Source organism: Mobula birostris, unplaced genomic scaffold (assembly GCF_030028105.1).
Source record: "Mobula birostris isolate sMobBir1 unplaced genomic scaffold, sMobBir1.hap1 scaffold_1693, whole genome shotgun sequence".
NCBI classification, from domain to species: domain Eukaryota; kingdom Metazoa; phylum Chordata; class Chondrichthyes; order Myliobatiformes; family Myliobatidae; genus Mobula; species Mobula birostris.
The window spans coordinates 20,173-83,827 of record NW_027274738.1 but is presented as its reverse complement, the minus strand read 5'-3'; the positions used below and the strand labels follow the sequence as shown (position 1 = coordinate 83,827).

Genomic DNA, 63,655 nt, shown 5'->3' with positions numbered 1-63,655 from the left:
CCAAGCTCTTATTTGGAGCCTTTCTTAAATAAAGGTGCAACATCAGCCACCCTCCACTACCCTGGCACCTCACCCGTCGATAGCGATGGATGCATATTTCTTAGCTAGGACCCCTGCAATTTTTTCCTCATTTCTCACAGTTCTTGGATATACTGTACCTAATACCTATCAAGCTTCAGGCATTTAAGACAATCAGCACCTCCTCTGCTGTAATGCAGATTATCACCAAGACATCCTCATCAAGTATCTCAAATTCCAAAGTCTTTATTCATGGTAAAAATAGAGGAGAAATACTCATTTAGGACCTTGCTTGTCTCCTGCAGCCAGGGGCGTATCTACGGAAAATAGCGCCTATGGCAAGCACTGAAATTGCGCCCCTGTCCAAATATCTGACACCCATCTTTCAGATAACTTTACCATAATATCAGCTCAAAAATACAAGTCAAGCTCGTTAATCTTTTAATTAACAAATTATGGCACTACATGAAAATTATAACTGCACCTTCTTTGCTTTCACTGATGCAAATTGGTCTATGATGTGATCAAAGTCAGTTTTTTTCAGTTTCTTCTCTTTCTACACTCAGCAGAGCAAGATCACAGAGTCTGCCTTGACCCATGGAGGCTCTCCAATATGAAAGTATTAGTTTTAATTTGCTGAATGATCTCTCACAGCTGGCGATGGAAACTGCCATAGTTGGCATTATCTGAATAGCAATGTGAAGATTGGGGAAGACGCTTTCATCTCCACACTGAACAATAAATTCAAGAAGCTCTTCAGGTCTTGATATTTTCATGTTGACCCACCTTGATAGCAACGTTCTGCAATCCAAAATTTCTTCATATAGCTGCAGTCCATCAACATCAGAGCTGTACAATTTGCCCAAATTTTCACACTTCTTCTTTAGGTTGCTGTACTACAGTCCCTCGACATGGAAAAGGAACCCAAACTTGGCGTCAGTGTCATGCAAACGAGCGAACCTTTCATCCATTTCTCTGTGAAGACGGTCGAGTGTTCCCTTCATGACTCTTTCCATTTCCTCCTTAACTGTTAACCCAGCGTCTCTCGAGTTCTCATCAGCCATTCGTTTCTTTCATCTCTGACGTCTTTCACCTTGACAGAGACAGACTCCTTCGAGTGACCAACACTTCTCTTCCATCATAAAAATGATCTTGGAGGGCTTCACATCCAGGGCCGCATCGTGGAAGTTCATGCTAGGATCCTGCAGCCTCTTTTGAATACGGACAATGCGAATGAGCACTTTGTTCCATCAGCTTTCTCGTTGCAGTTGTTATGTCCATTGGGTCTTTGTACTGATGGGCAAATCCTAGACTGATAATTGAAGAATAGCAAACATCTCCGTCAATCCTTTTAAAGGTTCTGTTGGAGGCGGACGGATATCCTGATGAGCTTTGCAGGTAGCCAACGAGCGTAAGGCTAGGGGTTGGGGGCCGTCCCGAATGACGTGAAAGAGCCAAAGGGAGAGCGGCGTGCGCGGAGGCTGAAGCCCTGGTCTTAAAGAGTACTCATCCCGGCCGAAGCATTGTGGCAGGAATAGGGATCAGACAACTCGCTACCTGTAGGTATTGGAGAGTGGAGTCCTGAAGGCTGCCTGGCAGTTGATTAAGATACATTGCAGATTGTGGAAGTTGCCTCGTTTATTTGAATGCAACATCCTGATTATTTAGTAATACCATTGATTCGGGGTTCGGGGCAACAGTATTTTAATATTTATTGAAGTTGGGAACGGATCAATGGTAGATGCCCTTTCTGTGTTGTGCGCTATACCATGAAGAGCATAAAATTGGATCCTTCATCTTTTGGTTGGGGCGCCGTTTAATCCCGGGTGGAAGTTCATCGTCACTATATCACCTGAGGATTGAAAAGTGCGGGGGGCACTTGGCTGAGGTGCAGGGTGGAGAGAGACCCCGACATTGTGGGGATCAGAAAGGGGCGGATACAAGAAGGGGGTGGGGTGAGTACCGTGGAGAGGGACCAAGAAAGTTTATGCATCCCACACTCACTCACTCCTTTTCTTTCACCAGGCAACAGCACTGGTGACAAATCTGGTACTTAATCTTTCTCTCTCTCCCTGTTCAGCTTCACGATGCTGAGGGCCGGACACCCAGTGGTGGGTGGATTGTAACTGCATTCTTGAGCTGGGAGTAAAACGTAAAACAGGAGCAACCGACCAGATAATAAAAGGGGTCGAAGACATGGCAGCAAGCAGCGTCAGCCTCAGTTACTTCATCTTCCAGCTGCTGCTGATGGTCGCCTCCGGTCGGCGGGAGTTTGTTAACCCAGAGTACAAGGCCTTCCGAGGAGAGAACGCAAACTGGGCATCCAACCACTTGGCGGTGGACGAGTGCATGGGTAGCGTGTACCTGCAAGCAGTGAACCAGATCTACAAACTCTCCAAGTGACTTGCAGCTCCTGGTGGTCCACCAAATGGGACTGGACGAGGAGAACCCGGACTATTACCCGTCCCGCATCGTGCTGCGGTCAATCTGCGACTGAAATTACACAATGGCCAGCCTCTGAAATAAGGCCATCCTACTGCTTCTCACCCATGATAATCAAAGACAGATCATACATCTGAAGAAAATTCTTTTTTCACTATCCGAGGATGGCTTGTCTGACTTTAATAGAAACTGCTCAGTGGTGCCCAGGGCACGTGTATACCTACTTGAATCCCAGAGAGACCCTATTGTCTCCGTAGTCACTCTTTGCCTCTTAATATATTTATAAAATCTCTTCAAATTCTCCTTAATCTTCACTGCCAAACCTATCTCATTCCCGATTCCGCCTTCAGTTTTTTTTTTAAAGAGTATACTCCTGCGTCCTCATATTGAAAGCTAAAGCAACAAGGCTTTCCAAATATTATAATGACAGGACTAGGGTACTGCTACAATGAGAGTTGTGAGATACAGAGGTGTTAGAGAAAGCAGAGCAGCAGAGAATAAGAGGTGTGAGAGATAGCAGAATGTTACTGTGCAGGGTATCAGAGATTGTGGAAGAAAGCATGAATCAAGTATTACATCTGAGAGTGAGATAATACTGTGTGAGATAAGTAACAATGTATACTATAAAGGAGATGTAGGTGTATCTGTGAACTTTGGATCCATTATAGTGTATGATATTGTATTAGAAGGTTGACTTGTAGTACCAGGTGTCCAAATGTGGAGCCTGCACTGTGGTGAGTATTACCTGTATGATCAGCATGTCCTGACGCAGGTCATCTCCATGTTTAAAGAGGATGCTAATGGTGTCCTTTGATATAGAGGTAGGGTCAGCACACTTGAACTCCAGCCATAAAGGCTTCTTCTTTGACGGCATTACTTTGCATCTGTCCACCTGTAAATCAGACAATATTTTTTTCCCCATTCTGTGCGCTGGCAGGAATTTACTCTGTATTTCTGTTGTTCTGGATATTGGTCAAGGTATACTGCAATTGATGTGGCTGTACCACGGCTCACTTGATAATGTCATTAAAACAGATGAGCATTTCTCCGCTATACTGTCATAGGTACCTCACAGACAATAAATTAATCATTCTGTAGGCAACCAAGTTAATGAGGGGATGATCAAAGTTCTCACCCTACACAGTAGATGGCTTAGATTTATACAGGAATGGATAAGTAATTTTATGCTCCTTTTGGATATTGAATATTGAAAACTGGAATAATAATGATAATCAATGAGAATAATGATTTAGTCTTTCCCTATGTGTTCAGATAGGGAAAGACTAAATCATTATTAAAAACAAATCTCTCAATGGCTCACTTCTTCCTCCTTTGTCTTTACAGTGCTACGGGTTCAATGATGAATTGCTTCCATTCCAGTTCTGTGGGTGGTGAGATGACTACAGAGTTCTCTGTGATCCTGCCATGGATGGGTTTCAGGGTGCTTGAGGAGGCAGGTAGGTGAGAAGATTAGGATGCTGTTGTTTGTACCCGACCTCTGCCTCTCCCATTGCCCTGAGGCAATATTTTGACCTGAAACATTTATGGTTCCTTTCCTTCCACAGATACTGCCCAACCCACTGAGTTCCTCCAGCACATGCTTTGTTGTTCCAGGTTCCAGCATCTGCAGACTCTTTTGTCTTCTGTCTTTTCCATTATGAACAGTCATGAGCCAGAGATTCCCATGGGACAATGAAGAACACCAAGGGAATTTTGAAATCTCTTCCCATGAGCAGAGCGCCTGGTCACTGTCACTGGGTGAGTGTCATTAGATCCCCGTTACCAGGGATGTTTGGTATTGGAAGAGGGGACTGGCAATGGTTCACCTGGAGCATTTGGAAGAACCCTCACGTTTGGAGGGTTTTGCAAGGCTGGTTATTGGTGATTTCTCTCCATTCTTTGAAGTCCATACACTATATTACCTAGAAGTCCAATGCATACAGCAGGATAGAGATTACCGTTAACAAGAGAAAATCTGCAGATGCTGGAAATCCAAGCAACACACACAAAATGCTGGAGGAACTCAGCAGGTCGGGCAGCATCTTGAAGGGTCTCAGCCCGAAACGTTGACTGTACTCCTTTCCATAGATGCTGCCAGACCTGCTGAGTTCCTCCAGCGTTTTGTATGTGTTGCAGAGATTACTGCTGTTTGAAAAGCTACTAGCCTGCTGCCAAGCGCAAAGTCTTCAAACCATCTTTCCTTAGTTGGTCAAAGGTTGTGCTGGCAAAACGGTTGAGCTGAATTTTCCCACAATAGTCCATCTTCATTAAGTGGTGGATCCCAGGAGTCTTGCCATAGCAACACACATCAAAGTTGCTGGTGAACGCAGCAGGCCAGGCAGCATCTCTAGGAAAAGGTACAGTCGACGTTTCAGGCTGAGACCCTTCGTCAGGACTAACTGAAGAAAGAGCTAGTAAGAGATTTGTGAGGGGGAGGGGGAGATCCAAAATGATAGGAGAAGACAGGAGGGGGAGGAATGGAGCCAAGAGCTGGACAGATGATTGGCAAAAGGGGATACGAGAGGATCATGGGACAGGAGACCCAGGGAGAAAGAAAAGGTGGGGGGAGACCCAGAGCATGGGCAAAGGGTATAGTCAGAGGGACAGAGGGAATGATGTGTGTTGCTTGAATTTCCAGCATCTGCGGAATTCCTCGTGCTTGTCGTAGGTATTGTTTGTCAGAGGGTAGTATTGCAAGGTGAGGATCTTCATCTTTCTGATGTTTACTGGAAGACCCATCCAATAATACACGATCAGAAGAGGAGTCGGCCATAACATGGAGCTCAGCCTCTGAGTGTGAACATATACAAGCCTGTAGTAAACTGACAGCTAAATGGGTGACCTTTTCCTGAAGTAGAGACCTTCAGCTCCAACTTCGTGTATAATCATAGGTCTTCCATGCAAGAATCAGAATCAGGTTTATTATCACCGGCATGTGACGTAAAATTTGTTAACTTAGCAGCAGCAGTTCAATGCAATACATAATCTAGCAGAGAGAAAAGGAAAATATTCTATTACATATATTGAATAGATTTTTTAAAAACGTGCAAAAACAGAAATACTGTACATTAAAAAAAAGTGAGGTAGTGTCCAAGGATTCAATGTCCATTTAGGAATGGGATGGCAGAAGGGAAGGAGCTGTTCCTGAATCACTGTGTGTGTGCCTTCAGGCTTCTGTACCTCCTACCTGATGGTAACAGTGAGAAAAGGGCATGCCCTGGGTGCTGGAGGTCTTTAATAATGGACGCTGCCTTTCTGAGACACCACTCCCTGAAGATGTCCTGGGTACTTTGTAGGCGAGTATAGCCGCTGTCTTGCCTTTCTTATAACTGCATCGATATTTTGAGACCAGGTTAGATTCTCAGAGATCTTGACACCAGGAACTTGAGGCTGCTCACTCTCTCCACTTCTGATCCCTATATGAGGATTGGTATGTGTTCCTTCATCTTACCGTTCCTGAAGTCCACAATCAGCTCTTTCATCTTACTGACGTTGAGTGCCAGGTTGTTGCTGTGGCACCACTCCACTGGTTGGCATATCTCACTCCTCTTCATATCTCTTCACCATCTGAGATTCTACCAACGATAGTTGCATTGTCAGCAAATTTATAGATGGTCTTTGAGCTGTGCCTAGCCACACAGTCATGTGTATATAGAGAGTACAGCAGTGGGCTAAGAACATACCCCTGAAATGTGCCAGTGTTGATCGTCAGCGAGGAGGATATGTTATCACCAATTCACACAAATTGTGGTTTTCCGGTTAGGAAGTCGAGGATCCAATTGCAGAGGGAGGTACAGAGGCCCAGGTTCTGCAACTTCTCAATCAGGATTGTGGGAATGATGGTATTACTTTTGGAGGTATTATAATTGAGATGAGAGACAGATTGGTGCAGTAATCGAGAAATGCCTATGTAAAACTTACATATTAACTTCCCTAATATTGATTGGCACCTGATTAGTTCCAATGGTTTAGACGGGGCAGAGTTTGTTAAGTGTGTCCAGGACGGATTCCTGTCACAGTATGTTGACAGGCCGACTAGGGGGAATGCCATAGTATTATCTAGTATTATATAATTAGTATTATCTAATTATCTAGTATTAGGTAATGAACCGGGTCAGGTCACAGATCTCTCAGTGGGTGAGCATCTGGGGGACAGTGACCACCGCTCCCTGGCCTTTAGCATTATCATGGAAAATGATAGAATCAGAGCGGACAGGAACATTTTTAATTGGGGAAGGGCAAATTATAAGGCTATAAGGCTAGAACTTGTGGGTGTGAATTGGGATGATGTTTTTGCAGGGAAATGTACTATGGGCATGTGGTCGATGTTTAGGGATCTCTTGCAGGATGTTAGGGATAAATTTGACCCAGTGAGAAAGATAAAGGATGGTAGGGTGAAGGAACCATGGGTGACAAGTGAGGTGGAAAATCTAGTCAGGTGGAAGAAGGCAGCATACATGAGGTTGAGGAAGCAAGGATCAGATGGGTCTATTGAGGAATATAGGGTAGCAAGAAAGGAGCTTAAGAAGGGGCTGAGAAGAGCAAGAAGGGAGCATGAGAAGGCCTTGGCGAGTAGGGTAAAGGAGACCCCAAGGCATTCTTCAATTATGTGAAGAACAAAAAGATGACAGGAGTGAAGGTAGGACCGATTAGAGATAAAGGTGGGAAAATGTGCCTGGAGGTTGTGGAAGTGAGCGAGGTCCTCAATAAATACTTCTTTTCGGTATTCACCAGTGAGAGGGAGCTTGATGATGGTGAGGACAATATGAGTGAGGTTGATGTTCTGGAGCATGTTGATATTAAGGGAGAGGAGGTGTTGGAGTTGTTAAAATACATTAGGATGGATAAGTCCCCGAGACCTGACAGAATATTCCCCAGGCTACTCCACGAGGTGAAGGAAGAGATTGCTGAGCCTCTGGCTAGGACCTTTATGTCCTCGTTGTCCATTGGAATGTTGTCCCCTTATTCAAAAAAAGGTAGTAGGGATAGTCCAGGTAATTATGATCAATGAGCCTTATGTCTGTGGTGGGAAAGCTGTTGGAAAAGTTTCTTAGAGATAGGATCTGTGGGCATTTAGAGAATCATGGTCTGATCAGGGACAGCTAGCTTGGCTTTGTGAAGGGCAGATCGTGTCTAACAAGCCTGACAGAGTTCTTTGAGGTGACCAGGCATATAGATGAGGGTAGTGCAGTGGATGTGATCTACATGGATTTTAGTATGGCATTTGACAAGGTTCCACATGGTAGGCTTATACAGAAAGTCAGAGGGCATGGGATCCAGGGAAGTTTGGCCAGATGGATTCAGAATTGGCTTGCCTGCAGATAGCAGAGGGTCGTGGTGAGGGAGAACATTCGGATTGGAGGGTTGTGACTAGTGGTGTCCCACAAGGATCTGTTCTGGGACCTCTACTTTTCGTGATTTTTATTAACGACCTGGATGTGGGGATAGAAGGATGGGTTGGCAAGTTTGCAGACGACAGAAAGATTGGTGGTGTTGTGGATAGTGTAGAGGATTGTCGAAGATTGCAGAGAGACATTGATAGGATGCAGAAGTGGGCTGAGAAGTGGTAGATGGAGTTCAACTCGGAGAAGTGTGAGGTGGTATACTTTGGAAGGACAAACTCTAAGGCAGAGTACAAAGTAAATGGCAGGATACTTGGTAGTGTGGAGGAGCAGAGGGATCTCGGGGTACATGTCCACAGATCCCTGAAAGTTGCCTCACAGGTAGATATGGTAGTTAAGAAAGCTTATGGAGTGTTAGCTTTCATAAGTCGAGGGATAGAGTTTAAGAGTTGCAGGGTAATGATAAATCTATAATCTATAAAGTCTATAAAACTCTGCTTAGGCCACACTTGGAGTACTGTGTCCGGTTCTGGTCACCTCACTATAGGAAGGATGTGGAAGCATTGGAAAGGGTATAGAGGAGATTTACCAGGATGCTGCTGGTTTAGAGAGTATGCATTATAATCAGAGATTAAGGGAGCTAGGGCTTTACTCTCTGGAGAGGAGGAGAGGAGACATGATAGAGGTATACAAGATAATAAGAGGAATAGATAGAGTGGATAGCCAGCGCCTCTTCCCCAGGGCACCACTGCTCAATACAAGAGGACATGGCTTTAAGGTAAGGGGTGGGAAGTTCAAGGGGGATATTAGAGGAAGGTTATTTACTCAGAGAGTGGTTGGTGCGTGGAATGCATTGCCTGAGACAGATACACTAGTGAAATTTAAGAGACTACTAGACAGGTATATGGAGGAATTTAAAGTGGGTGGTTATATGCAGGCAGGGTTTAAGGGTCAGCACAACTTTGTGAGCCAAAGGGCCTGTACTGTGCTGTACTATTCTATGTTCTATAAAAACAAATTTGCTACATTATTGCATAAGACGTTGGTGAAGCCTAATTTGGAGTATTGTGTGCAGTTTTGGTCACCTACCTACAAGAAAGACATAAATAAGATTGTAAGAGTTAGGACCTGAGTTATAAGGAAAAATTGAATAGGTTAGGACTTTATTCCTTGGAACATAGAAGATTGAGAGGAGATTTGAGAGAGGTATATTAAATTATGAGGGGTATAGAAAGGGTAAATGCAAGCAGGCTTTTTCTACTGAGATTGGGTGGGACGACAAGCAAAAGGTCATGGATTAAGGGCGAAAGGTGAAAAGCTGAAGGGGAACAGGAGGGGAAACTTCTTCATTCAGGGTGGTGAGACTGTGAAAAGAGCTGCCAGCACCAGTGATGCATGCAAGCTCGACTTCAACGTTGAAGAGAAGTTTGGATAGGTACATGGATGGTAGGGGTATGGAGGGCTATGGTCCCAGTGCAGGTCGATGGCAGATTAAATAATTTTGGCATGAACTAGATGGGCTGATGGGCTCTGTGCTGTACTTTTCTATGATTCTATGACCCTAATGATTTAAACATGCTTTCCAGCGATGAAGCTGACAGCTTTGAGTTTAAAATGCAAGCAGCTATCATGTTCCTGGAGACAAAAGAAACCACAGATGCTGGAATGTGGACCAACCCTCAAAGGGGGGAGGAACTCCAGCTGGTCAACAGCATTTATACAGAGAAGTGGACAGTCAATATTTCAGGTTGAGCCCCCTCAGGAAGCTGAGATTCCCTGAGCTATTAGCATGACGACAACTCCTTCCACAGGAACGATTGGAGTGGCATGGGTAGGAAGGAAACCAGTGTTAAATGGGTGATACTAGACAGCAACCTCTTCTTCAAGCTCATCTGCAGCATTTCTACCTTTAACGTCTCTCTTTTCCTTTTCAATGTGGATGTGGTTCTGTCGAAGAGCGTGACCCAGAGCTACACTCAAACTTTGGTTCTTTGTGGCGATGAGACCTATGCCCAGGAGTCACCAACCAGCTGTTTCTCGATGTCCCAAGGACACGGCCAAGAAGACGAGCACGCCTGAGGCTTTGCAGCTCTGGGAACAAGCCGATTCTATGCCGGTGCCACAGACTGACGCATCGCGGGAGAAAATGGAACAGTGGGAACCGCAGATCAGCTGTCGGAGGTCTCTATACTCAGTGAATCATGTACTTGCTCCCTTTCTCTCATTGGGGGAGGAAGAGTTTGTTGCCGATTCTCGAGTCAGAGACAGACTAATGAATATGGTACAGTATGCCAAATTGTCAGGTGAATGATTATTTTTTGATGTATGCAGATTATGGTCTTTCTTGGGGGCTTTGCTGATGCTTGCTTAGTGGGTCGAGGGTCCGATACTTTTTTGCTGAAGTAAACAGGGGAGGGGTAGGGTCATTGCTTTGCCGCTGCTCGTGAGTGGAGGGGAAGTGGGGGGGGGTTTGGGGTTCTGACATTTCATTTGGGGCACTCTTCTGTTTTTGTGGATGTCTGAAGAATAAGAATAAGAATGAGAATTTTGGTTGTATATTGTATACATTCTCTGATATTAAATGGAACCACTGAACGGACAGGGGGCAAAGTGCACACCCTCTGAGAAGTGACACTGATGGGTGTGGTCGAGGAGGAACAAGGGGTTGATTGTGGAATTCAGGAAGGGGAAATTAAGGGAGCACATGCCAGACCTCATTGAGGGGCCAGTGGAAAGAATAAACAAAATTCCTGGGTAATGTTCTCTCTAATTTTGTTTTACAGCTGCATGGACCAATCATTGCTCTGAGCAGGAAATTTTTACACAGTCTGAAAACTGCACGGCACTTTATATTAACATTATATAAAGAAAACAGAGGCTACGTGTGCAGGAGCCTTTCGGTGTCTGCAAAGCCAGGCACCCACACAGCTTACAGGGAACAGTGATCGAGGGTGCCAACATCTCTGAAGATCGACCTTGGCCTAACATATGTATTGTTGCAATTATTAAAAAAAAGGCATGCCAGCAGCTCTATTTCATTAGGTGTTTGAAGATATTTGGTATGTCACCAAAGACTCTGGCAAATATGTACAGCCGAGCGCGTTCTGACTGGTTGCATCACCGTCTGGTTTGGAGGGGCCTTGCACAGGATCGAGAAAAGTTGCAGAGAGTTGTAAGTTCATCAAGGTCACCTTGGATAGGTGATGCATCAAGAAGACACCATCCATCATTAAGGATCCTCACCATCCAGGACATGTCCCCTTCTCATTACTACCATCAGGAAGGAGGTACAGGAGCCTGAAGACCCACACTCAATGCTTTAAGAACAGCTTCTTCCTCTCTGCCATCAGATTTCAGAATAAATAACAAACCTGTGAACGCCAGCTCACTTCTTTCACTGTATTTATATTTTACATTTCTTACTGAAACATAATTTTTTTATGTACTGCTGCAAAACAATAAATTTCATGACATATCTCAGTGGTATTAAATCTGATTTGATTTTGATTCTGAAGGAAAAGTAGATGAGGTTGCCTTCCGTTGAGTGTGGAGTTGAGAAGATATTCCTAATACTGGAATTTGCAGCAAAACATGAGACACGTCAGAGATCAGCAGCCTGGGAACCTGAGAGTGACCATGACCCAGATAGAAGAGAAAAAATGATTCAGGCACTTTGAGGAGGTGATTGAGATCTCGTCCGACACCTATATGGATGATTCAAGACAGTTGGCAATGACCAGCTTCTCAAACTGGCTACGAATAGCAATAGCATGTTGAGTCAAATGTCAGATCCACAACTTTATGCAGCCTTTTCAGTGAGGACTACCGAGCAATTAAAATTGTCATCAAAGAGAAGTTCATTCTGCAGTTCAGCTTGACACACACTCTTGACAACATGAGAAGCATTTCAGTATTTAAGGAAACTTGGAAAAGTTTCACAGAACATGTGTGATTTACTTCAGGTGAGACTTCCCATGGGTGTGACTGGCCATGGGTGTGACCTCCCTGAGGTTTAATCTCCCACAGGTGTGAACTCTCTCAGGTGTGACCTCCCTCAGGTTTAATTATCTACAGGTGTGACCTCCCTCTGGTTTAATCTCCCACAGGTGTGCCCTCCCTCTGGTTTAATCTCCCACAGGTGTGACCTCCCTCTGGTTTAATCTCCCACAGGTGTGACCTCCCTCTGGTTTAATCTCCCACAGATATAACCACCCTCAGGTTTAATCTCCCACAGGTGTGACCTCCCTCTGGTTTAATCTCCCACAGATATAACCACCCTCAGGTTTAATCTCCCACAGGTGTGACCTCCCTCGGGTTTAATCTCCCACAGGTGTGACCTCCCTCTGGTTTAATCTCCCACAGGTATAACCACCCTCAGGTTTAATCTCCCACAGGTGTGACCTCCCTCAGGTATAATCTCCCACAGGTGTGACCTCTCTCAGGTTTAATCTCCCACAGGTGTGACCTCTCTCAGGTTTAATCTCCCACTGGTGTGACCTCCCTCAGGTTTGATCTCCCACAGGTGTGACCTCCCTCTGGTTTAATCTCCCACAGGTATAACCACCCTCAGGTTTAATCTCCCACAGGTGTGACCTCCCTCAGGTATAATCTCCCACAGGTGTGACCTCCCTCTGGTTTAATCTCCCACAGGTATAACCACCCTCAGGTTTAATCTCCCACAGGTGTGACCTCTCTCAGGTTTAATCTCCCACTGGTGTGACCTCCCTCAGGTTTAATCTCCCATAGGTGTGAACTGTCTCAGGTGTGACCTCCCTCAGGTTTAATTATCTACAGGTGTGACCTCCCTCTGGTTTGATCTCCCACAGGTGTGACCTCCTTCAGGTTTAATCTCCCACAGGTGTAACCTCCCTCGGGTTTAATCTCCCACAGGTGTGACCTCCCTCTGGTTTAATCTCCCACAGGTATAACCACCCTAAGGTTTAATCTCCCACTGGTGTGACCTCACTCAGGTTTAATCTCCCACAGGTGTGAACTCTCTCAGGTGTGACCTCCCTCAGGTTTAATTATCTACAGGTGTGACCTCCCTCTGGTTTGATCTCCCACAGGTGTGACTTCCCTCTGGTTTAATCTCCCACAGGTGTGACCTCCCTCTGGTTTAATCTCCCACAGGTATAACCACCCTCAGGTTTAATCTCCCACAGGTGTGACCTATCTCAGGTTTAATCTCCCACTGGTGTGACCTCCCTCAGGTTTAATCACCCACAGGTGTGAACTCTCTCAGGTGTGACCTCCCTCAGGTTTAATTATCTACAGGTGTGACCTCCCTCAGGTTTAATTATCTACAGGTGTGACCTCCCTCTGGTTTGATCTCCCACAGGTGTGACCTCCCTCTGTTTAATCTCCCACAGGTATAACCACCCTAAGGTTTAATCTCCCACTGGTGTGACCTCCCTCAGGTTTAATCTCCCACAGGTGTGAACTCTCTCAGGTGTGACCTCCCTCAGTTTTAATTATCTACAGGTGTGACCTCCCTCTGGTTTGATCTCCCACAGGTGTGACCTCCCTCTGGTTTAATCTCCCACAGGTGTGACCTCCCTCTGGTTTAATCTCCCACACGTATAACCACCCTCAGGTTTAATCTCCCACAGGTGTGACCTCCCTCGGGTTTAATCTCCCACAGGTGTGACATCCCTCTGGTTTAATCTCACACAGGTATAACCACCCTCAGGTTTAATCTCCCACAGGTGTGACCACCCTCAGGTGTAATCTCCCACAGGTGTGACCTCTCTCAGGTTTAATCTCCCACTGGTGTGACCTCCCTCAGGTTTAATCTCCCACAGGTGTGAACTCTCTCAGGTGTGACCTCCCTCAGGTTTAATTATCTACAGGTGTGACCTCCCTCTGGTTTAATCTCTCACAGGTATAACCACCCTCAGGTTTAATCTCCCACAGGTGTGACCTCCCCCAGGTTTAATCTCCCACAGGTGTGACCTCCCTCTGGTTTAGTCTCCCACAGGTATAACCACCCTCAGGTTTAATCTCCCACAGGTGTGACCTCTCTCAGGTTTAATCTCCCACTGGTGTGACCTCCCTCAGGTTTAATCTCCCACAGGTGTGACCTCCCTCTGGTTTAATCTCCCACAGGTATGACCACCCTCAGGTTTAATCTCCCACAGGTGTGACCTCTCTCAGGTTTAATCTCCCACAGGTGTGAACTCTCTCAGGTGTGACCTCCCTCAGGTTTAATTATCTACAGGTGTGACCTCCCTCTGGTTTGATCTCCCACAGGTGTGACTTCCCTCTGGTTTAATCTCCCACAGGTGTGACCTCCCTCTGGTTTAATCTCCCACAGGTATAACCACCCTCAGGTTTAATCTCCCACAGGTGTGACCTATCTCAGGTTTAATCTCCCACTGGTGTGACCTCCCTCAGGTTTAATCTCCCACAGGTGTGAACTCTCTCAGGTGTGACCTCCCTCAGGTTTAATTATCTACAGGTGTGACCTCCCTCAGGTTTAATTATCTACAGGTGTGACCTCCCTCTGGTTTGATCTCCCACAGGTGTGACCTCCCTCTGTTTAATCTCCCACAGGTATAACCACCCTAAAGTTTAATCTCCTACTGGTGTGACCTCCCTCAGGTTTAATCTCCCACAGGTGTGAACTCTCTCAGGTGTGACCTCCCTCAGTTTTAATTATCTACAGGTGTGACCTCCCTCTGGTTTGATCTCCCACAGGTGTGACCTCCCTCTGGTTTAATCTCCCACAGGTGTGACCTCCCTCTGGTTTAATCTCCCACAGGTGTGACCTCCCTCTGGTTTAATCTCCCACACGTATAACCACCCTCAGGTTTAATCTCCCACAGGTGTGACCTCCCTCGGGTTTAATCTCCCACAGGTGTGACATCCCTCTGGTTTAATCTCACACAGGTATAACCACCCTCAGGTTTAATCTCCCACAGGTGTGACCACCCTCAGGTGTAATCTCCCACAGGTGTGACCTCTCTCAGGTTTAATCTCCCACTGGTGTGACCTCCCTCAGGTTTAATCTCCCACAGGTGTGAACTCTCTCAGGTGTGACCTCCCTCAGGTTTAATTATCTACAGGTGTGACCTCCCTCTGGTTTAATCTCCCACAGGTATAACCACCCTCAGGTTTAATCTCCCACAGGTGTGACCTCCCCCAGGTTTAATCTCCCACAGGTGTGACCTCCCTCTGGTTTAGTCTCCCACAGGTATAACCACCCTCAGGTTTAATCTCCCACAGGTGTGACCTCTCTCAGGTTTAATCTCCCACTGGTGTGACCTCCCTCAGGTTTAATCTCCCACAGGTGTGACCTCCCTCTGGTTTAATCTCCCACAGGTATGACCACCCTCAGGTTTAATCTCCCACAGGTGTGACCTCTCTCAGGCTTAATCTCCCACAGGTGTGAACTCTCTCAGGTGTGACCTCCCTCAGGTTTAATCATCTACAGGTGTGACCTCCCTCTGGTTTGATCTCCCACAGGTGTGACCTCCCTCTGGTTTAATCTCCCACAGGTATAACCACCCTCAGGTTTAATCTCCCTCAGGTGTGACCTCCCTCGGGTTTAATTATCTACAGGTGTGACCTCCCTCTGGTTTGATCTCCCACAGGTGTGACCTCCCTCAGGTTTAATCTCCCACAGGTGTGACCTCCCTCTGGTTTAATCTCCCACAGGTATGACCACCCTCAGGTTTAATCTCCCACAGGTGTGACCTCTCTCAGGTTTAATCTCCCACAGGTGTGAACTCTCTCAGGTGTGACCTCCCTCAGGTTTAATCATCTACAGGTGTGACCTCCCTCTGGTTTAATCTCCCACAGGTATAACCACCCTCAGGTTTAATCTCCCTCAGGTGTGACCTCCCTCGGGTTTAATCTTCCACAGGTGTGACCTCCCTCTGGTTTAATCTCTCACAGGTATAACCACCCTCAGGTTTAATCTCCCACAGGTGTGACCTCCCTCAGGTTTAATCTCCCACAGGTGTGACCTCCCTCTGGTTTAATCTCCCACAGGTATAACCAGCCTCAGGTTTAATCTCCCACAGGTGTGACCTCCCTCGTGTTTAATCTCCCACAGGTATAACCACCCTCAGGTTTAATCTCCTACAGGTGTGACGTCCCTCAGGTTTAATCTCCCACCGGTGTGACCTCCCTCTGGTTTAATCTCCCACAGGTATAACCACCCTCAGGTTTAATCTCCCACTGGTGTGACTTCCCTCAGGTTTAATCTCCCACAGGTGTGAACTCTCTCAGGTGTGACCTCCCTCAGGTTTAATTATCTACAGGTGTGACCTCCCTCTGGTTTGATCTCCCACAGGTGTGACCTCCCTCTGGTTTAATCTCCCACAGGTATAACCACCCTCAGGTTTAATCTCCCACTGGTGTGACCTCCCTCAGGTTTAATCTCCCACAGGTGTGAACTCTCTCAGGTGTGACCTCCCTCAGGTTTAATTATCTACAGGTGTGACCTCCCTCTGGTTTGATCTCCCACAGGTGTGACCTCCCTCTGGTTTAATCTCCCACAGGTGTGACCTCCCTCTGGTTTAATCTCCCACAGGTATAACCACCCTCAGATTTAATCTCCCACAGGTGTGACCTCCCTCGGGTTTAATCTCCCACAGGTGTGACCTCCCTCTGGTTTAATCTCCCACAGGTATAACCAGCCTCAGGTTTAATCTCCCACAGGTGTGAACTGTCTCAGGTGTGACCTCCCTCAGGTTTAATTATCTACAGGTGTGACCTCCCTCTGGTTTGATCTCCCACAGGTGTGGCCTCCCTCAGGTATAATCCCCCTCAGATGTGACATCCCTCAGGTTGAATCTCCCACAGGTGTGACCTCCCTCAGGTTTAATCTCCCACATGTGTGACCGCCCTCAGGTTTATTCACCCACAGGTGTTACCACGCTCAGGTTTAATCTCCCACAGGTGTGACCTCCCTCAGGTTTAATCTCCCACAGGCGTGACCTCCCTCTGGTTTAATCTCCCACAGGTGTGACCTCTCTCAGGTTTAATCTCCCACAGGTGTGAACTCTCTCAGGTTTAATCTCCCACAGGTGTGAACTCTCTCTGGTTAAATCTCCCACAGGTGTGACCTCCCTCTGGTTTAATTACCTACAGGTGTGACCTCCCTCTGGTTTGATCTCCCACAGGTGTGACCTCCCTCAAGTTTAATCCCCCTCAGATGTGACCTCCCTCAGGTTTAATCTCCCACAGATGTGACCTCCCTCAGGTTTAATCTCGCACAGGTGTGACATCCCTCTGGTTTAATCCCCCACAGGTGTGACCTCCCTCAGGATTAATCACCCACAGGTATGACCACGCTCAGGTTTAATCTCCCACAGGTGTGACCTCCCTCAGTTTTAATCTCCCACAAGCGTGACCTCCCTCAGGTTTAATCTCCCACAGGTGTGACCTCCCTCTGGTTTAATCTCCCACAGGTATAACCACCCTCAGGTTTAATCTCCCACAGGTGTGACCTCCCTCGTGTTTAATCTCCCACAGGTATCACCACCCTCAGGTTTAATCTCCCAGAGGTGTGACGTCCCTCAGGTTTAATCTCCCACAGGTGTGACCTCCCTCTGGTTTAATCTCCCACAGGTATGACCACCCTCAGGTTTAATCTCCCACTGGTGTGACCTCCCTCAGGTTTAATCTCCCACAGGTGTGAACTCTCTCAGCTGTGACCTCCCTCAGGTTTAATTATCTACAGGTGTGACCTCCCTCTGGTTTGATCTCCCACAGGTGTGACCTCCCTCTGGTTTAATCTCCCACAGGTATAACCACCCTCATATTTAATCTCCCACAGGTGTGAGCTCCCTCGGGTTTAATCTCCCACAGGTGTGACCTCCCTCTGGTTTAATCTCCCACAGGTATAACCAGCCTCAGGTTTAATCTCCCACAGGTGTGAACTGTCTCAGGTGTGACCTCCCTCAGGTTTAATTATCTACAGGTGTGACCGCCCTCAGGTTTATTCACCCACAGGTGTTACCACGCTCAGGTTTAATCTCCCACAGGTGTGACCTCCCTCAGGTTTAATCTCCCACAGGCGTGACCTCTCTCTGGTTTAATCTCCCACAGGTGTGACCTCTCTCAGGTTTAATCTCCCACAGGTGTGAACTCTCTCAGGTTTAATCTCCCACAGGTGTGACCACGCTCAGGTTTAATCTCCCACAGGTGTGAACTCTCTCTGGTTTAATCTCCCACAGGTGTGACCTCCCTCTGGTTTAATTACCTACAGGTGTGACCTCCCTCTGGTTTGATCTCCCACAAGAGTGACCTCCCTCAGGTTTAATCTCCCACAGGTGTGACCTCCCTCAGTTTTAATCTCCCACAAGAGTGACCTCCCTCAGGTTTAATCTCCCACAGGTGTGACCTCCCTCTGGTTTAATCTCCCACAGGTGTGACCTCCCTCTGGTAAAATCTCCCACAGGTGTGACCTGTCTCAGGTTTAATCTCCCACAGGTGTGACCTCCCTCAGGTTTAATCACCCACAGGTGCGACCACGCTCAGGTTTAATCTCCCACAGGCGCGACCTCCCTCAGGTTTAATCTCCCACAGGCGTGACCTCCCTCTGGTTTAATCTCCCACAGGTGTGACCTCTCTCAGGTTTAATCTCCCACAAGTGTGAACTCTCAGGTGTGACCTCCCTCAGGTTTAATTATCTACAGGTGTGACCTCCCTCTGGTTTGATCTCCCACAGGTGTAGCCTCCCTCAGGTATAATCCCCCTCAGATGTGACATCCCTCAGGTTTAATCTCCCACAGGTGTGACCACCCTCAGGTTTAATCTCCCACAGGTGTGACCGCCCTCAGGTTTATTCACCCACAGGTGTTACCACGCTCAGGTTTAATCTCCCACAGGTGTGACCTCTCTCAGGTTTAATCTCCCACAGGTGTGAACTCTCTCAGGTTTAATCTCCCACAGGTGTGACCACGCTCAGGTTTAATCTCCCACAGGTGTGACCTCCCTCTGGTTTAATTACCTACAGGTGTGACCTCCCTCTGGTTTGATCTCCCACAGGTGTGACCTCCCTCAAGTTTAATCCCCCTCAGATGTGACCTCCCTCAGGTTTAATCTCCCACAGATGTGACCTCTCTCAGGTTTAATCTCCCACAGGTGTGACATCCCTCTGGTTTAATCCCCCACAGGTGTGACCTCCCTCAGGATTAATCACCCACAGGTATGACCACGCTCAGGTTTAATCTCCCACAGGTGTGACCTCCCTCAGTTTTAATCTCCCACAAGCGTGACCTCCCTCAGGTTTAATCTCCCACAGGTGTGACCTCCCTCTGGTTTAATCTCCCACAGGTGTGACCTCCCTCTGGTAAAATCTCCCATAGGTGTGACCTCTCTCAGGTTTAATCTCCCACAGGTGTGACCTCCCTCAGGTTTAATCACCCACAGGTGCGACCACGCTCAGGTTTAATCTCCCACAGGCGCGACCTCCCTCAGGTTTAATCTCCCACAGGCGTGACCTCCCTCTGGTTTAATCTCCCACAGGTGTGACCTCTCTCAGGTTTAATCTCCCACAAGTGTGAACTCTCAGGTGTGACCTCCCTCAGGTTTAATTATCTACAGGTGTGACCTCCCTCTGGTTTGATCTCCCACAGGTGTGACCTCCCTCAAGTTTAATCCCCCTCAGATATGACCTCCCTCAGGTTTAATCTCCCACAGGTGTGACCTCCCTCTGGTTTAATCCCCCACAGGTGTGACCTCCCTCAGGATTAATCACCCACAGGTGTGACCACGCTCAGGTTTAATCTCCCACAGGTGTGACCTCCCTCAGGTTTAATCTCCCACAGGTGTGAACTCTCTCAGGTGTGACCTCCCTCAGGTTTAATTATCTACAGGTGTGACCTCCCTCTGGTTTGATCTCCCACAGGTGTGACCTCCCTCTGGTTTAATCTCCCACAGGTGTGACCTCCCTCTGGTTTAATCTCCCACAGGTATAACCACCCTCAGATTTAATCTCCCACAGGTGTGACATCCCTCAGGTTTAATCTCCCACAGGTGTGACCTCCCTCAGGTTTAATCTCCCACAGGTGTGACCGCCCTCAGGTTTATTCACCCACAGGTGTTACCATGCTCAGGTTTAATCTCCCACAGGTGTGACCTCCCTCAGGTTTAATCTCCCACAGGCGTGACCTCCCTCTGGTTTAATCTCCCACAGGTGTGACCTCTCTCAGGTTTAATCTCCCACAGGTGTGAACTCTCTCTGGTTTAATCTCCCACAGGTCTGACCTCCCTCTGGTTTAATTACCTACAGGTGTGACCTCTGTCTGGTTTGATCTCCCACAGGTGTGACCTCCCTCAAGTTTAATCCCCCTCAGATGTGACCTTCCTCAGGTTTAATCTCCCACAGATGTGACCTCCCTCAGGTATAATCTCCCACAGGTGTGACATCCCTCTGGTTTAATCCCCCACAGGTGTGACCTCCCTCAGGATTAATCACCCACAGGTATGACCACGCTCAGGTTTAATCTCCCACAGGTGTGACCTCCCTCAGGTTTAATCTCCCACAGGTGTGACCGCCCTCAGGTTTATTCACCCACAGGTGTTACCACGCTCAGGTTTAATCTCCCACAGGTGTGACCTCCCTCAGGTTTAATCTCCCACAGGTGTGAACTCTCTCAGGTGTGACCTCCCTCAGGTTTAATTATCTACAGGTGTGACCTCCCTCTGGTTTGATCTCCCACAGGTGTGACCTCCCTCTGGTTTAATCTCCCACAGGTATAACCACCCTCAGGTTTAATCTCCCACTGGTGTGACCTCCCTCAGGTTTAATCTCCCACAGGTGTGAACTCTCTCAGGTGTGACCTCCCTCAGGTTTAATTATCTACAGGTGTGACCTCCCTCTGGTTTGATCTCCCACAGGTGTGACCTCCCTCTGGTTTAATCTCCCACAGGTGTGACCTCCCTCTGGTTTAATCTCCCACAGGTATAACCACCCTCAGATTTAATCTCCCACAGGTGTGACCTCCCTCGGGTTTAATCTCCCACAGGTGTGACCTCCCTCTGGTTTAATCTCCCACAGGTATAACCAGCCTCAGGTTTAATCTCCCACAGGTGTGAACTGTCTCAGGTGTGACCTCCCTCAGGTTTAATTATCTACAGGTGTGACCTCCCTCTGGTTTGATCTCCCACAGGTGTGGCCTCCCTCAGGTATAATCCCCCTCAGATGTGACATCCCTCAGGTTGAATCTCCCACAGGTGTGACCTCCCTCAGGTTTAATCTCCCACATGTGTGACCGCCCTCAGGTTTATTCACCCACAGGTGTTACCACGCTCAGGTTTAATCTCCCACAGGTGTGACCTCCCTCAGGTTTAATCTCCCACAGGCGTGACCTCCCTCTGGTTTAATCTCCCACAGGTGTGACCTCTCTCAGGTTTAATCTCCCACAGGTGTGAACTCTCTCAGGTTTAATCTCCCACAGGTGTGAACTCTCTCTGGTTAAATCTCCCACAGGTGTGACCTCCCTCTGGTTTAATTACCTACAGGTGTGACCTCCCTCTGGTTTGATCTCCCACAGGTGTGACCTCCCTCAAGTTTAATCCCCCTCAGATGTGACCTCCCTCAGGTTTAATCTCCCACAGATGTGACCTCCCTCAGGTTTAATCTCGCACAGGTGTGACATCCCTCTGGTTTAATCCCCCACAGGTGTGACCTCCCTCAGGATTAATCACCCACAGGTATGACCACGCTCAGGTTTAATCTCCCACAGGTGTGACCTCCCTCAGTTTTAATCTCCCACAAGCGTGACCTCCCTCAGGTTTAATCTCCCACAGGTGTGACCTCCCTCTGGTTTAATCTCCCACAGGTATAACCACCCTCAGGTTTAATCTCCCACAGGTGTGACCTCCCTCGTGTTTAATCTCCCACAGGTATCACCACCCTCAGGTTTAATCTCCCAGAGGTGTGACGTCCCTCAGGTTTAATCTCCCACAGGTGTGACCTCCCTCTGGTTTAATCTCCCACAGGTATGACCACCCTCAGGTTTAATCTCCCACTGGTGTGACCTCCCTCAGGTTTAATCTCCCACAGGTGTGAACTCTCTCAGCTGTGACCTCCCTCAGGTTTAATTATCTACAGGTGTGACCTCCCTCTGGTTTGATCTCCCACAGGTGTGACCTCCCTCTGGTTTAATCTCCCACAGGTATAACCACCCTCATATTTAATCTCCCACAGGTGTGAGCTCCCTCGGGTTTAATCTCCCACAGGTGTGACCTCCCTCTGGTTTAATCTCCCACAGGTATAACCAGCCTCAGGTTTAATCTCCCACAGGTGTGAACTGTCTCAGGTGTGACCTCCCTCAGGTTTAATTATCTACAGGTGTGACCGCCCTCAGGTTTATTCACCCACAGGTGTTACCACGCTCAGGTTTAATCTCCCACAGGTGTGACCTCCCTCAGGTTTAATCTCCCACAGGCGTGACCTCTCTCTGGTTTAATCTCCCACAGGTGTGACCTCTCTCAGGTTTAATCTCCCACAGGTGTGAACTCTCTCAGGTTTAATCTCCCACAGGTGTGACCACGCTCAGGTTTAATCTCCCACAGGTGTGAACTCTCTCTGGTTTAATCTCCCACAGGTGTGACCTCCCTCTGGTTTAATTACCTACAGGTGTGACCTCCCTCTGGTTTGATCTCCCACAAGAGTGACCTCCCTCAGTTTTAATCTCCCACAAGAGTGACCTCCCTCAGGTTTAATCTCCCACAGGTGTGACCTCCCTCTGGTTTAATCTCCCACAGGTGTGACCTCCCTCTGGTAAAATCTCCCACAGGTGTGACCTGTCTCAGGTTTAATCTCCCACAGGTGTGACCTCCCTCAGGTTTAATCACCCACAGGTGCGACCACGCTCAGGTTTAATCTCCCACAGGCGCGACCTCCCTCAGGTTTAATCTCCCACAGGCGTGACCTCCCTCTGGTTTAATCTCCCACAGGTGTGACCTCTCTCAGGTTTAATCTCCCACAAGTGTGAACTCTCAGGTGTGACCTCCCTCAGGTTTAATTATCTACAGGTGTGACCTCCCTCTGGTTTGATCTCCCACAGGTGTGACCTCCCTCTGGTTTAATCTCCCACAGGTATAACCAGCCTCAGGTTTAATCTCCCACAGGTGTGAACTGTCTCAGGTGTGACCTCCCTCAGGTTTAATTATCTACAGGTGTGACCTCCCTCTGGTTTGATCTCCCACAGGTGTAGCCTCCCTCAGGTATAATCCCCCTCAGATGTGACATCCCTCAGGTTTAATCTCCCACAGGTGTGACCACCCTCAGGTTTAATCTCCCACAGGTGTGACCGCCCTCAGGTTTATTCACCCACAGGTGTTACCACGCTCAGGTTTAATCTCCCACAGGTGTGACCTCTCTCAGGTTTAATCTCCCACAGGTGTGAACTCTCTCAGGTTTAATCTCCCACAGGTGTGACCACGCTCAGGTTTAATCTCCCACAGGTGTGACCTCCCTCTGGTTTAATTACCTACAGGTGTGACCTCCCTCTGGTTTGATCTCCCACAGGTGTGACCTCCCTCAAGTTTAATCCCCCTCAGATGTGACCTCCCTCAGGTTTAATCTCCCACAGATGTGACCTCTCTCAGGTTTAATCTCCCACAGGTGTGACATCCCTCTGGTTTAATCCCCCACAGGTGTGACCTCCCTCAGGATTAATCACCCACAGGTATGACCACGCTCAGGTTTAATCTCCCACAGGTGTGACCTCCCTCAGTTTTAATCTCCCACAAGCGTGACCTCCCTCAGGTTTAATCTCCCACAGGTGTGACCTCCCTCTGGTTTAATCTCCCACAGGTGTGACCTCCCTCTGGTAAAATCTCCCATAGGTGTGACCTCTCTCAGGTTTAATCTCCCACAGGTGTGACCTCCCTCAGGTTTAATGACCCACAGGTGCGACCACGCTCAGGTTTAATCTCCCACAGGCGCGACCTCCCTCAGGTTTAATCTCCCACAGGCGTGACCTCCCTCTGGTTTAATCTCCCACAGGTGTGACCTCTCTCAGGTTTAATCTCCCACAAGTGTGAACTCTCAGGTGTGACCTCCCTCAGGTTTAATTATCTACAGGTGTGACCTCCCTCTGGTTTGATCTCCCACAGGTGTGACCTCCCTCAAGTTTAATCCCCCTCAGATATGACCTCCCTCAGGTTTAATCTCCCACAGGTGTGACCTCCCTCTGGTTTAATCCCCCACAGGTGTGACCTCCCTCAGGATTAATCACCCACAGGTGTGACCACGCTCAGGTTTAATCTCCCACAGGTGTGACCTCCCTCAGGTTTAATCTCCCACAGGTGTGAACTCTCTCAGGTGTGACCTCCCTCAGGTTTAATTATCTACAGGTGTGACCTCCCTCTGGTTTGATCTCCCACAGGTGTGACCTCCCTCTGGTTTAATCTCCCACAGGTGTGACCTCCCTCTGGTTTAATCTCCCACAGGTATAACCACCCTCAGATTTAATCTCCCACAGGTGTGACATCCCTCAGGTTTAATCTCCCACAGGTGTGACCTCCCTCAGGTTTAATCTCCCACAGGTGTGACCGCCCTCAGGTTTATTCACCCACAGGTGTTACCATGCTCAGGTTTAATCTCCCACAGGTGTGACCTCCCTCAGGTTTAATCTCCCACAGGCGTGACCTCCCTCTGGTTTAATCTCCCACAGGTGTGACCTCTCTCAGGTTTAATCTCCCACAGGTGTGAACTCTCTCTGGTTTAATCTCCCACAGGTCTGACCTCCCTCTGGTTTAATTACCTACAGGTGTGACCTCTGTCTGGTTTGATCTCCCACAGGTGTGACCTCCCTCAAGTTTAATCCCCCTCAGATGTGACCTTCCTCAGGTTTAATCTCCCACAGATGTGACCTCCCTCAGGTATAATCTCCCACAGGTGTGACATCCCTCTGGTTTAATCCCCCACAGGTGTGACCTCCCTCAGGATTAATCACCCACAGGTATGACCACGCTCAGGTTTAATCTCCCACAGGTGTGACCTCCCTCAGGTTTAATCTCCCACAGGTGTGACCGCCCTCAGGTTTATTCACCCACAGGTGTTACCACGCTCAGGTTTAATCTCCCACAGGTGTGACCTCCGTCAGCTTTAATCTCCCACAGGTGTGACATCCCTCTGGTTTAATCCCCCACAGGTGTGACCTCCCTCAGGATTAATCACCCACAGGTATGACCACGCTCAGGTTTAATCTCCCACAGGTGTGACCTCCCTCAGTTTTAATCTCCCACAAGCGTGACCTCCCTCAGGTTTAATCTCCCACAGGTGTGACCTCCCTCTGGTTTAATCCCCCACAGGTGTGACCTCCCTCAGGATTAATCACCCACAGGTATGACCACGCTCAGGTTTAATCTCCCACAGGTGTGACCTCCCTCAGGTTTAATCTCCCACAGGTGTGACCTCCCTCAGTTTTAATCTCCCACAAGCGTGACCTCCCTCAGGTTTAATCTCCCACAGGTGTGACCTCCCTCTGGTTTAAACTCCCACAGGTGTGACCTCCCTCTGGTAAAATCTCCCATAGGTGTGACCTCTCTCAGGTTTAATCTCCCACAGGTGTGACCTCCCTCAGGTTTAATCACCCACAGGTGCGACCACGCTCAGGTTTAATCTCCCACAGGCGCGACCTCCCTCAGGTTTAATCTCCCACAGGCGTGACCTCCCTCTGGTTTAATCTCCCACAGGTGTGACCTCTCTCAGGTTTAACCTCCCACAAGTGTGAACTCTCAGGTGTGACCTCCCTCAGGTTTAATTATCTACAGGTGTGACCTCCCTCTGGTTTGATCTCCCACAGGTGTGACCTCCCTCAAGTTTAATCCCCCTCAGATATGACCTCCCTCAGGTTTAATCTCCCACAGGTGTGACCTCCCTCTAGTTTAATCCCCCACAGGTGTGACCTCCCTCAGGATTAACCACCCACAGGTGTGACCACGCTCAGGTTTAATCTCCCACAGGTGTGACCTCCCTCAGGTTTAGCCTCCCACAGGTGTGAACTCTCTCAGGTGTGACCTCCCTCAGGTTTAATTATCTACAGGTGTGACCTCCCTCTGGTTTGATCTCCCACAGGTGTGACCTCCCTCTGGTTTAATCTCCCACAGGTGTGACCTCCCTCTGGTTTAATCTCCCACAGGTATAACCACCCTCAGATTTAATCTCCCACAGGTGTGACCTCCCTCGGGTTTAATCTCCCACAGGTGTGACCTCCCTCTGGTTTAATCTCCCACAGGTATAACCAGCCTCAGGTTTAATCTCCCACAGGTGTGAACTGTCTCAGGTGTGACCTCCCTCAGGTTTAATTATTTACAGGTGTGACCTCCCTCTGGTTTGATCTCCCACAGGTGTGGCCTCCCTCAGGTATAATCCCCCTCAGATGTGACATCCCTCAGGTTTAATCTCCCACAGGTGTGACCTCCCTCAGGTTTAATCTCCCACAGGTGTGACCGCCCTCAGGTTTATTCACCCACAGGTGTTACCACGCTCAGGTTTAATCTCCCACAGGTGTGACCTCCTTCAGGTTTAATCTCCCACAGGCGTGACCTCCCTCTGGTTTAATCTCCCAGAGGTGTGACCTCCTTCAGGTTTAATCTCCCACAGGCGTGACCTCCCTCTGGTTTAATCTCCCACAGGTGTGACCTCTCTCAGGTTTAATCTCCCACAGGTGTGAACTCTCTCAGGTTTAATCTCCCAAAGGTGTGACCACGCTCAGGTTTAATCTCCCACAGGTGTGAACTCTCTCTGGTTTAATCTCCCACAGGTGTGACCTACCTCTGGTTTAATTACCTACAGGTGTGACCTCTCTCTGGTTTGATCTCCCACAGGTGTGACCTCCCTCAAGTTTAATCCCCCTCAGATGTGACCTCCCTCAGGTTTAATCTCCCACAGATGTGACCTCCCTCAGGTTTAATCTCCCACAGGTGTGACATCCCTCTGGTTTAATCCCCCACAGGTGTGACCTCCCTCAGGATTAATCACCCACAGGTATGACCACGCTCAGGTTTAATCTCCCACAGGTGTGACCGCCCTCAGTTTTAATCTCCCACAAGCGTGACCTCCCTCAGGTTTAATCTCCCACAGGTGTGACCTCCCTCTGGTTTAATCTCCCACAGGTGTGACCTCCCTCTGGTAAAATCTCCCACAGGTGTGACCTGTCTCAGGTTTAATCTCCCACAGGTGTGAACTGTCTCAGGTGTGACCTCCCTCAGGTTTAATTATCTACAGGTGTGACCTCCCTCTGGTTTGATCTCCCACAGGTGTGGCCTCCCTCAGGTATAATCCCCCTCAGATGTGACATCCCTCAGGTTTAATCTCCCACAGGTGTGACCTCCCTCAGGTTTAATCTCCCACAGGTGTGACCGCCCTCAGGTTTATTCACCCACAGGTGTTACCACGCTCAGGTTTAATCTCCCACAGGTGTGACCTCCCTCAGGTTTAATCTCCCACAGGCGTGACCTCCCTCTGGTTTAATCTCCCACAGGTGTGACCTCTCTCAGGTTTAATCTCCCACAGGTGTGAACTCTCTCAGGTTTAATCTCCCAAAGGTGTGACCACGCTCAGGTTTAATCTCCCACAGGTGTGAACTCTCTCTGGTTTAATCTCCCACAGGTCTGACCTCCCTCTGGTTTAATTACCTACAGGTGTGACCTCTCTCTGGTTTGATCTCCCACAGGTGTGACCTCCCTCAAGTTTAATCCCCCTCAGATGTGACCTCCCTCAGGTTTAATCTCCCACAGATGTGACCTCCCTCAGGTTTAATCTCCCACAGGTGTGACATCCCTCTGGTTTAATCCCCCACAGGTGTGACCTCCCTCAGGATTAATCACCCACAGGTATGACCACGCTCAGGTTTAATCTCCCACAGGTGTGACCTCCCTCAGGTTTAATCTCCCACAGGTGTGACCGCCCTCAGGTTTATTCACCCACAGGTGTTACCACGCTCAGGTTTAATCTCCCACAGGTGTGACCTCCGTCAGGTTTAATCTCCCACAGGTGTGACATCCCTCTGGTTTAATCCCCCACAGGTGTGACCTCCCTCAGGATTAATCACCCACAGGTATGACCACGCTCAGGTTTAATCTCCCACAGGTGTGACCTCACTCAGTTTTAATCTCCCACAAGCGTGACCTCCCTCAGGTTTAATCTCCCACAGGTGTGACCTCCCTCTGGTTTAATCCCCCACAGGTGTGACCTCCCTCAGGATTAATCACCCACAGGTATGACCACGCTCAGGTTTAATCTCCCACAGGTGTGACCTCCCTCAGGTTTAATCTCCCACAGGTGTGACCTCCCTCAGTTTTAATCTCCCACAAGTGTGAACTCTCAGGTGTGACCTCCCTCAGGTTTAATTATCTACAGGTGTGACCTCCCTCTGGTTTGATCTCCCACAGGTGTGACCTCCCTCAAGTTTAATCCCCCTCAGATATGACCTCCCTCAGGTTTAATCTCCCACAGGTGTGACCTCCCTCAAGTTTAATCCCCCTCAGATATGACCTCCCTCAGGTTTAATCTCCCACAGGTGTGACCTCCCTCTAGTTTAATCCCCCACAGGTGTGACCTCCCTCAGGATTAACCACCCACAGGTGTGACCACGCTCAGGTTTAATCTCCCACAGGTGTGACCTCCCTCAGGTTTAGCCTCCCACAGGTGTGAACTCTCTCAGGTGTGACCTCCCTCAGGTTTAATTATCTACAGGTGTGACCTCCCTCTGGTTTGATCTCCCACAGGTGTGACCTCCCTCTGGTTTAATCTCCCACAGGTGTGACCTCCCTCTGGTTTAATCTCCCACAGGTATAACCACCCTCAGATTTAATCTCCCACAGGTGTGACCTCCCTCGGGTTTAATCTCCCACAGGTGTGACCTCCCTCTGGTTTAATCTCCCACAGGTATAACCAGCCTCAGGTTTAATCTCCCACAGGTGTGAACTGTCTCAGGTGTGACCTCCCTCAGGTTTAATTATTTACAGGTGTGACCTCCCTCTGGTTTGATCTCCCACAGGTGTGGCCTCCCTCAGGTATAATCCCCCTCAGATGTGACATCCCTCAGGTTTAATCTCCCACAGGTGTGACCTCCCTCAGGTTTAATCTCCCACAGGTGTGACCGCCCTCAGGTTTATTCACCCACAGGTGTTACCACGCTCAGGTTTAATCTCCCACAGGTGTGACCTCCTTCAGGTTTAATCTCCCACAGGCGTGACCTCCCTCTGGTTTAATCTCCCAGAGGTGTGACCTCTCTCAGGTTTAATCTCCCACAGGTGTGAACTCTCTCAGGTTTAATCTCCCAAAGGTTTGACCACGCTCAGGTTTAATCTCCCACAGGTGTGAACTCTCTCTGGTTTAATCTCCCACAGGTGTGACCTACCTCTGGTTTAATTACCTACAGGTGTGACCTCTCTCTGGTTTGATCTCCCACAGGTGTGACCTCCCTCAAGTTTAATCCCCCTCAGATGTGACCTCCCTCTGGTTTAATCCCCCACAGGTGTGACCTCCCTCAGGATTAATCACCCACAGGTATGACCACGGTCAGGTTTAATCTCCCACAGGTGTGACCACCCTCAGTTTTAATCTCCCACAAGCGTGACCTCCCTCAGGTTTAATCTCCCACAGGTGTGACCTCCCTCTGGTTTAATCTCCCACAGGTGTGACCTCCCTCTGGTAAAATCTCCCACAGGTGTGACCTGTCTCAGGTTTAATCTCCCACAGGTGTGACCTCCATCAGGTTTAATCACCCACAGGTGCGACCACGCTCAGGTTTAATCTCCCACAGGCACGACCTCCCTCAGGTTTAATCTCCCAAAGGCGTGACCTCCCTCTGGTTTAATCTCCCACAGGTGTGAACTCTCTCAGGTGTGACCTCCCTCAGGTTTAATTATCTACAGGTGTGACCTCCCTCTGGTTTGATCTCCCACAGGTGTGACCTCCCTCTGCTTTAATCTCCCACAGGTGTGACCTCCCTCTGGTTTAATCTCCCACAGATGTGACCTCTCTCAGGTTTCATCTCCCACAGGTGTGACATCCCTCTGGTTTAATCCCCCACAGGTGTGACCTCCCTCAGGATTAATCACCCACAGGTATGACCACGCTCAGGTTTAATCTCCCACAGGTGTGACCTCCCTCAGTTTTAATCTCCCACAAGCGTGACCTCCCTCAGGTTTAATCTCCCACAGGTGTGACCTCCCTCTGGTTTAATCTCCCACAGGTGTGACCTCCCTCTGGTAAAATCTCCCACAGGTGTGACCTCCCTCAGGTTTAATCTCCCACAGGCGTGACCTCCCTCTGGTTTAATCTCCCACAGGTATAACCACCCTCAGGTTTAATCTCCCACTGGTGTGACCTCCCTCAGGTTTAATCTCCCACAGGTGTGAACTCTCTCAGGTGTGACCTCCCTCAGGTTTAATTATCTACAGGTGTGACCTCCCTCTGGTTTGATCTCCCACAGGTGTGACCTCCCTCTGGTTTAATCTCCCACAGGTGTGACCTCCCTCTGGTTTAATCTCCCACAGGTGTGGCCTCCCTCAGGTTTAATCTCCCACAGGTGTGACCGCCCTCAGGTTTATTCACCCACAGGTGTTACCACGCTCAGGTTTAATCTCCCACAGGCGTGACCTCCCTCTGGTTTAATCTCCCACAGGTGTGACCTCTCTCAGGTTTAATCTCCCACAGGTGTGAACTCTCTCAGGTTTAATCTCCCACAGGTGTGACCACGCTCAGGTTTAATCTCCCACAGGTGTGACCTCCCTCTGGTTTAATTACCTACAGGTGTGACCTCCCTCTGGTTTGATCTCCCACAGGTGTGACCTCCCTCAAGTTTAATCCCCCTCAGATGTGACCTCCCTCAGGTTTAATCTCCCACAGATATGACCTCTCTCAGGTTTAATCTCCCACAGGTGTGACATCCCTCTGGTTTAATCCCCCACAGGTGTGACCTCCCTCAGGATTAATCACCCACAGGTATGACCACGCTCAGGTTTAATCTCCCACAGGTGTGACCTCCCTCAGTTTTAATCTCCCACAAGCGTGACCTCCCTCAGGTTTAATCTCCCACAGGTGTGACCTCCCTCTGGTTTAATCTCCCACAGGTGTGACCTCCCTCTGGTAAAATCTCCCACAGGTGTGACCTCTCTCAGGTTTAATCTCCCACAGGTGTGACCTCCCTCAGGTTTAATTATCCACAGGTGTGACCATGCTCAGGTTTAGTCTCCCACAGGTGTGACCACCCTCAGGTTTAATTATCCACAGGTGTGACCTCTCTCAGGTTTAATCTCCCACAGGTGTGTCCTCTCTTAGGTTTAATTATCCACAGGTGTGACCTCTCTCAGTTTTAATCCCCCACAGGTGTGACCACCCTCAGGTTTAATCTCCCACAGGTGTGACCACCCTCAGGTTTAATCTCCCACAGGTGTGACCTCTCTCAGGTTTAATCCCCCGCAGGCGTGACCTACCACAAGTGCACCAGCACGGAGACCAGGATCATATGGAACCCGGAAATCTTCTGGGAAATCGGTGGATTGGAGTTTCTCCAGCTTTTGCCTTAACTGCAGGATAGCTACAAATAAAATGGATTCAGTTAAGCACTGCACAGCATTTTTGAAGGCATTTCTGACTTCACAACTGCTGTCTCAGAGCGATAATGCTCTCGACTGAGCACGTGGCTTGAACACGATATTTCGATAAGTCGATATTTCAGTGCAGCACTCTGGGAGTTCTGTACCTGTGGCATGGTTTCAAAAGTAGTTAAACTGAGGCCCTGCCTACTCTGTTAGACGGCTATTAAAGATCTCCTGAAAAGAAGGGGGATGTTAGCGTTTTCAACCATCTTAATTAAACAAAAAATCTTGTCACGATTATATTGCTGATGGGGTACAAGTTGGCCCGTGAGTTTCTTACAGACATTTGAACAATATTGCATTTACCCAAAGCTCTGTAGGGATAGGACTTTCAAAGTACTGAAAGATATTGAGATCTGGGGGTACTTGTAGTGCTCGGTTTGTGCTGAATTCAATGCATTGTGTTTCTCCCTTTCCTTTATGAATTTATATCCCAGTCCATACGCTGAGAGAAGTTATTCAGATCATCTCAGCAGTGCTCACACTTTGGAAGAATAATCCAACTAGCATCATCTCCTGTCTTGAACCTGAACTGTTAGTTGTCACTCCTTCCACAGATACTGCCTGATCTGAGAACTACTTCATTCATTTTTAGTTTCCCAGTTCCTTGTTTACAGTTCTGCCAGGTTCATTTTCTGATGTGTTTAGTAAGCACACACTTGATTGTCCTTAAAAACCTCAGAATATAAGAAGTACGAGGAGGAGTAGATCAATTAGCTCCACCATTGAATGAAATCGTGCCTGATCTCCCTGTGAATTTAACCCCACTTACCTACCTTTTCCCAAAAACTTAATACCCTTATTATGCAAAAATCTTTCTAACTCTGCCTTAAATATATTTAATAAGGTTCCTTGGGCAGGGAGTTCTAATTAGACCATACTTCCTCTTCCTTTAAAATAAGTCTTTCTATCTATTCCAAGGTCAGTTTAAGGAAACACTATATGAGATTGTAGGAGTTCAATTTATTTCCCAGAATTCTAACACCTAGTGATGGGAGACACCATTGTTCTCTTAGTTTGGACTGGACTTAATCATTTTCCAAAATGAGGAATATTCATTGTATAACCGGTTGCACTCTTCACTGCAGACTAACCACCTGATAAATTTTGATAGAGGCAGTCTAAACTTTCAGATCAATTTACTCATCAAACAGTGTCTATCTAAACAACTTCTCAATACAATAGACCTCATGAAGGGAACTAGAGCAATACCTCCCACCGAAGGCAGGAATATTCTTCAAATAGCAGTGTCAAGAATGGTTACACAATATAGATTTTATGTGTGAAATTAATCTCCAGTGATTGCCGAAAGAATTATTGTATCATCACTTGCAGCCAAAGATGGTCAACGTACCTTGAGCTGACACATCATATTTCTCAGCAGTGACATTCTTTATCTCCAGTATCACCTTGTGCAGAGTTTCCATCACCTGAACCTGCTTCCTGAAGTCTCTCAGCATAGCAGCACCACAGCCTCGCAGGTAGGCCTCCAGAATGACTGCGTACCGCTGGCAATAGTGCAACGATCCAGCCACTTCACTTCTCAAAAACCAGAAAAGAAAATGGCCGATGCGTTTACTCTAGGGAGCAAGAGATTTCTCACTTAAATTCTGCGAGGAATAAAAATGAAAGATGTTCTTTCAAACTGGCAATCAGCAATTCAATACTCACTCTTAATGCTCTTTTCAGGAGAAATCGTGCTAGGGCACTGTCATGGTAGGGCTCGAACTTGACTGCCTGAAATCAGATTGAAGTAACATTCGAGTCAGTAGATGCCATGCAGCTAGGGTTGCAAAACGAAAATATCCATGCACTTCAAAGTAGTGAAAGTCAAGATGATTGGGGGGGTCTGTGCTACACAGAACATGGGTCTGTCAGTCTCACAGTGAGGGGTGTGGGGTGTGTCCATGTCACAGTGAGGGGTGTGGGGTGTGTCAGTGTCGCAGTGTGGGGTGTGTGGTGTGTCGGTGTCACAGTGAGGGGTGTGGGGTGTGTCAGTCTCACAGTGAGGGGTGTGTCGGTGTTACACTGAGGGGTGTGGGGTGTGTCGGTGTCACAGTGAGGGGTGTGGGATGTGTCAGTGTCACAGTGTGGGGTGGGGTGTGTCCATGTCACAGTGAGGGGTGTGGGGTGTGTGGTGTGTCGGTGTCACAGTGAGGGGTGTGGGGTGTGTCACAGTGAGGGCTGTGGGGTGTGTCATTGTCACAGTGAGGGGTGAGAGGTGCGTTGTCACAGTGAGGGGTGTGGGGTGTGTCTGTGTCACAGTGACGGGTGTGGGGTGTGTCAGTGCCACAGTGAGGGTGTGGGGTGTGTCAGTGTCACAGTGAGGGGTGTGGGATGTGTCAGTGTCACAGTGAGGGGTGTGCGGTGTGTCATTGTCACATTGAGGGGTGTGGGGTGTGTCGGTGTCACAGTGAGGGGTGTGCGATGTGTCGGTGTTACAGTGAGGGGTGTGGGGTGTGTCAGTGTCACAGAGAAGGGTGTGGGGTGTGTCGGTGTCACAGTGAGGGGTGTGGGGTGTGTCGGTGTTACAGTGAGGGGTGTGGGGTGTGTCGGTGTCACATTGAGGGGTGTAGGGTGTGTCCGTGTCACAGTGTGGGGTGTGTCGGTGTCACATTGAGGGGTGTGGGGTGTGTCTGTGTCACAGTGAGGGATGTGGGGTGTGTCGGTGTTACAGTGAGGAATGTGTGCTGTGTCAGTGTCACAGTGAGGGGTGTGGGGTGTGTCCGTGTCACAGTGAGGGGTGTGGGGTGGGTCGGTGTCACAGTGAGGGTTGTGGGGTGTGAAGTGTCACAGTGAGGGGTGTGGGGTGTGTCAGTGTCACAGTGAGGGGTGTGGGGTGGGTCAGTGTCACAGTGAGGGGTGAGGGGTGTGTCAGTGTCACAGTGAGGGGTGTGGGGTGTGTCAGTGTCACAGTGAGAGGTGTGGGGTGTGTCAGTGTCACAGTGAGGGCTGTGGGGTGTGTCGGTGTCACAGTGTGGGGTGTGTCCATGTCACAGTGATGGGTATGGGGTGTGTCAGTGTCACAGTGAGGGGTGTGGGGTGTGTCGGTGTTACAGTGAGGGGTGAGGGGTGTGTCGGTGTCACAGTGAGGGTGTGGAGTGTGTCAGTGTCACAGTGAGGGGTGAGGGGTGGGGCAGTGTCACAGTGAGAGGTGTGGGGTGTGTCGGTGTCACAGTGAGGGGTGTGGGGTGTGTCAGTATCACAGTGTAGGGTGTGGGGTGAGTTGGTGTCACAGTAAGGGGTGTGGGGTGTGTCGGTGTCACAGTGAGGTGTGTGGGGTGTGTTGGTGTCACAGTAAGGGGTGTGGGGTGGGTCGGTGTCACAGTGAGGGTGAGGGGTGTGTCGGTGTCACAGTGAGGGGTGTGGGGTGTGTCAGTGTCACATTGAGGGGTGTGGGGTGTGAAGTGTCACAGTGAGGGGTGTGGGGTGTGAAGTGTCACAGTGAGGGATGTGGGGTGGGTCAGTGTCACAGTGAGGGGTGCGGAGTGTGTCGGTGTCACAGTGTGGGGTATGTCTGTGTCACAGTGTAGGGTGTGGGGTGCGTTGGTGTCACGGTGAGGGGTGTGTCGGTGTCACAATGAGGGGTGAGGGGTGGGTCAGTGTCACAGTGAGGGGTGCGGGATGTGTCAGTGTCACAGTGAGGGGTGTGACGGTGTCACAGTGAGGGGTGTGGGGTGTGTCAGTGTCACAGTGAGGGGTGTGTGGTGTGTCGGTGTCACAGTGAGGGGTGTGGGGTGTGTCAGTCTCACAGTGAGGGGTGTGTCGGTGTTACACTGAGGGGTGTGGGGTGTGTCGGTGTCACTGTGAGGAATGTGGGGTGTGTCATTGTCACAGTGAGGGGTGAGAGGTGCGTTGTCACAGTGAGGGGTGTGGGGTGTGACGGTGTCACAGTGAGGGGTGTGGGGTGTGTCAGTGTCACTGTGAGGAATGTGGGGTGTGTCATTGTCACAGTGAGGGGTGAGAGGTGCGTTGTCACAGTGAGGGGTGTGGGGTGTGTCTGTGTCACAGTGACGGGTGTGGGGTGTGTCGGTGCCACAGTGAGGATGTGGGGTGTGTCAGTGTCACAGTGAGGGGTGTGGGATGTGTCAGTGTCACAGTGAGGTGTGTGTCATTGTCACATTGAGGGGTGTGGGGTGTGTCGGTGTCACAGCGAGGGGTGAGGGGTGTGTCGGTGTTACAGTGAGGGGTGAGGGGTGTGTCAGTATCACAGTGAGGGGTGTGGGGTGTGTCGGTGTCACAGTGAGGGGTGAGGGGTGTGTCGGTGTCACAGTGAGGGGTGTGGGATGTGTCAGTGTCACAGTGAGGGGTGTGGGGTGTGTCAGTGTCACAGTGAAGGGTGTGGGGTGTGTCGGTGTCACAGTGAGGGGTGTGGGGTGTGTCGGTGTTACAGTGAGGGGTGTGGGGTGTGTCGGTGTCACATTGAGGGGTGTGGGGTGTGTCCGTGTCACAGTGTGGGGTGTGTCGGTGTCACATTGAGGGGTGTGGGGTGTGTCTGTGTCACAGTGAGGGATGTGGGGTGTGTCGGTGTTACAGTGAGGAATGTGTGGTGTGTCAGTGTCACAGTGAGGGGTGTGGGGTGTGTCCGTGTCACAGTGAGGGGTGTGGGGTGGGTCGGTGTAACAGTGAGGGTTGTGGGGTGTGAAGTGTCACAGTGAGGGGTGTGGGGTGTGTCAGTGTCACAGTGAAGGGTGTGGCGTGGGTCAGTGTCACAGTGAGGGGTGAGGGGTGTGTCCGTGTCACAGTGAGGGGTGAGGGGTGTGTCAGTGTCACAGTGAGGGGTGTGGGGTGTGTCAGTGTCACAGTGAGAGGTGTGGGGTGTGTCAGTGTCACAGTGAGGGCTGTGGGGTGTGTCGGTGTCACAGTGTGGGGTGTGTCCGTGTCACAGTGATGGGTATGGGGTGTGTCAGTGTCACAGTGAGGGGTGTGGGGTGTGTCGGTGTTACAGTGAGGGGTGAGGGGTGTGTCGGTGTCACAGTGAGGGTGTGGAGTGTGTCAGTGTCACAGTGAGGGGTGAGGGGTGGGTCAGTGTCACAGTAAGAGGTGTGGGGTGTGTCGGTGTCACAGTGAGGGGTGTGGGGTGTGTCAGTATCACAGTGTAGGGTGTGGGGTGAGTTGGTGTCACAGTGAGGGGTGAGGGGTGTGTCGGTGTCACAGTGAGGTGTGTGGGGTGTGTTGGTGTCACAGTAAGGGGTGTGGGGTGGGTCGGTGTCACAGTGAGGGTGAGGGGTGTGTCGGTGTCACAGTGAGGGGTGTGGGGTGTGTCAGTGTCACATTGAGGGGTGTGGGGTGTGAAGTGTCACAGTGAGGGATGTGGGGTGGGTCAGTGTCACAGTGAGGGGTGCGGAGTGTGTCGGTGTCACAGTGTGGGGTATGTCTGTGTCACAGTGTAGGGTGTGGGGTGCGTTGGTGTCACGGTGAGGGGTGTGTCGGTGTCACAGTGAGGGGTGAGGGGTGGGTTAGTGTCACAGTGAGGGGTGCGGGATGTGTCAGTGTCACAGTGAGGGGTGTGACAGTGTCACAGTGAGGGGTGTGGGGTGTGTCAGTGTCACAGTGAGGGGTGTGGGGTGTGTCAGTGTCACAGTGTGGGGTGTGTCGGTGTCACAGTGAGGGGTGTGGGGTGTGTCAGTGTCACAGTGAGGGGTGTGGCATGTGTCGGTGTCACAGTGAGGGGTGTGGAGTGTGTCGGTGTCACAGTGAGGGGTGTGGGGTGTGTCCGTGTCACAGTGAGAGGTGTGGGGTGTGTCAGTGTCACAGTGAGGGGTGAGGGGTGTGTCAGTGTCACTGTGAGGGGTGTGGGGTGAGTCAGTGTTATAGTGAGGGGTGTGGGGTGTGTCGGTGTCACAGTGAGGGGTGTGGGGTGTGTCTGTGTCACAGTGAGGGTGTGGAGTGTGTCGGTGTCACAGTGAGGGGTGTGGGGTGTATTGCTCTCACAGTGAGGGGTGTGGGGTGCGTCGGTGTCACAGTGAGGGGTGTGGGGTGTGTCGGTGTCACAGTGAGGGGTGTGGGATGTCTCAGTGTCACAGTGAGGGGTGTGGGGTGTGTCAGTGTTACAGTGAGGGGTGTGGGGGTGTGTCGGTGTCACAGTGAGGGGTGTGGGGTGTGTCAGTGTCACAGTGAGGGGTGTGGTATGTGTCAGTGTCACAGTGAGGGGTGCGGGGTGTGTCAGTGTTACAGTGAGGGGTGTGGGGTGTGTCGGTGTCACAGTGAGGGGTGTGGGGTGTGTCTGTGTCACAGTGAGGGGTGTGGAGTGTGTCGGTGTCACAGTGAGGGGTGTGGGGTGTATTGCTGTCACAGTGAGGGGTGTGGGGTGTGTCTGTGTCACAGTGAGGGGTGTGGGGTGTATTGCTGTCACAGTGAGGGGTGTGTCGGTGTTACAGTGAGGGTTGTGGGGTGTGTCAGTGTCACAGCGAGGGGTGTGGGGTGTGTCGGTGTCACAGTGAGGGGTGTGGGATGTGTCAGTGTCACAGTGACGGGTGTGGGGTGTGTCAGTATCACAGTGAGGGTGTGGGGTGTGTCATTGTCACAGTAAGGGGTGTGGGATGTGTCAGTGTCACAGTGTGGGGTGTGTCGGTGTCACAGTGAGGGGTGTGGGGTGTGTCAGTGTCACAGTGAGGGGTGTGGGATGTGTCGGTGTCACAGTGAGGGGTGTGGGGTGTATTGCTGTCACAGTGAGGGGTGTGGGGTGTGTCTGTGTCACAGTGAGGGGTATGTGGTGTATTGCTGTCACAGTGAGGGGTGTGTCGGTGTCACAGTGAGGGGTGTGGGGTGTGTCAGTGTCACAGTGAGGGGTGTGGCATGTGTCGGTGTCACAGTGAGGGGTGTGGAGTGTGTCGGTGTCACAGTGAGGGGTGTGGGGTGTGTCCGTGTCACAGTGAGAGGTGTGGGGTGTGTCAGTGTCACAGTGAGGGGTGAGGGGTGTGTCAGTGTCACTGTGAGGGGTGTGGGGTGAGTCAGTGTTATAGTGAGGGGTGTGGGGTGTGTCGGTGTCACAGTGAGGGGTGTGGGGTGTGTCTGTGTCACAGTGAGGGGTGTGGAGTGTGTCGGTGTCACAGTGAGGGGTGTGGGGTGTATTGCTCTCACAGTGAGGGGTGTGGGGTGTGTCGGTGTCACAGTGAGGGGTGTGGGATGTCTCAGTGTCACAGTGAGGGGTGTGGGGTGTGTCAGTGTTACAGTGAGGGGTGTGGGGGTGTGTCGGTGTCACAGTGAGGGGTGTGGGGTGTGTCAGTGTCACAGTGAGGGGTGTGGTATGTGTCAGTGTCACAGTGAGGGGTGCGGGGTGTGTCAGTGTTACAGTGAGGGGTGTGGGGTGTGTCGGTGTCACAGTGAGGGGTGTGGGGTGTGTCTGTGTCACAGTGAGGGGTGTGGAGTGTGTCGGTGTCACAGTGAGGGGTGTGGGGTGTATTGCTGTCACAGTGAGGGGTGTGGGGTGTGTCTGTGTCACAGTGAGGGGTGTGGGGTGTATTGCTGTCACAGTGAGGGGTGTGTCGGTGTTACAGTGAGGGTTGTGGGGTGTGTCAGTGTCACAGCGAGGGGTGTGGGGTGTGTCGGTGTTACAGCGAGGGTTGTGGGGTGTGTCAGTGTCACAGCGAGGGGTGTGGGGTGTGTCGGTGTCACAGTGAGGGGTGTGGGATGTGTCAGTGTCACAGTGACGGGTGTGGGGTGTGTCAGTATCACAGTGAGGGTGTGGGGTGTGTCATTGTCACAGTAAGGGGTGTGGGATGTGTCAGTGTCACAGTGTGGGGTGTGTCGGTGTCACAGTGAGGGGTGTGGGGTGTGTCAGTGTCACAGTGAGGGGTGTGGGATGTGTCGGTGTCACAGTGAGGGGTGTGGGGTGTATTGCTGTCACAGTGAGGGGTGTGGGGTGTGTCTGTGTCACAGTGAGGGGTATGTGGTGTATTGCTGTCACAGTGAGGGGTGTGTCGGTGTCACAGTGAGGGGTGTGGGGTGTGTCAGTGTCACAGTGAGGGGTGTGGGATGTGTCAGTGTCACAGTGAGGGGTGTGGGGTGTGTCAGTATCACAGTGAGGGTGTGGGGTGTGTCGGTGTCACAGTGAGGGGTGTGAGGTGTGTCAGTGTCACAGTGAGGGGTGTGGGGTGTGTCGGTGTCAAAGTGAGGGGTGTGGGGTGTGTCAGTGTCACAGTGAGGGGTGAGGGGTGTGTCGGTGTCACAGTGAGGGGTGTGGGATGTGTCGGTGTCACAGTGAGGGGTGAGGGGTGTGTCGGTGTCACAGTGAGGGGTGTGGGGGTGTGTGGGTGTTACAGTGAGGGGTCTGGGGTGTGTGGGTGTTACAGTGAGGGGTATGGGGTGTGTCAGTGTCACAGTGAGGGGTGAGGGGTGTGTCAGTGTCACTGTGAGGGGTGTGGGGTGAGTCAGTGTTATAGTGAGGGGTGTGGGGTGTGTCGGTGTCACAGTGAGGGGTGTGGGGGTGTGTCTGTGTCACAGTGAGGGGTGTGGAGTGTGTCGGTGTCACAGTGAGGGGTGTGGGGTGTATTGCTCTCACAGTGAGGGGTGTGGGGTGTGTCGGTGTCACAGTGAGGGGTGTGGGATGTCTCAGTGTCACAGTGAGGGGTGTGGGGTGTGTCAGTGTTACAGTGAGGGGTGTGGGGTGTGTCGGTGTCACAGTGAGGGGTGTGGGGTGTGTCAGTGTCACAGTGAGGGGTGTGGTATGTGTCAGTGTCACAGTGAGGGGTGCGGGGTGTGTCAGTGTTACAGTGAGGGGTGTGGGGTGTGTCGGTGTCACAGTGAGGGGTGTGGGGTGTGTCTGTGTCACAGTGAGGGGTGTGGAGTGTGTCGGTGTCACAGTGAGGGGTGTGGGGTGTATTGCTGTCACAGTGAGGGGTGTGGGGTGTGTCTGTGTCACAGTGAGGGGTGTGGGGTGTATTGCTGTCACAGTGAGGGGTGTGTCGGTGTTACAGTGAGGGTTGTGGGGTGTGTCAGTGTCACAGCGAGGGGTGTGGGGTGTGTCGGTGTTACAGCGAGGGTTGTGGGGTGTGTCAGTGTCACAGCGAGGGGTGTGGGGTGTGTCGGTGTCACAGTGAGGGGTGTGGGATGTGTCAGTGTCACAGTGACGGGTGTGGGGTGTGTCAGTATCACAGTGAGGGTGTGGGGTGTGTCATTGTCACAGTAAGGGGTGTGGGATGTGTCAGTGTCACAGTGTGGGGTGTGTCGGTGTCACAGTGAGGGGTGTGGGGTGTGTCAGTGTCACAGTGAGGGGTGTGGGATGTGTCGGTGTCACAGTGAGGGGTGTGGGGTGTATTGCTGTCACAGTGAGGGGTGTGGGGTGTGTCTGTGTCACAGTGAGGGGTATGTGGTGTATTGCTGTCACAGTGAGGGGTGTGTCGGTGTCACAGTGAGGGGTGTGGGGTGTGTCAGTGTCACAGTGAGGGGTGTGGGATGTGTCAGTGTCACAGTGAGGGGTGTGGGGTGTGTCAGTATCACAGTGAGGGTGTGGGGTGTGTCGGTGTCACAGTGAGGGGTGTGAGGTGTGTCAGTGTCACAGTGAGGGGTGTGGGGTGTGTCGGTGTCAAAGTGAGGGGTGTGGGGTGTGTCAGTGTCACAGTGAGGGGTGAGGGGTGTGTCGGTGTCACAGTGAGGGGTGTGGGATGTGTCGGTGTCACAGTGAGGGGTGAGGGGTGTGTCGGTGTCACAGTGAGGGGTGTGGGGTGTGTGGGTGTTACAGTGAGGGGTCTGGGGTGTGTGGGTGTTACAGTGAGGGGTATGGGGTGTGTCGGTGTTACAGTGAGGGGTGTGGGGTGTGTCGGAGTCACAGTGAGAGGTGTGGGGTGTGTCGCTGTCACAGTGAGGGGTGTGAGGTGTGTCAGTGTCACAGTGAGGGGTGTGGGATGTGTCAGTGTCACTTTGAGGGGTGTGGGGTGTGTCAGTGTCACAGTGAGGGTGTGGGGTGTGTCAGTGTCACAGTGAGGGGTGTGGGGTGTGAAGTGTCACAGTGAGGGGTGTGGGGTGTGAAGTGTCACATTGAGGGGTGTGGGGTGTGTCGGTGTCACACTGAGGGGTGCGGAGTGTGTCGGTGTCACAGTGAGGGGTGCGGGGTGTGTCGGTGTCACATTGAGGGGTGTGGGGTGTGAAGTGTCACAGTGAGGGGTGCGGGATGTGTCAGTGTCACAGTGAGGGGTGTGATGGTGTCACAGTGAGGGGTGTGGGGTGTGTCAGTGTCACTGTGTGGAATGTTGGGTGTGTCATTGTCACAGTGAGGGGTGTGGGATGTGTCAGTGTCACAGTGAGGGGTGTGGGGTGTGTCAGTGTCACAGTGTGGGGTGTGTTGGTGTCACAGTGAGGGGTGTGGGGTGTGTCAGTGTCACAGTGAGGGGTGAGGGGTGTGTCGGTGTTACAGTGAGGGGGGTGGGGTGTGTCGGTGTCACATTGAGGGGTGTGGGGTGTGTCCGTGTCACATTGAAGGGTGTGGGGTGTGTCGGTGTCACATTGATGGCTGTGGGGTGAGTCGGTGTCACATTGAGGGGTGTGGGTTGTGTCGGTGTCACAGTGAGGGGTGTGGGGTGTGTAAGTGTCAAAGTGAGAGGTGTGGGGTGTGTCACTGTTACATTGAGGGGTGTGTGGTTTCTCGGTGTCACAGTGAGGGGTATGGGGTGTGTCCGTTTCACAGTATGGGGTGTGGGGTGTGTCAGTGTCACAGTGAGGGTCTGGGGTGTGTCGATGTCACAGTGTGGGCTGTTGGTGTCACAGTGAGGGGTTTGTGGTGTGACGGTGTCACAGTGAGGGGTGTGTCGGTGTCACAGTGAGGGGTGAGGGGTGTGTTGGTTGCACAGTGAGGGGTGTGGGGTGTGTCAGTGTCACAGTGAGGGGTGAAGGGTGTGTCGGTGTCACAGTGAGGGGTGAGGGGTGTGTCGGTGTCACAGTGAGGGGTGTGGGGTGTGACAGTGAGGGGTGAGGGGTGTGTCAGTGTCACAGTGAGAGGTGTGGGGTGTGTCCGTGTCACAGTGAGGGGTGTGGGGTGTGTCTGTGTCACCGTGAGGGTGTGGGGTGTGTCGGAGTCACACTGAGGGGTGAGTGGTGTGTCCGTGTCACAGTGAGGGGTGTGGGGTGTGTCGTCACAGTGAGGGGTGCGGGGTGTGTCTGTGTCACAGTGAGGGGTGTGGGGTGTGTCAGTATCACAGTGAGGAATGTGTGGTGTGTCGGTGTCACAGTGAGGGGTTGGGAGTGTGTCGGTGTCACAGTGACGGGTGTGGGGTGTGACATTGTCACAGTGAGGGTGTGGGGTGTGTCCGTGTCACAGTGAGGGGTGTGGGGTGTGTCAGTGTCACAGTGTGGGGTGTATCCGTGTCACAGTGAGGGGTATGGTGTGTATCGCTGTCACAGTGAGGGGCGTGGGGTGTGTCAGTGTGAGTGAGGGTGTGGGGTGTGTGATTGTCACGGTGAGGGGTGTGGGGTATGTCGGTGTCACGGTGAGGGGTCTGTCAGAGTCACACTGAGGGGTGAGGGGTGTGTCGGTGTCACAGTGAGGGGTGTGGGGTGTGTCAGTGTCACAGTGAGGGGTGAGGGGTGTGTCGGTGTCACAGTGAGAGGTGTAGGGTGTGTCCGTGTCACAGTGAGGGGTGTAGGGTGTGTCGGTGTCATAGTGAGGGTGTGGAGTGTGTCGGAGTCACGGTGAGGGGTGTGTCCGTGTCACAGTGAGGGGTGTGGGGTGGGTCGGTGTCACATTGAGGGTGAGGGGTGTGTCGGTGTCACTGTGAGGGGTGTGGGGTGTGTCGGTGTCAGAGTGAGGGGTGTGGGGTGTGTCAGTGTCACAGTGAGAGTGTGGGGTGTGTCAGTGTCACAGTGAGAGTGTGGGGTGTGTCGGTGTCACAGTGAGTGGTGAGGGGTGTGGGATGTGTCAGTGTCACAGTGAGGGGTGTGGGGTGTGTCCGTGTCACAGTGAGGGTGAGAGGTGTGTCAGTGTCACAATGAGGGGTGTGGGGTGTGTCAGTATCACAGTGAGGGGTGTGGGATGTGTCAGTATCACAGTGAGGGGTGTGGGGTGTGTCAGTGTCACTGTGAGGGGTGTGGGGTGAGTCGGTGTCACAGTGAGGGGTCAGGGGTGTGTCGGTGTCACAGTGAGGGGTTTGTGGTGTGACGGTGTCACAGTGAGGGGTGTGTCGGTGTCACAGTGAGGGGTGAGGGGTGTGTCGGTGTCACAGTGAGAGGTGTGGGGTGTGTCTGTGTCACAGTGAGGGGTGTGGGGTGTGTCTGTGTCACAGTGAGGGTGTGGGGTGTGTCGGAGTCAGACTGAGGGGTGAGTGGTGTGTCCGTGTCACAGTGAGGGGTGAGGGGTGTGTCGGTGTCATAGTGAGGGGTGAGGGGTGTGTCAGTGTCACAGTAAGAGGTGTGGGGTGTGTCCGTGTCACAGTGAGGGGTGTGGGGTGTGTCTGTGTCACAGTGAGGGTGTAGGGTGTGTCGGAGTCACACTGAGGGGTGAGTGGTGTGTCCGTGTCACAGTGAGGGGTGTGGGGTGTGTCGTTGTCACATTGAGGGGTGAGTGGTGTGTCTGTGTCACTGTGTAGGGTGTGGGGTGTGTCAGTGTCACAGTGAGGGATGAAGGGTGTGTCGGTGTCACAGTGAGGGGTGAGGGGTGTGGGGTGTGTCACAGTGAGGGGTGTAGGGTGTGTCAGTGTCACAGTGAGGGTTGCGGGTTGTGTCCGTGTGACAGTGAGTGGTGGGGAGAGTGTCGGTGTCACAGTGACGGGTGTGGGGTGTGTCATTTTCACAGTGAGGGTGTGGGGTGTGTCCATGTCACAGTGAGGGGTGTGAGGTGTGTCAGTGTCACAGTGTGGGGTGTGTCCGTGTCACAGTGAGGGGTATGGTGTGTGTCGGTGTCACAATGAGGGGCGTGGGGTGTGTCAGTGTGAGTGAGGGTGTGGGGTGTGTGATTGTCCCGGTGAGGGGTGTGGGGTATGTCGGTGTCACGGTGAGGGGTGTGTCGGTGTCACAGTGAGAGGTGTAGGGTGTGTCCGTGTCACAGTGAGGGGTGTGGGGTGGGTCCGTGTCATAGTGAGGGTGCGGAGTGTGTCGGAGTCACGGTGAGGGGTGTGGGGTGTGTCAGTGTCACAGTGAGGGGTGAGGGGTGTGTCCGTGTCACAGTGAGGGGAGTGGGGTGTGTCAGTGTCACAGTGTGGGGTGTGGGGTGTTTCGGTGTCACTGTGAGGGGTGTGGGGTGTGTCGGTTTCACAGTGAGGGGTGTGTCATTGTCACAGTGTGGTGTGTGTCAGTGTCACAGTGTGGTGTGTGTCCGTCTCACATTGAGGGGTGTGGGGTGTGTCGGTGTTACAGTGAGGGGTGTGGGGTGTATCAGTGTCACAGTGAGGGGTGTGGGGTGTGTCCGTGTGCCAGTGAGGGGTTGTGGAGTGTGTCAGTGTCGCAGTGAGGGGTGTGCGGTGTGTCGGTGTCACAGTGAGGGGTGTGGGATGTGTCAGTGTCACAGTGAGAGGTGTGGGGTGTGTCAGTGTCACAGTGAGGGGTATGGGGTGTGTCAGTGTCACAGTGAGGGGTGTGGGGTGTGTCAGTGTCACCGTGAGGGGTGTGGGGATTGTCGGTGTTACAGTGAGGGTTGTGGGGTGTGTCAGTGTCACAGTGAGAGTGTGGGGTGTGTTGGTATCACAGTGAGGGGTGAGGGGTGTGTCGGTGTCACAGCGAGGGGTGAGGGGTGTGTCGGTGTCACAGTGAGGGGTGTGGGGTGTGTCCGTGTCACAGTGAGGGGTGTGGGGTGTGTCGGTGTCACAGTGAGGGTGTGGGGTGTGTCGTTCTCACAGTGAGGGTGTGGGGTGTGTCGTTCTCACAGTGAGGGGTGTGGTGTGTGTCACTGTGAAAGTGAGGGGTGAGGGGTGTGTCAGTGTCACAGTGAGGGGTGTGGGGTATGTCAGTGTCACAGTGAGGGGTGTGGGGTGAGTCGGTGTCACAGTGAGGGGTGTGGGGTGTGTCAGTGTCACAGTGGGGGTTGTGGGGTGTGTCAGTGTCACAGTGAGGGCTGTGGGGTGTGTCGGTGTTACAGTGAGGGCTGTGGGGTGGGTCGGTGTCACAGTGAGGGGTGAGGGGTGTGTCGGTGTCACAGTGAGGGGTGAGGGGTGTGTCAGTGTCACAGTGAGAGGTGTGGGGTGTTTCGGTGTCACAGTGAGGGTGTGGGGTGTGTCAGTGTCACTGTGAGGGGTGAGGGGTGTGTCAGTGTCACTGTGAGAGGTGTGGGGTGTGTCGGTGTCACAGTGAGGGGTGTGGGGTGTGTCGGTGTCACAGTGAGGGGTGATGGGTGTGTCAGTGTCACTGTGAGGGGTGTGGGGCGTGTCGGTGTCACAGTGAGGGGTGAGGGGTGGGTCGGTGTCACAGTGAGGGGTGAGGGGTGTGTCGGTGTCACAGTGAGGGGTGTGGGGTGTGTCAGTGTCACTGTGAGGGGTGTGGGGTGTGTCGGTGTCACTGAGGGGTGTGGGGTGTGTCTGTGTCACAGTGAGGGGTGTGGGGTGTGTCCGTGTCACAGTGATGGGTGTGGGGTGTGTCGGTGTCACAGTGAGGGGTGTGGAATGTGTCAGTATCACAGTGAGGGGTGTGGGGTGTGTCAGTGTCACAGTGAGGAGTGTGGGGTGTGTCAGTGTCACAGTGAGGGGTGAGGGGTGTGTCAGTGTCACAGTGAGGAGTGTGGGGTGTGTCGTCACAGTGAGGGGTGTGGGGTGTGTCGGTGTCACAGTGAGGGGTGTGTCAGTGTCACGGTGAGGGGTGTGTCAGTGTCACTGTGAGAGGTGTGGGGTGAGTCGGTGTCACAGTGAGGGGTCAGGGGTGTGTCGGTGTCACAGTGAGGGGTTTGTGGTGTGACGGTGTCACAGTGAGGGGTGTGTCGGTGTCACAGTGAGGGGTGTGGGGTGTGTCAGTATCACAGTGAGGGGTGTGGGATGTGTCAGTATCACAGTGAGGGGTGTGGGGTGTGTCAGTGTCACTGTGAGGGGTGTGGGGTGAGTCGGTGTCACAGTGAGGGGTCAGGGGTGTGTCGGTGTCACAGTGAGGGGTTTGTGGTGTGACGGTGTCACAGTGAGGGGTGTGTCGGTGTCACAGTGAGGGGTGAGGGGTGTGTCGGTGTCACAGTGAGAGGTGTGGGGTGTGTCTGTGTCACAGTGAGGGGTGTGGGGTGTGTCTGTGTCACAGTGAGGGTGTGGGGTGTGTCGGAGTCAGACTGAGGGGTGAGTGGTGTGTCCGTGTCACAGTGAGGGGTGAGGGGTGTGTCGGTGTCATAGTGAGGGGTGAGGGGTGTGTCAGTGTCACAGTAAGAGGTGTGGGGTGTGTCCGTGTCACAGTGAGGGGTGTGGGGTGTGTCTGTGTCACAGTGAGGGTGTAGGGTGTGTCGGAGTCACACTGAGGGGTGAGTGGTGTGTCCGTGTCACAGTGAGGGGTGTGGGGTGTGTCGTTGTCACATTGAGGGGTGAGTGGTGTGTCTGTGTCACTGTGTAGGGTGTGGGGTGTGTCAGTGTCACAGTGAGGGATGAAGGGTGTGTCGGTGTCACAGTGAGGGGTGAGGGGTGTGGGGTGTGTCACAGTGAGGGGTGTAGGGTGTGTCAGTGTCACAGTGAGGGTTGCGGGTTGTGTCCGTGTGACAGTGAGTGGTGGGGAGAGTGTCGGTGTCACAGTGACGGGTGTGGGGTGTGTCATTTTCACAGTGAGGGTGTGGGGTGTGTCCATGTCACAGTGAGGGGTGTGAGGTGTGTCAGTGTCACAGTGTGGGGTGTGTCCGTGTCACAGTGAGGGGTATGGTGTGTGTCGGTGTCACAATGAGGGGCGTGGGGTGTGTCAGTGTGAGTGAGGGTGTGGGGTGTGTGATTGTCCCGGTGAGGGGTGTGGGGTATGTCGGTGTCACGGTGAGGGGTGTGTCGGTGTCACAGTGAGAGGTGTAGGGTGTGTCCGTGTCACAGTGAGGGGTGTGGGGTGGGTCCGTGTCATAGTGAGGGTGCGGAGTGTGTCGGAGTCACGGTGAGGGGTGTGGGGTGTGTCAGTGTCACAGTGAGGGGTGAGGGGTGTGTCTGTGTCACAGTGAGGGGAGTGGGGTGTGTCAGTGTCACAGTGTGGGGTGTGGGGTGTTTCGGTGTCACTGTGAGGGGTGTGGGGTGTGTCGGTTTCACAGTGAGGGGTGTGTCATTGTCACAGTGTGGTGTGTGTCAGTGTCACAGTGTGGTGTGTGTCCGTCTCACATTGAGGGGTGTGGGGTGTGTCGGTGTTACAGTGAGGGGTGTGGGGTGTATCAGTGTCACAGTGAGGGGTGTGGGGTGTGTCGGTGTCACAGTGAGGGGTGTGGAGTGTGTCCGTGTGCCAGTGAGGGGTTGTGGAGTGTGTCCGTGTCACAGTGCGGGATGTGTCAGTGTGACATTGAGGGGTGGGGAGTGTGTGGGTGTTACAGTGAGGGGTGGGGAGTGTGTCAGTGTCACAGTGAGGGGTGCGGGGTGTGTCGGTGTCACATTGAGGGGTGTGGGGTGTGAAGTGTCACAGTGAGGGGTGCGGGATGTGTCAGTGTCACAGTGAGGGGTGTGATGGTGTCACAGTGAGGGGTGTGGGGTGTGTCAGTGTCACTGTGTGGAATGTTGGGTGTGTCATTGTCACAGTGAGGGGTGTGGGATGTGTCAGTGTCACAGTGAGGGGTGTGGGGTGTGTCAGTGTCACAGTGTGGGGTGTGTTGGTGTCACAGTGAGGGGTGTGGGGTGTGTCAGTGTCACAGTGAGGGGTGAGGGGTGTGTCGGTGTTACAGTGAGGGGGGTGGGGTGTGTCGGTGTCACATTGAGGGGTGTGGGGTGTGTCCGTGTCACATTGAAGGGTGTGGGGTGTGTCGGTGTCACATTGATGGCTGTGGGGTGAGTCGGTGTCACATTGAGGGGTGTGGGTTGTGTCGGTGTCACAGTGAGGGGTGTGGGGTGTGTAAGTGTCAAAGTGAGAGGTGTGGGGTGTGTCACTGTTACATTGAGGGGTGTGTGGTTTCTCGGTGTCACAGTGAGGGGTATGGGGTGTGTCCGTTTCACAGTATGGGGTGTGGGGTGTGTCAGTGTCACAGTGAGGGTCTGGGGTGTGTCGATGTCACAGTGTGGGCTGTTGGTGTCACAGTGAGGGGTTTGTGGTGTGACGGTGTCACAGTGAGGGGTGTGTCGGTGTCACAGTGAGGGGTGAGGGGTGTGTTGGTTGCACAGTGAGGGGTGTGGGGTGTGTCAGTGTCACAGTGAGGGGTGAAGGGTGTGTCGGTGTCACAGTGAGGGGTGAGGGGTGTGTCGGTGTCACAGTGAGGGGTGTGGGGTGTGACAGTGAGGGGTGAGGGGTGTGTCAGTGTCACAGTGAGAGGTGTGGGGTGTGTCCGTGTCACAGTGAGGGGTGTGGGGTGTGTCTGTGTCACCGTGAGGGTGTGGGGTGTGTCGGAGTCACACTGAGGGGTGAGTGGTGTGTCCGTGTCACAGTGAGGGGTGTGGGGTGTGTCGTCACAGTGAGGGGTGCGGGGTGTGTCTGTGTCACAGTGAGGGGTGTGGGGTGTGTCAGTATCACAGTGAGGAATGTGTGGTGTGTCGGTGTCACAGTGAGGGGTTGGGAGTGTGTCGGTGTCACAGTGACGGGTGTGGGGTGTGACATTGTCACAGTGAGGGTGTGGGGTGTGTCCGTGTCACAGTGAGGGGTGTGGGGTGTGTCAGTGTCACAGTGTGGGGTGTATCCGTGTCACAGTGAGGGGTATGGTGTGTATCGCTGTCACAGTGAGGGGCGTGGGGTGTGTCAGTGTGAGTGAGGGTGTGGGGTGTGTGATTGTCACGGTGAGGGGTGTGGGGTATGTCGGTGTCACGGTGAGGGGTCTGTCAGAGTCACACTGAGGGGTGAGGGGTGTGTCGGTGTCACAGTGAGGGGTGTGGGGTGTGTCAGTGTCACAGTGAGGGGTGAGGGGTGTGTCGGTGTCACAGTGAGAGGTGTAGGGTGTGTCCGTGTCACAGTGAGGGGTGTAGGGTGTGTCGGTGTCATAGTGAGGGTGTGGAGTGTGTCGGAGTCACGGTGAGGGGTGTGTCCGTGTCACAGTGAGGGGTGTGGGGTGGGTCGGTGTCACATTGAGGGTGAGGGGTGTGTCGGTGTCACTGTGAGGGGTGTGGGGTGTGTCGGTGTCAGAGTGAGGGGTGTGGGGTGTGTCAGTGTCACAGTGAGAGTGTGGGGTGTGTCAGTGTCACAGTGAGAGTGTGGGGTGTGTCGGTGTCACAGTGAGTGGTGAGGGGTGTGGGATGTGTCAGTGTCACAGTGAGGGGTGTGGGGTGTGTCCGTGTCACAGTGAGGGTGAGAGGTGTGTCAGTGTCACAATGAGGGGTGTGGGGTGTGTCAGTATCACAGTGAGGGGTGTGGGATGTGTCAGTATCACAGTGAGGGGTGTGGGGTGTGTCAGTGTCACTGTGAGGGGTGTGGGGTGAGTCGGTGTCACAGTGAGGGGTCAGGGGTGTGTCGGTGTCACAGTGAGGGGTTTGTGGTGTGACGGTGTCACAGTGAGGGGTGTGTCGGTGTCACAGTGAGGGGTGAGGGGTGTGTCGGTGTCACAGTGAGAGGTGTGGGGTGTGTCTGTGTCACAGTGAGGGGTGTGGGGTGTGTCTGTGTCACAGTGAGGGTGTGGGGTGTGTCGGAGTCAGACTGAGGGGTGAGTGGTGTGTCCGTGTCACAGTGAGGGGTGAGGGGTGTGTCGGTGTCATAGTGAGGGGTGAGGGGTGTGTCAGTGTCACAGTAAGAGGTGTGGGGTGTGTCCGTGTCACAGTGAGGGGTGTGGGGTGTGTCTGTGTCACAGTGAGGGTGTAGGGTGTGTCGGAGTCACACTGAGGGGTGAGTGGTGTGTCCGTGTCACAGTGAGGGGTGTGGGGTGTGTCGTTGTCACATTGAGGGGTGAGTGGTGTGTCTGTGTCACTGTGTAGGGTGTGGGGTGTGTCAGTGTCACAGTGAGGGATGAAGGGTGTGTCGGTGTCACAGTGAGGGGTGAGGGGTGTGGGGTGTGTCACAGTGAGGGGTGTAGGGTGTGTCAGTGTCACAGTGAGGGTTGCGGGTTGTGTCCGTGTGACAGTGAGTGGTGGGGAGAGTGTCGGTGTCACAGTGACGGGTGTGGGGTGTGTCATTTTCACAGTGAGGGTGTGGGGTGTGTCCATGTCACAGTGAGGGGTGTGAGGTGTGTCAGTGTCACAGTGTGGGGTGTGTCCGTGTCACAGTGAGGGGTATGGTGTGTGTCGGTGTCACAATGAGGGGCGTGGGGTGTGTCAGTGTGAGTGAGGGTGTGGGGTGTGTGATTGTCCCGGTGAGGGGTGTGGGGTATGTCGGTGTCACGGTGAGGGGTGTGTCGGTGTCACAGTGAGAGGTGTAGGGTGTGTCCGTGTCACAGTGAGGGGTGTGGGGTGGGTCCGTGTCATAGTGAGGGTGCGGAGTGTGTCGGAGTCACGGTGAGGGGTGTGGGGTGTGTCAGTGTCACAGTGAGGGGTGAGGGGTGTGTCCGTGTCACAGTGAGGGGAGTGGGGTGTGTCAGTGTCACAGTGTGGGGTGTGGGGTGTTTCGGTGTCACTGTGAGGGGTGTGGGGTGTGTCGGTTTCACAGTGAGGGGTGTGTCATTGTCACAGTGTGGTGTGTGTCAGTGTCACAGTGTGGTGTGTGTCCGTCTCACATTGAGGGGTGTGGGGTGTGTCGGTGTTACAGTGAGGGGTGTGGGGTGTATCAGTGTCACAGTGAGGGGTGTGGGGTGTGTCCGTGTGCCAGTGAGGGGTTGTGGAGTGTGTCAGTGTCGCAGTGAGGGGTGTGCGGTGTGTCGGTGTCACAGTGAGGGGTGTGGGATGTGTCAGTGTCACAGTGAGAGGTGTGGGGTGTGTCAGTGTCACAGTGAGGGGTATGGGGTGTGTCAGTGTCACAGTGAGGGGTGTGGGGTGTGTCAGTGTCACCGTGAGGGGTGTGGGGATTGTCGGTGTTACAGTGAGGGTTGTGGGGTGTGTCAGTGTCACAGTGAGAGTGTGGGGTGTGTTGGTATCACAGTGAGGGGTGAGGGGTGTGTCGGTGTCACAGCGAGGGGTGAGGGGTGTGTCGGTGTCACAGTGAGGGGTGTGGGGTGTGTCGGTGTCACAGTGAGGGTGTGGGGTGTGTCGTTCTCACAGTGAGGGTGTGGGGTGTGTCGTTCTCACAGTGAGGGGTGTGGTGTGTGTCAGTGTGAAAGTGAGGGGTGAGGGGTGTGTCAGTGTCACAGTGAGGGGTGTGGGGTATGTCAGTGTCACAGTGAGGGGTGTGGGGTGAGTCGGTGTCACAGTGAGGGGTGTGGGGTGTGTCAGTGTCACAGTGGGGGTTGTGGGGTGTGTCAGTGTCACAGTGAGGGCTGTGGGGTGTGTCGGTGTTACAGTGAGGGCTGTGGGGTGGGTCGGTGTCACAGTGAGGGGTGAGGGGTGTGTCGGTGTCACAGTGAGGGGTGAGGGGTGTGTCAGTGTCACAGTGAGAGGTGTGGGGTGTTTCGGTGTCACAGTGAGGGTGTGGGGTGTGTCAGTGTCACTGTGAGGGGTGAGGGGTGTGTCAGTGTCACTGTGAGAGGTGTGGGGTGTGTCGGTGTCACAGTGAGGGGTGTGGGGTGTGTCGGTGTCACAGTGAGGGGTGATGGGTGTGTCAGTGTCACTGTGAGGGGTGTGGGGCGTGTCGGTGTCACAGTGAGGGGTGAGGGGTGGGTCGGTGTCACAGTGAGGGGTGAGGGGTGTGTCGGTGTCACAGTGAGGGGTGTGGGGTGTGTCAGTGTCACTGTGAGGGGTGTGGGGTGTGTCGGTGTCACTGAGGGGTGTGGGGTGTGTCTGTGTCACAGTGAGGGGTGTGGGGTGTGTCCGTGTCACAGTGATGGGTGTGGGGTGTGTCGGTGTCACAGTGAGGGGTGTGGAATGTGTCAGTATCACAGTGAGGGGTGTGGGGTGTGTCAGTGTCACAGTGAGGAGTGTGGGGTGTGTCAGTGTCACAGTGAGGGGTGAGGGGTGTGTCAGTGTCACAGTGAGGAGTGTGGGGTGTGTCGTCACAGTGAGGGGTGTGGGGTGTGTCGGTGTCACAGTGAGGGGTGTGTCAGTGTCACGGTGAGGGGTGTGTCAGTGTCACTGTGAGAGGTGTGGGGTGAGTCGGTGTCACAGTGAGGGGTCAGGGGTGTGTCGGTGTCACAGTGAGGGGTTTGTGGTGTGACGGTGTCACAGTGAGGGGTGTGTCGGTGTCACAGTGAGGGGTGTGGGGTGTGTCAGTATCACAGTGAGGGGTGTGGGATGTGTCAGTATCACAGTGAGGGGTGTGGGGTGTGTCAGTGTCACTGTGAGGGGTGTGGGGTGAGTCGGTGTCACAGTGAGGGGTCAGGGGTGTGTCGGTGTCACAGTGAGGGGTTTGTGGTGTGACGGTGTCACAGTGAGGGGTGTGTCGGTGTCACAGTGAGGGGTGAGGGGTGTGTCGGTGTCACAGTGAGAGGTGTGGGGTGTGTCTGTGTCACAGTGAGGGGTGTGGGGTGTGTCTGTGTCACAGTGAGGGTGTGGGGTGTGTCGGAGTCAGACTGAGGGGTGAGTGGTGTGTCCGTGTCACAGTGAGGGGTGAGGGGTGTGTCGGTGTCATAGTGAGGGGTGAGGGGTGTGTCAGTGTCACAGTAAGAGGTGTGGGGTGTGTCCGTGTCACAGTGAGGGGTGTGGGGTGTGTCTGTGTCACAGTGAGGGTGTAGGGTGTGTCGGAGTCACACTGAGGGGTGAGTGGTGTGTCCGTGTCACAGTGAGGGGTGTGGGGTGTGTCGTTGTCACATTGAGGGGTGAGTGGTGTGTCTGTGTCACTGTGTAGGGTGTGGGGTGTGTCAGTGTCACAGTGAGGGATGAAGGGTGTGTCGGTGTCACAGTGAGGGGTGAGGGGTGTGGGGTGTGTCACAGTGAGGGGTGTAGGGTGTGTCAGTGTCACAGTGAGGGTTGCGGGTTGTGTCCGTGTGACAGTGAGTGGTGGGGAGAGTGTCGGTGTCACAGTGACGGGTGTGGGGTGTGTCATTTTCACAGTGAGGGTGTGGGGTGTGTCCATGTCACAGTGAGGGGTGTGAGGTGTGTCAGTGTCACAGTGTGGGGTGTGTCCGTGTCACAGTGAGGGGTATGGTGTGTGTCGGTGTCACAATGAGGGGCGTGGGGTGTGTCAGTGTGAGTGAGGGTGTGGGGTGTGTGATTGTCCCGGTGAGGGGTGTGGGGTATGTCGGTGTCACGGTGAGGGGTGTGTCGGTGTCACAGTGAGAGGTGTAGGGTGTGTCCGTGTCACAGTGAGGGGTGTGGGGTGGGTCCGTGTCATAGTGAGGGTGCGGAGTGTGTCGGAGTCACGGTGAGGGGTGTGGGGTGTGTCAGTGTCACAGTGAGGGGTGAGGGGTGTGTCCGTGTCACAGTGAGGGGAGTGGGGTGTGTCAGTGTCACAGTGTGGGGTGTGGGGTGTTTCGGTGTCACTGTGAGGAGTGTGGGGTGTGTCGGTTTCACAGTGAGGGGTGTGTCATTGTCACAGTGTGGTGTGTGTCAGTGTCACAGTGTGGTGTGTGTCCGTCTCACATTGAGGGGTGTGGGGTGTGTCGGTGTTACAGTGAGGGGTGTGGGGTGTATCAGTGTCACAGTGAGGGGTGTGGGGTGTGTCGGTGTCACAGTGAGGGGTGTGGAGTGTGTCCGTGTGCCAGTGAGGGGTTGTGGAGTGTGTCCGTGTCACAGTGCGGGATGTGTCAGTGTGACATTGAGGGGTGGGGAGTGTGTGGGTGTTACAGTGAGGGGTGGGGAGTGTGTCAGTGTCACAGTGAGGGGTGCGGAGTGTGTCCGTGTCACAGTGAGGGGTGTGGGGTGTGTCAGTGTCACAGTGAGAGGTGAGGGGTGTGTCGGTGTCACATTGAGGGGTGTGGGGTGTGTCAGTGTCACAGTGAGGGCTGTGGGGTGTGTCCGTGTCACAGTGCGGGATGTGTCAGTGTGACATTGAGGGGTGGGGAGTGTGTGGATGTTACAGTGAGGGGTGGGGAGTGTGTCAGTGGCACAGTGAGGGGTGCGGAGTGTGTCCGTGTCACAGTGAGGGGTGTGGGGTGTGTCAGTGTCACAGTGAGAGGTGAGGGGTGTGTCGGTGTCACATTGAGGGGTGTGTGGTGTGTCCGTGTCACAGTGAGGGGTGTGGGTTGTGTCACTGTCACAGTGAGGGTTGTGGGGTGTGTCAGTGTCACAGTGAGGGGTGTGGGGTGTGTCAGTGTCACAGTGAGGGGTGAGGGGTGTGTCGGTGTCACAGTGTGGGATGTGGGGTGTGTCAGTGTCACAGTGAGGGGTGTGGGGTGTGTCAGTGTCACAGTGAGGGGTGTGGAATGTGTCAGTGTCACTGTGAGGGGTGAGGGGTGTGTCAGTGTCACTGTGAGAGGTGTGGGGTGTGTCGGTGTCACAGTGAGGGGTGTGGGGTGTGTCAGTGTCACAGTGAGGGGTGTGGGGTGTGTCGGTGTCACAGTGAGGGGTGATGGGTGTGTCAGTGTCACAGTGAGGGGTGATGGGTGTGTCAGTGTCACTGTGAGGGGTGTGGGGCGTGTCGGTGTCACAGTGAGGGGTGAGGGGTGTGTCGGTGTCACAGTGAGGGGTGTGGGGTGTGTCAGTGTCACTGTGAGGGGTGTGGGGTGTGTCGGTGTCACTGAGGGGTGTGGGGTGTGTCAGTGTCACAGTGAGTGGTGTGGGGGTTGTCGGTGGTACAGTGAGTGATGAGGGGTGTGGGGTGTGTCTGTGTCACAGTGAGGGGTGTGGGGTGTGTCCGTGTCACAGTGATGGGTGTGGGGTGTGTCGGTGTCACAGTGAGGGGTGTGGAATGTGTCAGTGTCACAGTGAGGGGTGTGGGGTGTGTCAGTGTCACAGTGAGGAGTGTGGGGTGTGTCAGTGTCACAGTGAGGAGTGTGGGGTGTGTCGTCACAGTGAGGGGTGTGGGGTGTGTCGGTGTCACAGTGAGGGGTGTGGGGTGTGTCAGTGTCACGGTGAGGGGTGTGTCAGTGTCACTGTGAGGGGTGTGGGGTGGGTCGGTACCACAGTGAGGGGTGAGGGTTGTGTCAGTGACACAGTGAGGGGTGTGTCAGTGTCACAGTGTGGGGTGTGTCGGTGTCACCGTGAGGTGTGTTGGGTGTGTCAGTGTCACAGTGAGGGGTGCGGAATGTGTCAGTGTCACAGTGAGGGCTGTGGGGTGTGTCCGTGTCACAGTGCGGGATGTGTCAGTGTGACATTGAGGGGTGGGGAGTGTGTCGGTGTTACAGTGAGGGGTGGGGAGTGTGTCAGTGTCACAGTGAGGGGTGTGGGGCGTGTCGGTGTCACAGTGAGGGGTGAGGGGTGTGTCAGTGTCACTGTGAGGGGTGTGGGTTGTGTCAGTGTCACAGTGAGTGGTGTGGGGGTTGTCGGTGGTACAGTGAGTGATGAGGAGTGTGGGGTGTGTCTGTGTCACAGTGAGGGGTGTGGGGTGTGTCCGTGTCACAGTGATGGGTGTGGGGTGTGTCAGTGTCACAGTGAGGGTGTGGAGTGTGTCAGTGTCACAGTGAGGGGTGTGGAATGTGTCAGTGTCACAGTGAGGGGTGTGGGGTGTGTCAGTGTCACAGTGAGGAGTGTGGGGTGTGTCGTCACAGTGAGGGGTGAGGGGTGTGTCGGTGTCACCGTGAGGGGTGTTGGGTGTGTCAGTGTCACAGTGAGGGGTGCGGAATGTGTCAGTGTCACATTGAGGGCTGTGGGGTGTGTCCGTGTATCAGTGCGGGATGTGTCAGTGTGACATTGAGGGGTGGGGAGTGTGTCGGTGTTACAGTGAGGGGTGGGGAGTGTGTCAGTGTCACAGTGAGGGGTGTGGGGTGTGTCGGTGTCACAGTGAGGGGTGCGGAGTGTGTCAGTGTCACAGTGAGGGGTGTGGGGTGTGTCAGTGTCACAGTGAGAGGTGAGGGGTGTGTCGGTGTCACATTGAGGGGTGTGTGGTGTGTCCGTGTCACAGTGAGGGGTGTGGGTTGTGTCACTGTCACAGTGAGGGTTGTGGGGTGTGTCAGTGTCACAGTGAGGGGTGTGGGGTGTGTCGGTGTCACAATGAGTGGTGTGGGGTGTGTCAGTGTCACAGTGATGGGTGAGGGGTGTGTCAGTGTCACAGTGAGGGGTGTGGAATGTGTCAGTGTCACAGTGAGGGGTGTGGGGTGTGTCGGTGTCACAGTGAGGGGTGTGGGGTGTGTCAGTGTCACAGTGAGGGGTGTGGAATGTGTCAGTGTCACAGTGAGGGGTGTGGGGTGTGTCAGTGTCACAGTGAAGGGTGCGGGACGTGTCCGTGTCACAGTGAGGGGTGTGGGGTGTGTCAGTGTCACAGTGAGGGGTGTGGGGTGTGTCAGTGTCACGGTGAGGGGTGTGTCAGTGATACAGTGAGGGGTGTGAGGTGTGTCGGTGTTACAGTGAGGGGTGTGGGGTGTGTCAGTGTCACAGTGAGGGGTGAGGGGTGTGTCAGTGATACAGTGAGGGGGGTGGGGTGTGTCAGTGTCACAGTGAGGGGTGTGGGGGTGTGTCAGTGTCACAGTGAGGGGTGTGGGGTGTGTCGGTGTCACAGTGAGGAATGTGTGGTGTGTCGGTGTCACAGTGAGGGCTGTGGGATGTGTCAGTGTCACAGTGAGAGGTGAGGGGTGTGTCAGTGTCACAGTGAGGGGTGTGGGGTGTGTCAGTGTCACTGTGAGAGGTGTGGGGTGTGTCAGTGTCACATCGAGGGGTGTGGAGTGTGTCGTTGTCACATCGAGGGGTGTGGGGAGTGTCCGTGTCACAGTGAGGGGTGTGGGGTGTGTCAGTGTCACAGTGAGGGTGTGGGGTGTGTCAGTGTCACAGTGAGGGGTGTGGAGTGTGTCAGCGTCACAGTGACAGGTGTGGGATGTGTCGTTGTCACAGTGAGGGGTGTGGGGTTTGTCGGTGTCACAGTGAGGGGTGTGGGGTGTATTGCTGTCACAGTGAGGGGTGTGGGGTGTGTCGGTGTCACACTGAGTGGTGTGGAATGTGTCAGTGTCACAGTGAGGGGTGTGGAATGTGTCGAAGTCACAGTGAGGGTTGTGGAGTGTGTCAGTGTCACTGTGAGGGGTGTGGGGTGTGTCGGTGTCACAGTGAGGGGTGTGGGGTTTGTCGGTGTCACAGTGAGGGGTGTGGGGTGTATTGCTGTCACAGTGAGGGGTGTGGGGTGTGTCGGTGTCACACTGAGTGGTGTGGAATGTGTCAGTGTCACAGTGAGGGGTGTGGAATGTGTCAAAGTCACAGTGAGGGTTGTGGAGTGTGTCAGTGTCACTGTGAGGGGTGTGGGGTGTGTCGGTGTCACAGTGAGGGGTGTGGGGTGTGTCTGTGTCACAGTGAGGGGTGTGGGGTGTGTCGGTGTCACAGTGAGGGGTGTGGAGTGTGTCGGTGTCACAGTGAGGGGTGAGGGTTGTGTCAGTGACACAGTGAGGGGTGTGGGGTGTGTCGGTGTCACCGTGAGTGGTGTGGGGTGTGTCAGTGTCACAGTGAGGGGTGCGGAATGTGTCAGTGTCACAGTGAGGGCTGTGGGGTGTGTCAGTTTCACAGTGAGGGCTGTGGGGTGTGTCCGTGTCACAGTGCGGGATGTGTCAGTGTGACATTGAGGGGTGGGGAGTGTGTGGGTGTTACAGTGAGGGGTGGGGAGTGTGTCAGTGTCACAGTGAGGGGTGCGGAGTGTGTCCGTGTCACAGTGAGGGGTGTGGGGTGTGTCAGTGTCACAGTGAGAGGTGAGGGGTGTGTCGGTGTCACATTAAGGGGTGTGGAGTGTGTCAGTGTCACAGTGAGGGCTGTGGGGTGTGTCCGTGTCACAGTGCGGGATGTGTCAGTGTGACATTGAGGGGTGGGGAGTGTGTGGATGTTACAGTGAGGGGTGCGGAATGTGTCAGTGTCACAGTGAGGGCTGTGGGGTGTGTCCGTGTATCAGTGCGGGATGTGTCAGTGTGACATTGAGGGGTGGGGAGTGTGTCGGTGTTACAGTGAGGGGTGGGGAGTGTGTCAGTGTCACAGTGAGGGGTGTGGGGTGTGTCGGTGTCACAGTGAGGGGTGCGGAGTGTGTCAGTGTCACAGTGAGGGGTGTGGCGTGTGTCAGTGTCACAGTGAGAGGTGAGGGGTGTGTCGGTGTCACATTGAGGGGTGTGTGGTGTGTCCGTGTCACAGTGAGGGGTGTGGGTTGTGTCACTGTCACAGTGAGGGTTGTGGGGTGTGTCAGTGTCACAGTGAGGGGTGTGGGGTGTGTCGGTGTCACAATGAGTGGTGTGGGGTGTGTCAGTGTCACAGTGATGGGTGAGGGGTGTGTCAGTGTCACAGTGAGGGGTGTGGAATGTGTCAGTGTCACAGTGAGGGGTGTGGGGTGTGTCGGTGTCACAGTGAGGGGTGTGGGGTGTGTCAGTGTCACAGTGAGGGGTGTGGAATGTGTCAGTGTCACAGTGAGGGGTGTGGGGTGTGTCAGTGTCACAGTGAAGGGTGCGGGACGTGTCCGTGTCACAGTGAGGGGTGTGGGGTGTGTCAGTGTCACAGTGAGGGGTGTGGGGTGTGTCAGTGTCACGGTGAGGGGTGTGTCAGTGATACAGTGAGGGGTGTGAGGTGTGTCGGTGTTACAGTGAGGGGTGTGGGGTGTGTCAGTGTCACAGTGAGGGGTGAGGGGTGTGTCAGTGATACAGTGAGGGGGGTGGGGTGTGTCAGTGTCACAGTGAGGGGTGTGGGGGTGTGTCAGTGTCACAGTGAGGGGTGTGGGGTGTGTCGGTGTCACAGTGAGGAATGTGTGGTGTGTCGGTGTCACAGTGAGGGCTGTGGGATGTGTCAGTGTCACAGTGAGAGGTGAGGGGTGTGTCAGTGTCACAGTGAGGGGTGTGGGGTGTGTCAGTGTCACTGTGAGAGGTGTGGGGTGTGTCAGTGTCACATCGAGGGGTGTGGAGTGTGTCGTTGTCACATCGAGGGGTGTGGGGAGTGTCCGTGTCACAGTGAGGGGTGTGGGGTGTGTCAGTGTCACAGTGAGGGTGTGGGGTGTGTCAGTGTCACAGTGAGGGGTGTGGAGTGTGTCAGCGTCACAGTGACAGGTGTGGGATGTGTCGTTGTCACAGTGAGGGGTGTGGGGTTTGTCGGTGTCACAGTGAGGGGTGTGGGGTGTATTGCTGTCACAGTGAGGGGTGTGGGGTGTGTCGGTGTCACACTGAGTGGTGTGGAATGTGTCAGTGTCACAGTGAGGGGTGTGGAATGTGTCGAAGTCACAGTGAGGGTTGTGGAGTGTGTCAGTGTCACTGTGAGGGGTGTGGGGTGTGTCGGTGTCACAGTGAGGGGTGTGGGGTTTGTCGGTGTCACAGTGAGGGGTGTGGGGTGTATTGCTGTCACAGTGAGGGGTGTGGGGTGTGTCGGTGTCACACTGAGTGGTGTGGAATGTGTCAGTGTCACAGTGAGGGGTGTGGAATGTGTCAAAGTCACAGTGAGGGTTGTGGAGTGTGTCAGTGTCACTGTGAGGGGTGTGGGGTGTGTCGGTGTCACAGTGAGGGGTGTGGGGTGTGTCTGTGTCACAGTGAGGGGTGTGGGGTGTGTCGGTGTCACAGTGAGGGGTGTGGAGTGTGTCGGTGTCACAGTGAGGGGTGAGGGTTGTGTCAGTGACACAGTGAGGGGTGTGGGGTGTGTCGGTGTCACCGTGAGTGGTGTGGGGTGTGTCAGTGTCACAGTGAGGGGTGCGGAATGTGTCAGTGTCACAGTGAGGGCTGTGGGGTGTGTCAGTGTCACAGTGAGGGCTGTGGGGTGTGTCCGTGTCACAGTGCGGGATGTGTCAGTGTGACATTGAGGGGTGGGGAGTGTGTGGGTGTTACAGTGAGGGGTGGGGAGTGTGTCAGTGTCACAGTGAGGGGTGCGGAGTGTGTCCGTGTCACAGTGAGGGGTGTGGGGTGTGTCAGTGTCACAGTGAGAGGTGAGGGGTGTGTCGGTGTCACATTGAGGGGTGTGGGGTGTGTCAGTGTCACAGTGAGGGCTGTGGGGTGTGTCCGTGTCACAGTGCGGGATGTGTCAGTGTGACATTGAGGGGTGGGGAGTGTGTGGATGTTACAGTGAGGGGTGGGGAGTGTGTCAGTGGCACAGTGAGGGGTGCGGAGTGTGTCCGTGTCACAGTGAGGGGTGTGGGGTGTGTCAGTGTCACAGTGAGAGGTGAGGGGTGTGTCGGTGTCACATTGAGGGGTGTGTGGTGTGTCCGTGTCACAGTGAGGGGTGTGGGTTGTGTCACTGTCACAGTGAGGGTTGTGGGGTGTGTCAGTGTCACAGTGAGGGGTGTGGGGTGTGTCAGTGTCACAGTGAGGGGTGAGGGGTGTGTCGGTGTCACAGTGTGGGATGTGGGGTGTGTCAGTGTCACAGTGAGGGGTGTGGGGTGTGTCAGTGTCACAGTGAGGGGTGTGGAATGTGTCAGTGTCACAGTGAGGGGTGAGCGGTGTGTCGGTGTTACAGTGAGGGGTGTGGGGTGTGTCAGTGTCACAGTGAGGGGTGAGGGGTGTGTCGGTGTCACAGTGAGGGGTGTGGAATGTGTCAGTGTCACAGTGAGGGGTGTGGGGTGTGTCAGTGTCACAGTGAGAGGTGTGGGGTGTGTCCGTGTCACAGTGAGGGGTGCAGAATGTGTCAGTGTCACAGTGAGGGGTGTGGGGTGGGTCGGTGTCACAGTGAAGGGTGCGGGACGTGTCCGTGTCACAGTGAGGGGTGTGAGGTGTGTCGGTGTTACAGTGAGGGGTGAGGGGAGTGTCAGTGATACAGTGAGGGGGGTGGGGTGTGTCGGTGTTACAGTGAGGGGTGTGTCGGTGTCACAGTGAGGGGTGTGTCGGTGTCACAGTGAGGGTGAGGGGTGTGTCAGTGTCACAGTGAGGGGTGTGGGGGTGTGTCAGTGTCACACTGAGGGGTGTGGGGTGTGTCGGTGTCACAGTGAGGAATGTGTGGTGTGTCGGTGTCACAGTGAGGGCTGTGGGATGTGTCAGTGTCACAGTGAGAGGTGAGGGGTGTGTCAGTGTCACAGTGAGGGGTGTGGGGTGTGTCAGTGTCACAGTGAGAGGTGAGGGGTGTGTCGGTGTCACATTGAGGGGTGTGGGGTGTGTCAGTGGCACAGTGAGGGCTGTGGGGTGTGTCCGTGTCACAGTGCGGGATGTGTCAGTGTGACATTGAGGGGTGGGGAGTGTGTGGATGTTACAGTGAGGGGTGGGGAGTGTGTCAGTGGCACAGTGAGGGGTGCGGAGTGTGTCCGTGTCACAGTGAGGGGTGTGGGGTGTGTCAGTGTCACAGTGAGAGGTGAGGGGTGTGTCGGTGTCACATTGAGGGGTGTGTGGTGTGTCCGTGTCACAGTGAGGGGTGTGGGTTGTGTCACTGTCACAGTGAGGGGTGTGGGGTGTGTCAGTGTCACAGTGAGGGGTGAGGGGTGTGTCGGTGTCACAGTGTGGGATGTGGGGTGTGTCAGTGTCACAGTGAGGGGTGTGGGGTGTGTCAGTGTCACAGTGAGGGGTGTGGAATGTGTCAGTGTCACAGTGAGGGGTGAGCGGTGTGTCGGTGTTACAGTGAGGGGTGTGGGGTGTGTCAGTGTCACAGTGAGGGGTGAGGGGTGTGTCGGTGTCACAGTGAGGGGTGTGGAATGTGTCAGTGTCACAGTGAGGGGTGTGGGGTGTGTCAGTGTCACAGTGAGAGGTGTGGGGTGTGTCCGTGTCACAGTGAGGGGTGCAGAATGTGTCAGTGTCACAGTGAGGGGTGTGGGGTGGGTCGGTGTCACAGTGAAGGGTGCGGGACGTGTCCGTGTCACAGTGAGGGGTGTGAGGTGTGTCGGTGTTACAGTGAGGGGTGAGGGGAGTGTCAGTGATACAGTGAGGGGGGTGGGGTGTGTCGGTGTTACAGTGAGGGGTGTGTCGGTGTCACAGTGAGGGGTGTGTCGGTGTCACAGTGAGGGTGAGGGGTGTGTCAGTGTCACAGTGAGGGGTGTGGGGGTGTGTCAGTGTCACACTGAGGGGTGTGGGGTGTGTCGGTGTCACAGTGAGGAATGTGTGGTGTGTCGGTGTCACAGTGAGGGCTGTGGGATGTGTCAGTGTCACAGTGAGAGGTGAGGGGTGTGTCAGTGTCACAGTGAGGGGTGTGGGGTGTGTCAGTGTCACAGTGAGAGGTGAGGGGTGTGTCGGTGTCACATTGAGGGGTGTGGGGTGTGTCAGTGGCACAGTGAGGGCTGTGGGGTGTGTCCGTGTCACAGTGCGGGATGTGTCAGTGTGACATTGAGGGGTGGGGAGTGTGTGGATGTTACAGTGAGGGGTGGGGAGTGTGTCAGTGGCACAGTGAGGGGTGCGGAGTGTGTCCGTGTCACAGTGAGGGGTGTGGGGTGTGTCAGTGTCACAGTGAGAGGTGAGGGGTGTGTCGGTGTCACATTGAGGGGTGTGTGGTGTGTCCGTGTCACAGTGAGGGGTGTGGGTTGTGTCACTGTCACAGTGAGGGGTGTGGGGTGTGTCAGTGTCACAGTGAGGGGTGAGGGGTGTGTCGGTGTCACAGTGTGGGATGTGGGGTGTGTCAGTGTCACAGTGAGGGGTGTGGGGTGTGTCAGTGTCACAGTGAGGGGTGTGGAATGTGTCAGTGTCACAGTGAGGGGTGAGCGGTGTGTCGGTGTTACAGTGAGGGGTGTGGGGTGTGTCAGTGTCACAGTGAGGGGTGAGGGGTGTGTCGGTGTCACAGTGAGGGGTGTGGAATGTGTCAGTGTCACAGTGAGGGGTGTGGGGTGTGTCAGTGTCACAGTGAGAGGTGTGGGGTGTGTCCGTGTCACAGTGAGGGGTGCAGAATGTGTCAGTGTCACAGTGAGGGGTGTGGGGTGGGTCGGTGTCACAGTGAAGGGTGCGGGACGTGTCCGTGTCACAGTGAGGGGTGTGAGGTGTGTCGGTGTTACAGTGAGGGGTGAGGGGAGTGTCAGTGATACAGTGAGGGGGGTGGGGTGTGTCGGTGTTACAGTGAGGGGTGTGTCGGTGTCACAGTGAGGGGTGTGTCAGTGTCACAGTGAGGGTGAGGGGTGTGTCAGTGTCACAGTGAGGGGTGTGGGGGTGTGTCAGTGTCACACTGAGGGGTGTGGGGTGTGTCGGTGTCACAGTGAGGAATGTGTGGTGTGTCGGTGTCACAGTGAGGGCTGTGGGATGTGTCAGTGTCACAGTGAGAGGTGAGGGGTGTGTCAGTGTCACAGTGAGGGGTGTGGTGTGTGTTAGTGTCACTGTGATGGGTGTGGGGTGTGTCAGTGTCACATCGAGGGGTGTGGAGTGTGTCGTTGTCACATCGAGGGGTGTGGGGTTTGTCCGTGTCATAGTG

The 63,655-nt window shown here is 53.4% G+C and overlaps 1 protein-coding gene across 1 annotated transcript; it reads right to left on the bottom strand.

Annotated features, from left to right (window-relative positions):
• Positions 1–2,909: 2,909 nt before the first annotated feature.
• LOC140192574 (phosphatidylinositol 4,5-bisphosphate 3-kinase catalytic subunit gamma isoform-like) lies at positions 2,910–33,119 on the bottom strand (the record flags this gene model as incomplete). The annotated part of the gene is made up of 4 exons (XM_072250139.1): positions 2,910–3,352; positions 31,218–31,321; positions 32,737–32,962; positions 33,054–33,119. Coding segments are annotated over 4 exons (606 nt in total), but the record flags the coding sequence as incomplete, so codon positions are not given.
• Positions 33,120–63,655: the final 30,536 nt, after the last annotated feature.